Source organism: Struthio camelus, chromosome 13, assembly GCF_040807025.1.
Source record: "Struthio camelus isolate bStrCam1 chromosome 13, bStrCam1.hap1, whole genome shotgun sequence".
Lineage (NCBI taxonomy): Eukaryota > Metazoa > Chordata > Aves > Struthioniformes > Struthionidae > Struthio > Struthio camelus.
The window spans coordinates 1,526,439-1,598,527 of NC_090954.1; the positions used below are offsets into that span (position 1 = coordinate 1,526,439).

At 42.1% G+C, this 72,089-nt stretch overlaps 2 long non-coding RNA genes across 3 annotated transcripts; both read left to right on the plus strand.

Moving 5' to 3' along the window:
• Positions 1–17,091: 17,091 nt before the first annotated feature.
• On the plus strand, positions 17,092–17,774 carry LOC138069128 (uncharacterized). Its single transcript, XR_011143935.1, has 3 exons — positions 17,092–17,211; positions 17,298–17,549; positions 17,660–17,774. It is a non-coding gene; the product is annotated as an uncharacterized lncRNA (long non-coding RNA).
• Positions 17,775–31,583: 13,809 nt separating this feature from the next.
• LOC138069108 (uncharacterized) lies at positions 31,584–55,461 on the plus strand. Of its 2 annotated transcripts, none has more exons than XR_011143921.1 (3): positions 31,584–31,758; positions 32,594–32,884; positions 54,051–55,461. It is a non-coding gene; the product is annotated as an uncharacterized lncRNA (long non-coding RNA). The 2 variants fall into 2 exon arrangements; XR_011143920.1 differs by lacking the exon at positions 54,051–55,461 and adding an exon at positions 33,404–35,299.
• The last annotated feature ends 16,628 nt before the right edge of the window (positions 55,462–72,089 follow it).

Sequence of the window (72,089 nt, forward strand, 5' to 3'; positions counted from 1 at the left end):
GATATGAGAGAGGTCTATAAAAATCATGAATGTCATGGGAAGGACTGATAAGAAACAAGTGTTTGCTGTTGCTCCCAGTTGAAGAAGTAGAGGTTGTCAAGTAAAACGAGCAGCTTTCAGATTCAGGTGAACCAAAGAGTGTTTCTTGGCATGTGCTGTATAGCTGTAGAACTTCTTACCAGAAGTGCTGTGGATCCTGAAAGTTGGCATGGATTCAAAGGAGATCCGAGTAACTCAGCGTAAGAAAGATCCAAGGGCTGTTAGACAGGGGTACCCCTTCTGCCTCAAAGTCCCTGATTCTCCATTTGCCTGCAGCCGTGAGGTGTCCTGGGGACATGCTGCTGCCCATGCACTTGCCCAAGCCCTGCCACCCTTCTCTGGGCCTCAGCTAAAGACCCAGGTGCTGTTAGAGGCAGCATATCCTTCCCTCAACCCAGAGTGGTGCTTTTTGTGTTCACGACCCTAGAAAGTCTCAAGGCAAATCTTTTAGACGAGCAACAGCTAGAGGGGTCTTAAGAGTAACAGATGAGTCTTCTCGAGCCTTTTTTTCCTACTCTACCCCCATCTCAAAGTAGAGCCTGAATGTATATCATGTGTCCCAGGTGGAGATAAAAGTGACTGCATCAGCACAGTTAGTAATTCCAATATCATTCTTCTGTATGTGATAAAATGTCAGTGTCTCTTCTGGGTATAACATTTAGGGCTTCTTTTAACTCGGCTTGGGGGCATAACACGATTTGAAACAATAGTTGCAGACTGCTGGAGGAAAGCAGATGTGACATGCATTCCTGCAAGAAAAGAGCAGTGACTCAGCTCCTGCACTTTGGCCAGGTCCTGCTGCCACCAAAGTCAACGTTTGCCTTTCCGTGGCCTTCCTCTGGCGTTGACTGTAGCCTCAAGTCTGCATACCTATGGCTTTTATCCATGAGGGATGGAGTTAAACATGCTTTTAAAATCAAAACATGCTGAATACTTTGTTGTGTTAGGGCCTAAAACCTTCTAATTTCTGAGTAGGTGTTTAATTTATTTTCCTCTTTCTTTAGCTTTGAGAGGCATGAATCATTCAGATCCATTTACCAAAAGGGCTTGCTCCTGGGTTTTGTTTCTGTGCATATTTGCAGCAGTTACCTAAAGCGAGTAGGATGTTGTTACTGCTGTGTGAAGGGGCAAGATGCTGGTAAAGGAAACTGAGAAAACTGATTAATTTCTGGTTTATACATGAAAAAAAGAAGTCCCACATATTGATGAGATAGTGTGTGCACCAGTAGAATAAGAACAAGAGGTTCAAGAACATGAAGTTTGAGATCGAATGATATGTTGTAAAGGGGCGTAGCAGTAGTGATGGTTGCCAAAATGCAGTTGCATTTCCTTTCCTCATAATTTTTTGACTGTGCAGAAATCTTAAACATAATTAAAGGATGTGTCAAATACAGCAGAAGCCTAATCTTTGAGTACTGCCCCCAGGAGCCCCTCTTTATTTCTCTTCCTCTTCTCAGTGTCTTCTGTGGTGCTTCACAAGGGATGGCTATGCCCACTTGTGCGGAGTTGGTACTTGGGGCCCCCACGGTGCCTCCAGTGGGGTGAGCGGCACGGTGCCGTGCCGAGGGTCAGGGGTTCCTGCTGCCCACCTTCTGCGGGGCTGGGTCCAGCACCCAGCCTAGCCTTCCTGGGACTTATTGCTAGAAACATTAATGCTTTGTATTTGTTTTCCTTTCTCCATGTTTATAAAGCTGCTTTGTTTTAAATCAAAGGTAAGTATTACCGATACAGTCCTACTCTGATGCAAAGGTTAGTGATGGAGATATTTCCTTCTGACGTGTTTCCTGCTTAGAGACAGAGGTGTGCTTTAAACTACATCCTTCTTCATGGTTTCCAAAAGACCGTCATATAATGAGATGCCTAAATGACTTTTCATCATGCCTTACTGATTTTTATAGGCTAAATAGATATGTGAACAGTACTGAGAAAAAGGAGAGGGAAAAAATATTCACATTTCTGATATATTGCCAAAACTAGAGGTTGATAATTTAATCTGCTGCCTAATAGCTTCACAGCGTACAAAAAGAAACACTCTTTTCTCACACAAAAACTGTGGAACTCGCTCCCACGGGATGCTGGGGAGGCCAAAGAAATGAATAGGTTCATCGTAGCTATTAAATAAGATGGTTGGGATTCAAACCAAGGTAAAATATCTCATTTCTCAAATTTAGTATTGTAGTATCTCCAGTGGGGAGATTTGAAACTCAAATATCAGTGGCAAGTGACAAAAAAAATTACAGAGTATAGACAGGTGCCAAAATATACTTTTTACAAGGTATTTTGAATTAATATATATTGATAAGAAACGCCAGGGTTCACAGCAAATACATTCCGACTATTGTGTCTAGCCCCTTTCAGCGCTCAGAAACGAGGAATGTGTATGCTGCAGAGAATTTCTGAAAGGTGAGATGTGACTAAAAATCATGCTATAAAAATTAATGAAACCTGTAAACTAAATAGATTAGCTTGGCATTCTGAACGAAAACTGTGCTCTGTGTGTATTAGTGAACCCCTGTACAGTGTTATCCGTATGCAGTGAATGAGTCTGACCTTACTGTAAGTTCAGACGCATCCTTTACTGCCTAGATGCTATGGTTTTCCCCATAGTACATTCTGACGTGATTTGTGCCCAGAAGCAATTGTTTCTGTAATTTATGCAGAAATAATAATACTTCTGTCCTTGGAACCTATAGAGGTCACACTAAGACCCTTTTGAGTAAAGCAATAAATATTTCTTTAAAATGGAGCTTTTAGATAAAATACTGGATCCCTTTATGTGCTGCTTCTGGAACTATTTTGTCATCTTATGCGTAAGTGACCACCATAATACTGCCATCTGTGCAAGTCTCCCGGTTAGAATGGATAAAATTATTTGCTGTGCATAATATGTAGTTCGTTCTTTGATCGTTATCGCTCAGTTAGTGTCTGGTAGTTGCAAGCATTCATGAAGCAGCCTGTGAACACGCACCATCCTGTAGCCGGCTAGGACTGCTCTTCGCAGGCGGTGGTGTTTGTGCTTTATGGCTGGTCACCTAAGCAACAGGTTTCACGGACAGCATTAATGTGGAAACAGCTCTTCTTACACAAAATGGAACAGAGTCTGAACTGGTCTGGAAACAACAGCATTAAAAAGTGCAGTTTGTTTTGCAAAGAAAAGATACTGGGGCTGCACATAATTAAAGCTCTGCATGTTGTGCCTGGAATTGAGCTCAGTCACCGAGTCCTTTGGTGCAATCGGTGAGAGTTTTGGGTAAGTAAAGATATTCTAGACGCAGGCTCTCCTCTCTGTCTTAAAACAGCATTTAAAATATGTTGCTGATTTTGTGCATTCAGTACTGCCTGTCTGCCCTTAAATGGATCTCTTTACAATTTCTGGTCACGCAAAGAGCTGCATCATTTACAAGCAGGATTCACAAGAATGCAGTTCTTCTGCTAAGGAGCAGCTGGAGGACACTCTTAAGTAAAACAGGAATCCTCCTCGCAAGCTGCTTCATGTTATCATGAAGGTTTATAGATTGGGATAAATCTTCTCTGACCTACGTGACCCTTTTGGCAAGCAATGACAGGTTCCTGCTGAGCCTTTAGGGTATAGCCTGGACCCAGGTTCTTTAAATATTTCTGAAACTTCTGAAGCATCCCTCCCTGCTTGTGAACGTGACCAGGTACAACGGGGATTAAATCACTTTTTCTCTTGTTCTCTGCAGAGTGCATACGGTGATATGGCATAAGGAGGTCTTCTCTGCACGATGAAAATGCTCCTAAGCTCACTTCATAATAAATCACTCAAATCCAGCTAACTCTGGAAAATCTTTGCGGCTATGATATCATATTGCATAAATCCAAGGCTATGAATACAGAAGTGTTATTCCCCCTCCTTCCTCCTCCCCTTAGGAAGGGAGGAGTTGTGGAGAACGGTTACGTAGTGCTGCAGCTTCCTGGCTTTCAGGTGCAGTTAACATGGAAATGGTATTTTCAGCGGCTCTGTGGAGCAACCTGGGCGAGAACTGCAAAGCCTGCTGCCAGCCCGCCGCTGTTGTTAGACAGCTCGTGATTGCCACCGCCGCTACAGGCCAAACCTCGTTCCAAACTAGAGGCAAATAGTGAAGGACTATGCAGAAATAAACTCAAAAAAAGGGTTTAGGCAGGCTGCTTTACAGGCCAGCTGTGTACTTCTCGCTCCTCACTGTGTTGCATTTGTACTGTGCTTGTAGGACACTGAAACTTATTTACTCTACGTTCAGTCCTCTAACACACTTGCAGGACACGTGACGTTTATGTACTTAGAACTACCTCACCTAGTAATGTTTTAGAAGATTTTCTTAAAATATGTGTTTGTGGGTTTTTTTTCTACTTTAAGAACTGCCTCCCCCACCCCCGCCACCCCGTGGTCTGGTTGACCTGACTACATGTTTATATTATTGAATATATTATGGGATACACAAAAGCATATTACAGAAGACTTAATTATGCAGATTGTTGACCCATAGGTATTGCTTAACCTACTCAGAGTTGTGTTTTGGACTATCAGAAGTACTCTTAGTAAGTTAAATTCTTGCAGAGGGTTCTGTTACTGTAAGAAAATAAGAACCAAGAAATGATTGCAATGGATTAAAAATGAAGAATGGGTTAGGGTTTGATCTACCAGAGGCTGAAGGACAAGACTTAAGGCTGGATCTACAGCCAGGCCTAGATTTAAGTCTGGGGATGGTTGCTGTAGATGAACAGGGAGCCAGAGAGATCAGTATGGATAGTCAAAGCCTTGCAAAAAGTAGTGGTAAAAATGAAAGCTTTAGTGAATATGGCTGGTAGGAAATAGCTACGCAGTCAGGAAGCCTTGGAGACGAAACCAGAGCCGGCTGTGGGATAACGGTAGCTGGACACATGGCCAAAGCCAACACCAGATCAGTGCAGAAAAAGTCTCCAAGTAGATGTCCTGGTACAGGAGATTCAGAAATGGAAGATAAGCAATGCAGAGGATTAAGATGAAGCCATCCAACAGAGTTAAGTGGAGTGACAAAATGCCGCTGCCTCAACACTGTGCACGTTTTTTTAGACTGATTGAAAAAATTGGGTTCAATAGGCTATTTCAGACCCCGAAACTCAACAAAGGCTGACAACCTGGTAGAAACTTGCAGAGAAATTGGGAGGATGAGAAAAGGAAAGGAAAAGAAAGGAAGGGTGTTAAATAACTCTGAGTGTGTTTTGCACATGCATATGCAAAAAAAAAGGATGGAGTGTAGCACAGCTGTAAGAGAGCACCCTTAAAGAAAATCAGCTAAGTATCATATGCTTGTAAAACTAATACTTCTTGTGTCATTAGCTGGAACATGAACTGGGGAGTGAGCTGTTCCAGCATTGTCCATTGCAGGCTTGTTTCCAAAATGAAGAGACCAAACTACTGTTTGCACGGTGGTGGAGGGCCAGAAGGTTTTTAGCACACTGCAGTTTTTTAAGCCTTCCTTCCTAAAACGTTTATGCTCTCTGGTAAGCTAGTAAATATCCTCATTCTTGATCATTACGAAATTACAATCAAGGATGGATTTCAAGTGCTTGGTGCTTGCAAATGTTTTTACACAGCTCTCACTTTAGTATTCCAGGGCTCTTAATAAAGCGTAATAGTTTCAGTTTTTTAGGAAGCCTCAAGTGGTCCTGCGGCCAACTGTAATTGACAGCCATTTTAGATCCATGAACTCAGTGAATGCTGTGATTACGTTTTTGAAGAAACTGTCCAAGCAGGCCGTGGCAGAGCGCTGTTTCCCAATACGTTGTGTTACCCCTGCTCCCCAGTTTTCTGTAATAATCTCGGAGTGCAGAGGCTTCGTTCTGGGTATGGCTCAGTGACAGACTACACAAGGAGCTGTTTTGACAGCTTTGCAGCTGCTATGGGGCCCGTTATGTGGTCAGGCTGCTGATGGGCTGTCTAGACAAGCATGCCTTCTAGGATGCCATGTTCTTCTGATTCATATTTGATTATGAGACAGGCTTTTTTATTTGTAATGTAAACACGCCACTGAAAAAAAGATCTGCCATGGTATTTCTTGTATAAATGCCCCCTTTTTTAAAGGGGTGATTTGATTCATTCATTTCCATTCCCCATTACAGATGTATTTTCAGCTTTGCTGTTTGGGCATTGGGTTTCCTGAATAAAGGATGGGATGAAAATGCTGAGCCCCTCAGAAAGTGCTCGTATTTAGCAAGGATCTACAGCTGTACAAATACAAGGTCTTGCATGGAACAAGTGAACTGAAATCCACCTGGTCTGATTGCTTCCTCCTCGTACGCCTGGCCTCAGGTTTCCCCTAGAAGGCGAGAGCGGCTTCGGGCTGGCCGTGTGGGCACAGACTGCATATGGTGCTTGGCGCGGCGGTGGGCGATGCCCCGTGTTGCCATACCAAACAACGGGCTGCCAGCATTTTTGTGAGATGGAACATAGGGCTTGGTCTGAAAGGACTACATGTTTCAGGGGATAATTCTTCCATCCAGCGTGGAAACACTTTTAATTTCTCCGTAACTGTGGCAACGTGTTCTAATGGTTAGAGCAGAGGGCCCTAAACCAAAAGGCAAGGTTTTGTGCATGGACTTTGCCACTGGCTCCCTCCCTTGCTGGCTGCTGTCAGTTCATTATCTGCTTTCCTCATCTGTCTCTTACAGGGGGCTCTAGGTGCCTTTGCAGAGCGCTGCGAAGACGCGCACGTTGCTATAGGTTTGTTATAAATGGTGATGTCAATGGCACGTACAGTGGGCACTAATGACTTTATTTAAAAAGTACAGCTTGGGAAGTCTCAGGGTCTCCACAGAAAATTGGAGAGGACTCTGATCTCACCGTGTTTCATATTTCTCCTTGCTTTGCTCTTGTGTGGCTAAAGTAGAATCAAACCAAGAAGCCAGGTCAAAGCTAACTACTAGATTTTTAACTTCTGCTTGATTGTTAAAGAAACAATTTGTCCCCCAAGATAGTACTTACTAGCAATTCACAGCACTTTAAACGTAGCAGCAGGTTTCCATTTCCAGACCAGGTCTTTCTTTCAGATCCATCCTGTACCTCTGGCTTTTCCATAGCATTGGCCCCTGGTGGGGCTCTCTGTTGGCCCTGCCCAGTGCAGCCCCTGGCTCACGGTGCCCAGCTGAGGAGCAGCTGCCTGGGCTAAATCTCCCCTTATTCTCCTTGGTGAATGGAGCAGCTGACTGGCCTGAACTTACAACACCAGCATGTTGCCCCTGCAAAAATTGATGTGAAAGTTAACTCTTCCCCTTCCACCTCATTCCGGATTCCTGTGAACGAACCTACTTTACTGAACTCCTTAAAATAGTACAGCTGTGCACAAATGTCAGCACGGGCAACTCTGCTCCACTGTGCAAGTGCTATATAAAGACTTAATATGTATCCTGGGATGTGAGCCAATTCAATGGGAATGTTTCTGCTCACTGAAATAGGATCAACCCCTGGAAAAACTCAACAGCTTCTCTCCATAAAGTGAAGGATCTGCTTTTGAAATAGGGTAAGCGGGATGCATCATATAGACCTAAATAAACCGGAGATTTTCATTTCTGATTTTACCATTGCTAAGTGAGCTCTCTTCAAAGCACGTTTTAGTTTGAGGAAAATTTGTTCTCTGTGGCTTTTCTAAAGACTTTCTGTGCTCTTCTGTTGACCATCCTGCTTTTGTTTACGGGTTTAGTATGGTGTTGAATTTAATACATCATTGAATTGTTCTGAACGTGTCTTAGTCCCGAGTGACCGTGTAGTAATAACAGAAGATCACAGCCAAGAAAAGCACAAAATCCTGTAGGTATCAGGAGGCAGAAAACATTCACCTTGCTGTGCTTCAAGGAGAAGAAATTCTCTAGACTGTCACAGCCCTGTCCAGTAACAGTGTGATCCTAATTCTGGATCAGGTCAGCAGTACAACACATCATAGGTTTCACTTTATTAGTTCATGCAATCTAGAATATAAAAGAAATTCTGTGAGATAGCTGTAAATCCAAAAATCAATACTTCTGTTGAGCAAGAAAAAGCAATTAAGGTATGAACAATCAGGAACTACTATGAAGAATTTGAGCAATGTGGTTTTTTAAGAAAGGTTCCTGTACTACTGAAGAGCAAGAAGCTATTTTATTAACTTTGTAACATACAACTGAAAAATTGTTATGAGGAATGAAAGGCAGCAAAACAGCTGCAGGTGTTTTTCATAAACAAGTGGTTATTGAGTTCTTTATATCTTATTTGAAAGGTGTTTTAAAATATTTATTATTTAGTTTTAGCTGTAAAACTGAATGTTGTCTTTCAGCATGTCTAAACACTTGTTCCACTAGATTACCTATGTCCATGTCAACAAAAAGCAGAAATGGAAAGTATTTTTCTTATGTGACAGCAGGTTTGCTCTCTATCAGTGAGGCATTTGATGTATTTCAGGTGCCTGACAAGTGGCATGGGTCCTCCAGAACCCGGTGGAAAGCCTGGTTCTTTGGATCAGTCATTTTCATTTTTTTCTAGTGGAAGCATGTACCTCTTTGTGGTGAATTTAGGACCCCTGAAAATAGTTTTGTTATCTTTACCTTTCACGGACCTCTGTAGAGTAGCTCCTGAATCAAAAAGGTCCACAGAGGAGAGCTGCAAAGCCAGAGATGTTCTGGACTATTCTGAAGAACACAATAGAAAATTATATGCCTATGATAAAATAGCAAACTCTATTAAATTTATATGACTTTTAAATAAACTTCTGTGGAAACCCATTAGTTAAGTGTATTAAATTTTATAAGGCTTTCTTACAAGAGCTGCTCCAAATGGCAGCCATCTGGAAGAGAAGGCTGCTGCAGCTACAGTGGTGGTATTGTTTTCAGGAGCAGAGAGGATGCCAGCATTGCATTGACTGCTACAGTGGATTTACAGTAAAAGTCAAGATTTCAGGCATATATGCAGTAATATGGTTTTCAGCAAACACATGGAACTACTGAAGATCTTTTCTCTAAGTTTGCAGACTGAGCAGCAAATAACCCCACGCTGTTCCTGCTCGTTCCTGGTCCCCTGAACAGAGCGCTCCAGGCCCGTGGAGCAGCCCCTACCACGCTGGTCTGCCTCGCCCCATGCACAGTGCTTCGGCACTGCTCCGTGCAGCGGAAAGCCCTTGGGTGGGCACTGCTGCTGGCATCGCCTCTATGGTATATCTAGCCCATCAGCTCAGCTTAGTTTGGTTTATCTTTTTCAGATCATTTACAAGAAAGAATTTAAACCCTATAATAATAATAAAAAAATCAAACAATAATACTGAAGTATTTGAAAGCCACAGAAGCCACAGGCCGGATGGCAGAGCGAAGAAATAAAGCGTGCTCTGCTCCATCAACAGCAGTGACACTGCTCTGCCTGGAGAAATTAACTCCCAGAGTGTACTTGCCCTTTGTGTTTGATTTTAATCCCATGTATCTTTATCAGTTTTAATAAGTAGATTTATATTGGGCACCAAATGTTAAAATTGCCTAAACTTGAAACGCCTGCCTATGAAATGAATCGAAATAGATTCTCTGTGGAAGTTACTGCAGTGCCAATAAGGATTAATTAAAACTCAAATGTTCTTCGTTGTGTGTTAATTGAGTAATTGTTATTCAGTCAACCTTCTTGATTTTTATTCTGTGTTAAATAATCATAGAAGTATTTCACCTAGTATCACTGTTTATTTAACCAATTAATTAAGGAAGGGGATATTCTGCATGTATTAGTATTTTAATTGGAGAATTTTATTCCCGGTGGCCCAAACATCTACATATGTTCAGGTTTTGTGTTTAGCTTTTTTATCTTTTAAATGACCAATGTTCCTGATTGTACACACTACAGACTAAAAAAAAAAAAAAAAATCTTTCAAGTACTCTGTACAATCGAACTTCATTAGAGCTCGAAAACCAGTGGCCAGGTCTTAATCTCAGTTGCACTCATGTAAATCTAAAGTAATTCCCGCGCTGTAATGATGGGTTTACTTTGTGGGTTTACTTTGAATTTATGCTGGTGTCATTGAGATCAGAATCTGGTCTCTATAATTTAAATAATTAAAGTGCATATTGTATAATATTCAACAGTTGCCAGTTCAAAATGTTATCTTTAATGGCTACTGATTTATAGAAGCTCATTTTATAACATATTCACAATTTAGCAGGAGCCACAAAAAGTACATCTCCACACATGAAGAGCACTCTTGTGGGCAAAACAAGAGAAAACCTTATCTTTATAATGACAAAATTCCCATATATTTCTGTGAGCATAGATTCTCCTACATTTCCAACTTGGCCCTACTCTTGGTGACGTTATCATGTCATTTAAAAAAAAAAAAAACAAGGCAAACTTCTGAGTCCCCACCTATACGACCATGTGGGCATGCAGTTGTATATGCTCTTCTTGAATATTATTTCAAGGCCATATTGAAAAAAGAGTAATCCAGGTCAATTAAAGCAAGTCAGAATCAGATTTTGAAGGCATGCTGATATTCGCGTTTCTGATTAGTCTTTACATATTCCAGGGCTGTTTAGATAGCAATACTGATTTCCTTCCTATGAGCAGAGGTGCCTAATGTTTCTCCAATGCCCGTATGTGCAAATGCTGTTGAATTGATCCGTTCTGAGGCTAGAATACAAATGAATTGAGCTAAGTGAACAAAAGTTGACTCACTGAGCTCCCATGTCTTGCTCAGGTAAGCCTCCCATCGGCTGCCAAAAGATCGAGCTCAAGCTTAGGTGGAACTGGAAAAACTTGCTGTGTCGCTGTCTTTAGCCCATTAGGTTTGGAGAGAAAGCAAGTTGGAAAGCTGGTAACTTACATGCATTATTCAACTGTTTCAGGAGAGAAAGGTTTTTATGGAAGGGAAATGGAATGGTGGATTTCCATACTTATCTTTTTTGGAGATATGTGCATTTAATGAAGAATTTTATGTGCGCTATTTAGCACTTTCTCACTGTGGTCCTGTGTTCCTAACATAGATCTTTATCGTTTGAATGCATTTTATTTTCCCTTCTCTCCAGCTCTTAAAGACTTGTTTGCCATCAGAGCCTGAAAGGGAAACCTGGCTAGGGCCTGGGCACGGTGCGCTCGAGGAAGGAGGGCCCGGGGAGCATGTGGCAGTGCTCCCATGAGGGCTCCGACCTGCGTGCCCTCCTGGCTCCCTCACTGCTGGCAGGGCTCCTCCATGCCCTGGGGTGGTTGTTTCATGCAGCCCCACAAGCGGGCAAGAAGGCTTGCACCTTGCATGTTGACTTGCCCGTTGACTCCTTTTTGAAGAGCCCATCCCATGCCTGGGAAAGACACAGTAAGCACACGAGAGAGGCATGCTTATCCCAGCAAGACATCCAGGGACAATCTTGTCATGGTGTTGTTGTTTGGATGTTTTCCAGATGCTATTTTATTAACACTACAGAAAATGAGTGTTCTTTGCTTCCCATCTTCGGAAGGGGAGGTGCTGGGAACGACAGCAGCATCTGGGATGAGGCAAAGAAGGAAGCGGAGCAGGGGAAGGCAGGAAAGGAGGCGAGGAAGCTCACAGGCACCCGCCTGAGTCTGCAGTGGCAGGGCATGTCACAAAAATGAATTTAATGACTGCTGGCAATAGAGATAATGAGAACGGTCAGCAGTTTAAGTGGTAGAAACCAGGCTGGCTAAAGGGAGCTCAGCTAGACCGGCTGCCTCTTTTGGGCAGAGGCCGCGTAGTAGGGCTGGGGGTGGTTTTTTTGTTTCCTGGTGGAAGTGCTGATTTCGTTTCCCCTCTTTTCAGTAGAACAAGCCCTTTTTGGCTATGGGATTTGAAGACACTGAATTATCCATCTTTCTTTGTATCCAGTCAATGCTGGCTATTGGGGGGAGGATCCCCATGAACACATGGGCTCTTTCTCATCTATTGACATTAATGCTATGGTAAAAAGGAATTACAATATCTGAAAGGAGTAATCCTAGATTACCCTCTGGAGAGGTTTGGCTGGTGATTTCAAGGAAGTGGCATTTCTTTAAAATAGAGAAATAGGCCAAGGTGGGAGGTGGGAGCAGCATCTCAGAGGTTGGTGGTTGACCTAGAGGAACCTGGAGGTAAATGAGCCTCAAGGAGCTTTGTTCTCACTCAGTACAGTGCTCCTACATTGTCAGAGTCAAGGAAACCCGGCCTGCAATGGATGCACTCCTGTCGTTATTTTGTGTTGGGTATGTGATGTTGGTTCCTGAAGTTTGGATGTTTGGTCTGTAGAGGTGTCCAGATATTAGAAGCAGAGAGGCAGCTTCAATTAGGTGTTTGTGTATTATTTTCCTGCAGTGAGCAAGGCACTGAAGCAGTGCTGGATCACGAGCAATGCCCTGAAGAGCCCTCCAAAGTGTTTTTTGTACTTGTAGATGCTGTACTTCATTTTCACATCTGCAAGTGGGGAAAGAAGAAAAAAGAATAAAATGACATTCTTTTTAGAGATTTATTTCTTCTAACACATAATGAACAGTAAAGCCATCGATGTTTGTGACTCTGAAATGAAAGCTAAGGACTTGTAATATTTTTCATGTGGCTACTTCTCTTTACTGTGGTCTGCCATGAATCAGAAGGCAGCAAACACCAACACTGTTTTCATGCTGACAGTCTATAGTCAACCTGTGTAGAACATTTTTAGACCCGAAATAACACGAAGCTCAACACCTGCATCAGAGTTAACAGAGGGAGCAGCTGTGCGGAGCGATGCTGTGCAGCGTTGGGAGCTGGGGCTGGCGCTCTCCCTCCTGCCAGGAAATGTGCTGGTTTTCCTCTCTCTTCCAGTGAAACCGGTGGGAACTTGTCTTTGGTGGCTTTGAGATCTCAGATGAGGCAGCATGAGTTCCTTGGAAAATCCCCTTGTGAGGATCAGCAAGTAACCAAGATCCAGGATCGTTGCGATGCCGCACGCGCGACCAGAGCCGTGACTCCAACGCAGCTACCTCCGTGGCACAAAGTAGGATCTCCCTGTTTTCCCTTTCTCTTTTCGTTTGCTTTTTATTTCCATCTTCATTATTCTTCAATTATACTACAAATATATTTTTCCCCGACTTGATTGAGCTTTTTTGATTTCATTGGGAAGATCAGTGTAGAGATTGTTCCAAACAAAGCAAGACTTTATCTTGCACTGAACAGTATGAAAAGCATATAAACATGTGCAACATCTTTTTGTTTTTCCGCACTGATGAGTGATTTGTGACCCCAGATCTTTTTTCCCTGCAAAGGCCTGTAAAGTAGCTTTAGATTAAAAATACTGTAAAACAAGGAAATATTTCCCTCAATTTAAAGGTCCTCTGGATTAAAGTAAGTTATTTTAAAAGTGCACATTCCTGATCATACTCCCTGATTTAGCAATGCAACTAGTGTCTGGTTACATTTAAAAATGTGAATAAGCCACCCTCAGTCAGGGAGGCGCTTAGGTACATGTTAAATTCTGTTGAGTTTAATGGGATGTGAATATTTGGTTGAAGTCAGGTCACTCTGCTAAATACAGACAGATTAGCAGACACCATCTTAGCTGTATACTCAGGTCAATTGCCATTACTAACATTCACATTTTCGTAATTTTAGAAGTATGTCAGAGCATCTTTTTAAAATCATCAGCTTAGCTTAATCTTTGTAGTTACATTATCTTTACTCTGTTGATTTATGATTTCCTTGGTGCCTGTCCATTTATTTATTTTTAAATGATATTAAACATTTTACAGATAATTGCAGTGATGAAGCATTAAAACATTGACCAAAGGAAGAAAGGCATATGGACAATATAAACGGATGCATCTCATGCTTGAAAAACAAAAGGCCTTGCCAGTGCCATCATGAATTTCAGCCGTACTGCATGCATATGCCAGCATTAAATTGCAGGGATAACACTTTAATCCTTGCAAAGATACTGAGGCTGTTCCAGACAATAATTAATCTAATGAATGTCGAGGCCAAGCTGGAGGCAATCTGCCGACCCAGAACAAGTGTCTCAGCTGCCGCTGAATCCTCTTCCCCGTATGTGCACGCGTGTGCATAGCAGTTTACATAACACCTGCCTACGCTATTCCTCGCTGTAGCCTGTTACCAGGGGGTAATCTGACTTCCAAACTGGTTTAACTAGAATAACATTTCAAATGAAACAATGTGATCCGTTGAAAATCAGCATTTATGCAAAATGCCGGGCTGGATCAATGAAGGCTGATGTCACCCTGGAGCCAGAGCCCTGGAGAAATCGCCCTGCCGCGGCTGTGACTCCCGCCGTGGCCTCGCAACCGGTTTGCGCTCCTGCTCCTGGCTAAAATCTCCCTTCTTCCCAGCTTTCTCCACCGCATTATCTGTTCCCTTTGGTGCACTGCTGTCACACAAGCGTCCAGTCTTAAAAGAAGAAAACCGACTAAGCCACACCTCTGTCACCGTCATTGCTGTCACCAATGGCGCTTTCTTCAGTGATCCCTATATCTTTCAGAAACATAATTTTTTATCAAGCTACAAACAAAAAGGGGCGCTCCATCGACATGCAATGTTTTATAGTTTTTGTGAGCTTTCTCTTGTATTTAGGATTGTATTTGCGGGAAGGGAAAATTGTCCATATGTCTTCAAAAGGAGCCAAAAAAGATCTGAGTGATAGATAATTAATAAACTGAAGACCAAACAACACACTGTGACATAATTTTGGAGGAGTTCTCTCTACTCTACTGATCATGAGACTCTGGGGAGTCATAAAAGTCTGTACTAATATCGGTTGTCACTGAATACTGGCAAATATCCAGAACTGAAAATTAGAGTGAATCACATTTTGTATTTTTAAAAGGAAAAAAAAAATCCTCAATATATCCATCTGCCCATCAATCCAAGTCTGCCTGAAGGAGTCTAGTATGAACCAATCTCACTCTTTCGGGTAATTCCTGTCCCTAAAAGAGCCCTTTACTATGGAAGTACTGTCAAAACAAGGACAAGTTTTAGGTCCGTCAACCTTGACAATGTCCTCTGACATTATTAGCTGAATTCATCAGCTATTAACGACTGCAAGATATATTGGATATACTCTGGTTAGCACTTGGAAAGACTCTTTCAATTCATTTCTAGCTCTATTTATTCATTTAGATTAAATGGAGTTATTAAAGGTCACTACTTCATTTCCAAAGTATCAGGTGAAAATACTTTTCAATTTAACAAATAGAGGAGACTGCTTGTAATAAAATTTAATATGATCTTTAACAGTTTCTTTGATTTTAAAAGGCATTTACTAAAAGTTTGGCTTTCGTTAACTAAATCCAGGTGGGGACCAATGAAATGAATGGTAGCGCGTAGTGCTCAAAGGAGAGTTGTTCGCTCCAGTAATGAATTTGGGGACTTTGGATTTTCAGAGAACAGCAACAAGATTTCTTGTCCTTCTCGGCATTGAATGACATGGAAAACCTGAAAGGTAATAACTACCCTGTGTAGACAGGTTTTATAATAAGAGTCACCCTTTCATTGTATGATTTGAGATTTTACCTGCAGAATACTAGTGAGTCATCACTGAAAAATGTTTTCACTGCTGTTCCTTAAGCAAGGTCTATGCTAGAAGCGTTTTTCTGTACATGATATTGTTAAAATGCTTTTGATGTGGACACAGTATTGATACTGTTATAGTAAAATTATATCCAACAATTTTTTTTTTCCAGCAGGAAACATGAACAAGTCATTTACCCCACTGAATTCTTCTGGAAGATCAGGGTTCACATTTTTCATTTCTTATGACTGTGCTGTCAGAAACCGGTACAGGCGTTACTGTGATTCTCATATAAAGCCCTAATTCTAGTAACACACCAAGGCTGGCCCCACTGAAAGGGTCGAGCTCCTTTTCGGCGGGGTTTTTAAGAATTTGTGCTCACTGTTGGGCGATAGACTGCTTGTCTTTGGGGGTGGTCAGACAGACACATCAGGTAGAACAGATGCTAGCCCTACTTTATGTGCTGAAATCTTTATGACTGAGAGCAGAAAATGCTTCGACGTCACAGCTGCATCCCAGGTCGCTCTCAGCGTGCCGCCTTCGTGTACGGGGTTCACTGGCTAACCCACATCACAGCAACAGCCTTCCCCAAACCTCAGGCACATGCATTGCCGAATCGCACAGCCTGCTCCATGCTTCCTAACTGGGTGTCTTTGATGAGTACCTCTATTAATTTAAGTAGCGTAGAGTGCAAGACTCACTCCTTTGCTGCCTATGAAATTTGAAAATGTTCAGTCAAGAGTTTTGCTTAGTTTGTTCAAGGAAACTCCAAGCTCCCGCAATGGGAATATGAAAGAAGTTTGACTTAAAGTTAAATGTCTCTGCTGTTCAGGCAGTGGTGTATAGGCTGCCCGACCCGCAGCCCATCGCAGACCTCTTGTGACGGCAGAATTTTGCCTGCTTCGTTCGGGAGCTGTGAAACAGATGTTGCTGCTTCTATGAAAAATTGTTTTGAGAATGGCCAGATGTGGTCAGTCAGGTTGTTCCCAGATGTTCCGTGTGTTGTATCAGAGTGGGAGAAAAAAGGTGCTTTTAACAAAAACAGATATATGTAAGATGAGCTGAATGCCAAAGTAACATTCAGGCCCCTTTGTGAGACTATATCTAAGAGTTCAGGGGTTTGTGCACTGCCATTTTGTCAGAACTGCACATTTAATTCTCCAAACACTGTGATAAAGAAGTGAAGCTGTAATCAGTCAGATGTTTCTTATTTAATTAATTCTTGTTACTACTCATGAGGAACCTTTAGCATTGCAGGAGCCACGCGTTAATTTGTGAAGGTGACTGAGGTCTTAACACATGTATAGGCATCAAAAACATGACGATAGCAAATGAGAAGTATTTCCTCCAAGGCCCAGCTTAAAGATGTTAACGTTATAAATGTTGTAAGACACTATAAATAAGAATTAATTAAAAATACTCGTAAGAGCTTGTTTTGTGGCTTAGAGCAGGACCAGCACAACTACAGAAATACGAACTATGTTAAAATATTTGCGTTATGTTGTGTGTTTGTAATGCGTATATAGCTGGACTGTGGATACAGATCACAAGCCTCTTTCTTACTGTTATGGCTTGCTAACAGAAACAGTCCAGTTCACGCTCTGCATTTGCAATGTGAATTGCACCTTCTGGCGGATTGCGATAGCAAATGGAGATCAGAGAAGCAAAGCAGAAGGGAAGGAAGTGGAGGCCACGAGCACAGTAGTGCTACAGGTGGGATGCCATGACAGTTACTATTCAACATGGGTTAGAATTAATAATGCCTCAATTTTATAATGTTTCTTTTTTGTTGTTCTTAGGAGATAGAAAAGTGACCTACAAATGTAGGTATCCTGTTTTTGATGGGAGCAGCTGACGCACAGAGCAGTGAAATGCCTTGCCTGAAGTTGCTCTGCAAATTGGTCACGGAGCCTGGAATAACATCTGTACTGCTCTGAGTGTTGCAGTAACGATTCCTTAGGCTGGTAGGCAGCTCGGTGTGTCTGGACAGCAGCACGGCTGTCGTCGAAGAGCCACTCGCAGTTGTTGGCACACCACTTTGTGAGCAGAAGGTGCGTCAGGCTCCTAAGGCTGGTAATGTCTGTTTTGGCTGACCAGAAAGTTAGAGAAATGATTTTTTCTCAAATGCATCCAATGCAAATTCATTTTTCACTTGTAATAGGAGAATGCTGGAGGAGCAAAACAACAGGATCTTCTGGATGGTCAGCGTTATCTTATGCAGCCTGGTGCCCTCTGTCTTCCAGAATTTCTCCCCAAGGAGAGTGCCGGTGCCCGCTGCCTGCAGAGGCTTGGCAGCGCTGCCTTCCCGAAGGGATGCCTTTCCTTTGGGGATGTAACCTTGGGACTTTTTCAAAAAGGTGAATATAAACGAAACCTATTTTTGAATTGCTGTCTTCGTTTCTGAGGCTGCTGCTAAAAACTAGCTTGCCAAAGATAGTAGATTTTTTCATCTAATGCAGTCTAGCTAGCTGTATGTTATTAATGCTTTGTATTTCCTATGGTACAGGTATCCAGCTGAACAGCGTTTTCTTTGGCCAAAGTTGGAAAATATTTAACAGGAGCCTTGAAGAGGCATCCGGCTAGGGATGTCTTACCAGCTGTTGACAAAAACAAGCTCTCGGTTAGGAAAGGGTGACTTAAAATCCAGTAATAGCCTGTAAAGTTTATCAGGAAATAAAAATGTAGGCTCCTTGCCATAAGGAAAAAGAGAGAAGTTGTGAATATGTGCAATATATTTTAGTTATTTTTAATGATCGAATTAAAACATCGTCCATATTATTTTTGCCTTTCAAGCTATCTCAGAAGTGGCACAGCAGGTCTGCAATGCATAGTGAAAAACAAAGTGAGAAAATATGGGATAATCAATTGTGACCTCAGAAGTGAAGGTAGCTTTTTTCCTACAGCAAACAAGTTTAGACTAAAAACGCTATTTGAGTTATTTGCTTTCTCTGAGAGTTTGAGGAGTAATTATTGCAAATGCAGTCAAGGCACTAATCCATCCAATGCTCAGAGACCAAAATGTTTCATCAGATTAAGAGATTATAGCATTTCTAGAAGATTGGTTACAGTCACTTCAAAGTTTTAATGGTTAGATTTTAGTTTAGTGGTTGCTGAAACGAAACAAATAGACGATTGCACTTCCAAAACAGCTGGGCGTTTTGACCCGTGTACTGGAGAATTTAACAATATTAGCTTTAAAGTATTTACTCTTTTCTGCAAAGCAAGTAGTTCTTTAGGGTTTTGAGAGTAGAGAGCCATTTTATACGTATTTAGGTTGGAAATTTAGGTTAGAGATTACAGCGGAGGGCAGCACAAGCAGGCTCGCATGTGGAAAAGGAGCCAAATGGAGTAAGGGCTAATGGAAACAAATCACTGCTGGACTCAGCTCCTGGACTGAAGCAAACCCTGCTTGGAGTCAGCTTGCCAGAGCATTTTCCATGACCAAAAATTTGATGTGAAACACAGGAGCAGATAAGCCTAAATTCAGAGTGGAGCGAGAGATGGAGGATCTTTAAGTCGCAAAGTATCTAATGTCCCTTTATGTAGGGATTACCTTTAATTCCTACTTTCAGATATGACCAGGAATACATACATTCACTAATTAGAGTAAATAGATGCATGAGAAACATGTTGAAAGGTATCCATCTGTTTGAGGGGAGGTGTGCGATAATGGCAAGCACGTGAGTGTCCTTCCCTTGGAATCGCCCAGGCCGCCAGGATTTCTGGCATGCTTTTCACTGCATGACTGCTCTGTGCGGGCTGCAAAGGAAATATCCTGAGAACAACTGTGTCGGAAAATACCAATATCAGCATTGTAAGCACCATGCTCTGTGTGTCCCTACTGAGCAGAGTATTTGTAAGCAAAAGCATTTTTCTCAGCACACTTTTAAAATGTTTAGGTGCCTGCAGGAATAATAATCGGAATAACCCTCTCCCGTGCGAGCAGCGCCTTGTCCCCCCAGGGAGCCCGTCTGCGGTGACATCCTATCTGCCCCGCAGCCTGCATCCCCCAGCGACAAACCGCTGTGTACTAATAAGAGCAGGTCGTCGGCAGGAGCAGCTCTGAGCTCATCCCTGGAGCGAGCCCAGCGGCTGCGAGACACCCCGCGCAGGAGCCGGCACACGGGAGCGGCGGCCGGGCACCAGCCCCGCGAGCCCGCGGCCGGGGCCGGGGCGCTCCCCACCAACCCCCTTGCAAATCTCTCGCACCATCGCTGCAGGAACTTTGTAAACTTGTCGGATTTGCCTGAACAAGTTAAAAAAAAAAAAAAAAGTCCTCCAAGAATGAGAAAGGGACCTCAGGAGCGGGGGAAAGCCGGCTCCCGTGAAGAGCTGCACCCGCTTAAACCATTTCTGCAGAGTTCGCCCTGCGGTCACGAGGACGAGGACTTATCACGGCCACTTCAGCAGGGCCGGAGGTGCCGCCCTGGGCTCTGTCCCCCCACACTGAAACCCCAGTGCAAAATCACAGGTGACGAGGGTGACGGTCCTGCCCCTCGGCCGCTCGTCCCGCCTGCGCCCCAGCAGCGGGCCCGCCGGCCGCAGGTCTCCGGCGTTCCCGCACCGGCCTCGGCCGCGTGCTCGGACCGGCTGCCCCGGCCACCACCTGCTCTTGCCTGAACCTGCCGACCCCTGCAGCAAGCGGAGGACGGGATGGAGCGAGAAAGCGCTACAGAGCTCTTGGGTTCCCGCGCGCAGCCTGGTTTGGATGGCCAGTTTGTTCTGCAATGATTTCCGCTGATCTGGTTTGCGCGTGGAGGCAGAGCAGCTGTCACGCTGCACGTATTTTTTTGCTCGATACCTGTTGTAGAAAGTCGCTCGCTTTCTGCGCAGCAAAGCCGCTCTCGCACGCTTAAAGAAAAAAGTGACGCACGAGCAGGAGAAACTAGGCAAAGTTTGAGTTTGAAATCATAGGACTCAGCATTAGCCTGCCTTAAACTGTGTCAGAGTGGGAGTTTGAATTTATAAGCTCCTTGTAAGCACTACTTAGCATTTAAATTTAGGTTTTTCTCTGTGGGCGACGTCAAAGACGACAAGTGTCTGCAAAACTGGTGGCACCGCACTGAATGTGACCTTTCGGCAAGCCGTGCATTAGCAGCCTGCTGGCAAGTTCCCGCTGCCTCTTTCCCACGAGCTCCCGGCGGCAGAGCCCGCGCCGCGGCCAGGCCCGCGCGGCGCTGCGGAGCCCCGGCTCTGTGCAGGAAGGTTTAGCGTCGCAAAGTGGCGCCTCAGAAACAATTAAAACGTATAAACTTTCATGGCTGAGTGCTCTGCATCTCCTGTAGTAGCATATTTCCTGTTGCTCACTGAGAGGTGTATGTGGGTAGAAGCACACAGGGCAGGTCTGTTAGTACTCTGAGCTGCGTGGGTTAACGCGTGCAGGGGGATTTCACGTGAGTTTTCATTATTGTGGCCACTGGATTACTCCAGAAAATCTTTACTGTATGGTGTATTTCGTTGGGATGTAAAGTGAATTTCAGAAGCAGTACTTTGCTGGGTTACTCACCCGGTTTAACTAGAGAAGCAGTATTTATTCTAGACATCTCAGACTTTGCTTTCATTTGGTTCCGATTTTAATTAGCTAATTATGCTGTGACCTAAGTATTTGAGGAGCAAAACAGCAAAAATTTTAATTAGCTTACTGCAGTAGATGACTACTTTTCTTTTTAACTAGGGGGTAATTGGCCGTGCGTTCCCGAATATGATTCCTTCGGTTGTTAATTACCTCACCCACTGGATAGGCAAACGCTTGTAAGCGATTAAGTCACGACTCCTTAAGGAAACAACACACGCACGAATTTGTTCGCCTTATCGCAACAGGCGCGGCAGGGAGGGCGGGAGGCGGATGGGGGCCGGCAGCCTGCGGCGCCCGCAGCCGAGGGCGAAGCGCCCGGCGCCGCCGGAGCCCGCGGAGCGAAACCCGCGCCGCAGCAGGCCGTGGGCTGGCAGTCGCGTGCGCTGACCGGCGTTATCGAGGGTGTTGCAGCAGCGCTGTTCGTCATAAGCCGCAGCCCCGTTGCGCCGCGGCGCGGCCCGAGCGGACGGAGGCGCCGCGGCTCCCTCGCAGCCTGTGAGCGGAATTTAAGAAATGGCGAATGTCTGTGATACCGTTAACGATCCGCCTGTGGCCTAAAATAAACGCTCGGGGTCCAGGCTGCTGTCTGCCAAACCCCTCCGCCTTCCCCGGCGGTACCGGCAGCTGTGACTCAGCTGCGCGCCGGGGCCGGAGCATCGCCACCGCCATCGCCCTGCCTTCCTCCTCCTCCTCCTCCTCCTCCTCTGCCCCCGGAGCGTCTCTCTCCCCGGGCCGGCTTCCCACCGCGGCCCCGTCCGGCGGCCTGTTCCTACAGGTGTAAAGCCACAAGGTGTTTTTAAGTCATCCTTTTGCTCTGCTTCCGTCGCCCTCAGGTGATGCCAAGCCAGCGGGCGGGGGGCGGAGGGAGCCGGGGCGGCCGCGGCCCAGCTCCCTCCTCGCAGCGGGGTGGCCCGGCGCCGGCGGCTCTGCCGAAGGCCTCCTTCCTCCTCGCGCCAACGGGCAGCGAAGCCACCTGCGCCCGCCGCCGCGGCTCCCTCCTGCCCGACGCCGTTTGGTCTCTCTCAGCTCTTTGCCGGCGCCTGCCGGTAAGCGCCGCTGAAAGGCCCGCAAGCTCCCCCGGGAACGTAGCGCCCGGCCGCCGCCGGCCTCCCCTCCCCTCCCCGGCGGTTTTGCTCTCGCTGACTTTCAGGCTCGTTCTGGGCTCTGCTCTGGGGGGGACAGAAGCGCTGGACGCAGAGACGTCCCGAGCTCGCGTCGATCAGCTTTTCGTTTACGGACGTCGGTGACGGGCCCGTGACGGGCCTGCGGGGAAGGAGCGGGCGGCAGAGGCGGGAAGGGAGCAGGGAAGGAGCAGGAAACCGGCGGGAGGCGGGTGACGGTACTTTGCAGCGCAGCCGAGTGACCGCCAGACGCGACGTTCCCGCGTCTCCTCCGTTTCCCTTCGTAGCCTGCACCTAGCAAGCGTTGCTGACGCTTTTCCAGGACAGGCCTCAAAAAAAAAAAAAAACCCCAGCAAACTCTCATGGCTGAGCCACGTTGTGCTCTGTACGAAGGAGACGACAGCTCGCCGAAGGAGGGGGCCTGTCGGGAGGCTGCTGCGGGCGCCCTCGGGCTCTATAACATGTATTGACTTGCTAAGTCAATAAATCCAAATAATTAATTTGCACAGAAGTTGCTGTTTGCCTGTTGTTTTTAGAAATACGAAAAACGTGAAGCTGCTGCCTTCTGGAACGAGCGGCTCAGCGAATCTGCTGGCCAGAGGGCCGTCTTGCTCTTCATTTCTCTACCGATATATGAGTTTAGAGGGGTCAAAATGACTTTTAAATCATTTGGGAGGTGCATACAAAGGTGCTAGGAAAAAAGCTTTACTTACGTTCCCTCTTGTCCTTTAACCTTCTTTTTTACTTTAATTTGATTTTAATGAACCTGTTGTTTCCTTTTTCAGTTTAATATCCCATAAAAGGCAAGCCATGCATTTACTTTATTGTCCTGAAGAAAACATAGATAGAGATTATTTTATGTCACATGTACATTTGATATTTTAGTATTTTAAAATATGGACTATAAGGATGTGTATTTTGCCATGCAAAATACTGAACTGATGCTTTCTGGAAACTAACTGCATCGCTTGTGAACTTCAACACATTTTTTCCATTTGCCTAGCTAGAGCTTATCCCTGGAGGATGGTCAGTCAAATGTTCCGTAGAAGGAGCTCAGCACAAAAAATCCTGTACGCTGGGGGGCAGGACTTGTGTATGCTTCGCTTTGCGGTGAGAATTAGAAAGCCATGGCCAATACACGTGGGTAGCTTGGCCACAAACACCTCGGTACAGCAACGTTCAAGGGAGCGGAGCAGCAAAGGAACCCAGGGGTGTGCGCATGTCAACTGGACTTTTAACTTATTGCTATTGTGTCAGTGCACTTTACTGCACACCTGCATATACCCAAAGACTTAGTAAATTGGCCTAGTTTCACTTATATAAATACATATACATGTGGAGAAAGTGAGCTAATGCCATGGTTCCAGGTGTGAAAGGAAGTTCAGCTCCTCTGAAAAATCTCTACCCTCCTCTATTTCCCATATAAGCTGCTGTCAAAATAAAATAGAGTATGGCAAAAACTCTGAGCCTTAGAATAAAAGAAAAAAGGAGAAAGCGATTGCCTCATGTAAGGTAAACAAGGTAAGACCTTTTCGAAAGGGAGATGCACCGTTTTATGGGTGAGCTAATCAGGAGAGTAAACTGGCTGCAGACGATGTGTGTAGATGAGGTGCTACAGCATGTTAATTTAGGAGTTTGTGGATAAAGGCTTGTACCCAGAAAGGAAGGAAATTGCACATGAGATTGAAAGGCCAAAGCAATAAGGAGTTTATACCTGAAGTCTGAAAGTCTACATGAATGAGAATGGAGAACAGCACTAGGTACGCAGAGGCTGTAGGAAAAAGCAAACCCAGAAACATGCAGTCTGACCCCCCCCCCCCCCAAAACTCAGGGATATGGATGGGATGCAAATCCTTCCCCCTCCTCCACTGAGACATAATTATGCAGTCTGAAGAGAGATCGTTGCTGGTTTCAGTGCAACGAGAAACGCATGCAAGAGGGAGAAAGAGCCTCCTTCCTGGCTTTGGATGAGCTTTGCTTTTTGAATCTGGAAGCCTCATGTAGGAAGAGACAAAAATAAGCCATGCAAAATTTTTTCTGAAGCAAGGTGTGGGCGGCAGAGAGCCTGGCAAAGGGGCAGAATACCCGTCAGTCCCAACACAGCGGCAGGGTTCGATAGAGCTGGGAAACCAGGGAAGCAGCAATCCTCCTGGCACTGAAAATCGCTGACTGAACAAGCGTCTGGAAGCCTGCACTTTTATTTTACATGGATATGAACAGGGCCCAGCTGTCCCCAGAAACAGAGAGGAGGAGGTAGGGAGCTGCTGCTCGCTGTTATGAACACAGCCCTTGGACACCAACTGAGGTTGGAGGAAAGTCTGCACTGTTAGTCACTGTGCAAACGCGGAGAGACAGTCACTAAAGATCATCTACTGATTATCTAAGCAAGTAATCCTTGACTTGAAAGGAAGCAAGGTAATGACCAGGCTCTGAAGTAAGAAATCCAGGACTCCGATGGAAGGTGCCACCTGAGCTGGGGAAGATCTGGCTGTTGTTCTGGTTTTACCATTTTGTTCAGGTGAAGGGTCCAAAGAAAAATTCTTACAGGTCCTGTGCATAGCTGATGGCACGATGTTAATGGCACCGCTGCATGATTTCCTGTTTCTTACAGCCTCAGAGACAAAAAAACCCTCCCTGGGAGCACTTTTCCAATAACTGTTCTGAGCCGTGACATGGCTTTGAAATGGTGTGACTTCATTCTGCGCTTCTATCTGAATCCCAGATATGTCCTTAGAAAGAATTATGTTAATTTATATCTCATTAGTATGGTTACATAACTAAAAATATTCTATGGTAAAATATTTCAGAGTTAGAGAGAGCCAATTCGACACCAGAGGGAACAAAGCCTGTGTTCTGCAGCAGTCGGGGCCAACTGTTTGACATTAAACACAAACAGCTATTTTCCATCTCAGTGTAAAGGCTTCACATATTCTGGGGACTTCCAGCACTTATCATTCCATTAATATGGTCTAACCCATAGTAAGTTGTTATAGGAAGAAGTTTTTTTTTTTCCTCGTTTTTTTTAAATACCAAGAAGCCCAGTCCTCTTATAGGCTTTTGCTTGAACTGGATTTTATTTCTCTTTTAGCATGTGTTTCACTTCTCTTCACTGTTGGGACATGTAAAGCAGCAAATCTGCATGGGGTTAATGCCTTAGTACACTAAAAAAAGCAGAGGCTGGCAAGGAGGAGTGGGAGAAAGTAGATCAAGAGAGAGTGCTTTGTTCCAGTTCAAGTGTTTGAAGTATGCGAGAGAGACTCATGCTGTTATTGGAGGCTGAAAGACTTTTGTTAAAGGGATGGGATCTGATTTCATTTCAACTTAAAATGTAATATCTCTATTGACCAACCCGATAATGTGGAAAATGCCCTTTCTGCAGATATTCTCATGTATAGTCACCTCATTTAATCTCTTAATACAACATCATTTCAGATGATTGTGGTAACAGGTTTGTATTTGCAGAATTAAAACTTCCTTTGTCGTACTGAGAGTATTCAACTCTAGCAAATTGTTAACATCTCAGTCCTCATTGCTGTGGACATCATCAACAATCAATCACCTATGTCTTTTGTGCATAGATATATTGAACTTTGTTGGTTGAAGTATTAAATACATTTCCTCATATTGTTAGGGATATAACAGCTTTGGAACTATATTGGAGCATATGAGTTAGCTCTTGCTTCTTTTATGATGTGACCTAAGTTGGAGATGTCCACTTCTGTTTAATACAACGCGGTATTGCCCTTGCTGGTTGGGAGACGCTAGGAAGGCATGGAGGGAAGGGAGAGGAAGAGAGGCTTCTGCTTTCCAAGACAGACATGAACAGAGATTAGGGAGTCTCAAACATAACAGGACTTTAGAGGAAGGAAATTGCTTTGCAGCAGCTGATGTTTTGCCCAGGTTGGTCTAGATGTCTGCATATGCAAGCTAAGAGTGTGTTGTGTGTGTGTTTGTGCTGAAAGTGCTCCTTTGCGAAGCCGGAGCCCTTTGCACTGCCTGGTCACTGCCGTGTTGAGCTGCCACAGAGTCCGTGAGAGCCTGAGCCTGCAGAAGTGCCTGGGGAGACCTGAGGTTTTCAACATGAGTCTTTGGGCACTGGGTCCTCAGCTCAGTGTGAGCCTTGAGGAGAGGGGACAAACCCAGCGCTCCCAGGGTGATGTCTTGCCTTGCTGAGACCAGCTGAGCACGAAGGGCTGCAGACGAAGGCTGAGCTTCGTGCAACTATCAAGAACGATGTAGTAAAGCGACTTAGCAGAAATAGCAAGGCTAGCGCTTGTCTGCCTGACCAAAGAAGAGACATTAGATAGAAAGAAGAAGGGATCTGCAATATGAAAATCACCAGAACTTCTCAAGAGTCATATTTTTGTTTGCTTGTTCATTACTGGGGAAGGTGAGCAGTTCAGGCTTGGCAGTTTAGCACTTGGAGTTGTCATCTTCTCATTTTCATGTGCTTCAGTACTTTGTAATCTTGGCAGAAGAAAGGTGCTGAAGGGGGCTATTCCTGAGTTTCCAATTCTTGTATTTTCAGTGTTGATTAGACAAGAAAATCTTCTACAAGCCTCTTCTTGTTAGATTCTTCAGTTCTATTTCAGGATCAAATAGGCTTTAAAACAGGTCTGGATAAGCTCGCAGGCTTAATCTGCTTGAAAGGTATAGATTGGGCAATACCCCAGGCACAACCATAGATCATGCTGTGTATCCTGGGTAGCCCTCCTGTCCCCTGCAGGCAGCTCATAGGCATTTTTGGAGCTTGCCTAGGACACGCGTGTTCTGCAACTGGCTGTGCAGCTTGCAGAGCACGGTTGTACCTGAAGGCAGTTGTTTAATGGAAACATTCAGCTTGCATTTTCTGCTACTAATACTTTAGTGGGATCAACATTATTGAAGCTAATTAGAATTCAGCGAGAACTGATTGTTCGTTAGAGAGAGGAAAAAATGTTCCATGGAGCCTTGGGTTTGGTAGAACTATTTCATATAATTAAGCAGTTCTACATCTTGGCATTTTATCCCTCTTGTTATCATTGCACTTTGTTAATAAGTTTTTAATTGCAAATTATCTCTATGACACAAATTACACAGTGTTTACTGATCAGCAAAAATGCCACGATAACCAGCTTGGGTGCCAAGCCTTTTGAAAATAGTAGCTGCCAAGTTCTCTCTCTAACGTGGTTTGGCATTGAAACATCGCCAGGTTACTTAAAATATGTTGACCTCCAGTTTAAAGCATGATGGACTGCACAAATTCTTGGCTAAGACTTCAGGAATAGAGAAGGAATAGCTTTCATCCCCAAAAGACATTCAGTTATATGTTGCAGACTGGCAAGTTTATCTGTGTTTGTCAGATGTTCTGTTTTATATTCTGCCTTGCATCTGTGTATGCTGTACACATCTCACAGTCATGAAAAGGGGCCATTAATACAATCATTTAAGGTTTTTGGATATTCACATTTACCTTTATTGTTCAGGCACCTGGCTCAAATTCAGTCATAATTTATGTTAGGATTCATTTTGTTTGGGTTTGTTAAATGAAGTGCCTAGGCTGACTAAACTCCTGAGAAATGTCTGCCTTCTCTTCACAAACGAAAGACTAAGAAAGCTTAAGAGAGAAAGCCCCTTCCTCGCTCTTAAAACCTTTCCTTATCACCTTCAGGTCCAAATGGAGACTCCAGAATTCAGTTGTATAACTGGTTTATTCTACAATATATGAAGGAAATTTGTGAATATCTATTCGTGTTCAGCTGTGTGGTTTCTGTTGAAGTGACTGAAAATAAAGTATAATTGTCATTATGTCAAGCTACCGTAAGACAAACAGTTTACTGTATCCTGCTTTCTGACCCCTGGAAAAACACAACCCTTTTCTCAAATAGTCTAGGGTTTTAGATGAGATTAGTTGATTAGCTATTAACCTCAAACACTGGTGTTTGTCCACAGTCACTGGAAAGGAGATGAGGCTGGGATCTCTTTGACCTACAAGACTGATGATATCGCAGTCATTAAGACCTGAATTCTTGTCCCACTCTGTTGATATTTTTGTGAGATCTCAAGCAAACGTTAGTCCTTCCTGCTTAAGTGACTGCATCTTTAAAATATTTAAACACTTTTCACTAGGGCACTTAAAAATAAGTTGACAAGAGGTATGCAGCTCTCCTGGAGGCTCTTGGTGCTCTTCTGCCCTCAGCAAGTTGCATGTGGCCTCTGATCATATGAGGCACGCTCTCCAATTTTCATAGCTTAACTTTAAACTATTTAAAAGCAAGTGAAGTCATTCCAGTCTTAGTTAAATTGAATGTGTCTGTTTCTTTGTCAGATTATAAAAATATGTGTCTTGTGCATATTTTTAACAGGGAAAGATTCTAAGTCCACTTTCAAGTACTGCAGTGTAAATTACAATCCCCTTAAGTCAATGTCGGCTACCCTCAACTGCCAAGATACACTCCTGGGCCTCATTCCTTCTCCGAGGTAAAACTTATCAGAAAATAATCTCTTAGTTCAGGTAAACTGAGATACCAGATATACAAAATACTGCTGGATTTTACCACTTCTTTTCTGTAACTTGGATTGTATTTGGTGACTAGGGTCTCCTTGCCTTGCACTGTCTGATGAGAAGGGCCACAGAGCTTTCCTGCGGTCAGATTTTGCTCATTGCCCTTCTTCAGCCCTCTGCAGTTGTAAGTCTCCAAAGGACAGAACTGTAGCATAGCAATCTCTGTCGTTCAATCTCTAGTCTTCTTTCAAAAGGACATATTATTTAGACAAAACTGAGCTTTGTGTGAATGAAAGCTATGGATACTATTAAAACACAATATTTTGTTTCAACTGTAAATCAGTTTTACTAAAAGAACTTGTTTAACACATTTAATCCCCGTTAAATGCCCCTTGTATCAAACATGTGCACACAGCGGTTTGGTTCATTTATAGAACACGGGTCTGTTAAGACTAATTTGCTACTGCTTTTTTCCAGCACCTACAACTTCATTCTTTCTTAAAATCCAGAAGCCTCTTTATACTACCCCTTCGAATCAGAGGAAACTGCTGCTTTCATGTCATCTTCATTAGCTGTTTCTCTGCATTTTTCCAATATATTTACTGGAAACAAACATCAGCGTTACCCCAGCAGAAGATTAAGGTTCATCCGCTTGCGGGATAGTGGTAAATGTGTGAGACAGACACTGGGAAGGCTGCACTAAACTACTGCTGACGTATTTTTGATCCTGTGTCTCAATAAGCAGGCACCAAGAAAAGGCTCTACAAGGTGCTGGAGGAGGAGAACTTGGTTATTTGAGCTTGACATGATTTCATTTATTTTTCCTCATATTTACCGGTGGATTATGTTCCTGCTGTAGTGCAAAGACGTTCAAGACTGCGTCCTCCTATTATCTTTCCGTGTCCTCTACAACACAGCATGCGTGTGTGTCTTCACACACCTCCTAACATGGCTTGGATTTTAACTCCAAGTCAAGGGAGCAAGTCTGCAAAGTCAGTCACTAAAGCGGATTGGCTTGAACATGAGCTGGGTTTCTGCCCCAGGGCCAGGAAGGACAAAACTTTGTTTCTTAAGAAAGAGAAGAAGAAAGAAGTCCTTGGGGCTTCTCCAGTGAACCCCCTTAAGACATAGCAATAAACACATATGCAAGCCTGGTCAGTTATTTATTCAATGTTCTCTGAATGCATATAAATATTGTGAAATAACAGGTAACTAACAAGTGAAGATAGGTTTGTCATGACAGTCAATATCTTTTATTAAGTCAAACAATATAGCTGGTAGAACCAGATGAACTTCTGGGCATATAATTCCTTCTTCAGGTCATCACAACTAACACGCATCTCCTATAATCAGCTGAGCTTCAGGATTGAACCTCCATACCTAAAATCTTAAAGTTCACAGGGATGTGAGGCCAGGAGAATGTGCAGATAATCTGCAGAGCTTATTTTAATCTCCAGTAAGATAGTGATTGATTTTTATTTCCTATGCCTGATTTTGCTATTTCCATTTCAGAGAAAATGATGTAACATTAACTACTGCCTTAATATCATACTTTATTTCCTTTGACTCATTGCAGGATCAGATTCCCCAGTCAAGGCCGAAAACATCTCTTTAGGAAACATAGCTGGCAAAAACTATCTGCAGGTAGACTTACCTCAGCTTGTGATAGAATAGTAGTATAAAATATTGAATACAAAGGGCAAGAAAACAAATGCAGATATAGCCTCATCTCATTACAATATAACTAATGGCTATCACTCATCAGACTGGAATTATTGCCCATGGGATAATTCTGTGAAAATCTAAGACTTTTAAAATACCGGAATAGCATGTGAAAAGAGCTCTGCAGAAGGTAAAGACATCCCGCTCCATTAGCATTCCTAGAAGGTCAAATAACTAAAAGTGACAAATACGATGTTTGAGTTCCTTTAAACTGGGTGTAATGAATTAGATCAGAAGTGAAAACAGTTGCTTAAGTACTTGATGTTAAAAGAGGAAGCACACCCTGCAAGCCATTATCATGTGCCCAGGATAAATTTTTGTAGTAGTGTCAATCTATTAGTCATCAAGAGTGCAAGTAAAGCATTAGTCACCGACTGCTCAGAAAATTATATGTTTGAAACAGAAAGGGTAACTAGCCGTAATTTTTCTTAAAGGGCATCCTTTATTTTCTTCAAGGAAAACTAAATGATTGAAATAGTAAAAACTTTTGCAGAGTCAAACCTAAGAAATATGACTGTTGATATAAACACTGCTTTAGTGCAGAATTCAGCCTGAAGGCCACCTAATCTCGTAACAAAATTAACCCAAAAGTCTAAAAAAAATTATTTTATGTTGTCATGAGACTGCGTTGTACATCTAGAATATAAATCATGCACTTACTCCAAATTTATCTTCTTGCACTGATAACTCCAGTAAGGAAAGGGCATAAGGCAAAAAATTTCTCCAAGGCACATCTCTTAAAAAGAAGCGGAAAGCATGCATTTCCCAGAATGAATGGACATGTTATTGTGCTTGTAATAGTAAATATAGCAGTAACTGTTGGCACAATGCTTGTTGTAGTTTTTCAGAATTTTCTTAGTTGCCCTTGATAGATTGTCAGATGCAGGGCAGCATGCAAGCAGAGCAGATATTTTAAAATAAACCCTGGAAGCATAGTTTCTAAGAATAAAATTCTTGAAATATTTTTTTGTAGCTAATCAGTATAAAAAGTTGTCTGTAACAGGAGCAATGAAAGTGTACCGTTAATTCTGTCCACAGTCATTTATATAGACAAACTGATTGTGATACCAAATCAAATAGAACTATTTCTCAGATACACTGAGGGCTAAAATTATATATCCTGGTAGGATGAAAGTGTCACAAGTTACCAATAAGAAGTTTCTCTTTCATTTTGGGAAAATGGCATAGACTTGCCTGAAAATGATGCGTTTTCTCTGCAGCTACTGAGCCAGCAAAACAGGAAAACAGCTGAATGTTTCATTATGATGCGGTTTAAAGGAAAACTTTTCTTTCTGTTCAGACATAAAGATACAGATACAGATTGTTTCTTTGGGGAATCTTCTGCACTGAAAGATTGAGTGAGTATGTGCTTCAGGAACCTTGCATGAGGAAATGGTGTCATGCTTTGTCTTCCAGTGCTCGTTCTCTTAATTTTTTTAAACCTATAGAATTTATTATGCCCAGTCCTACTTCAAATGCAGCAATAGAAACAGAAATTTCCATTTATAAACCAATTTTGTTGGAAAGCAAAAACTTAATATATGCAGCTATTGTAAGATGTAAACTTAAAATGAAAGTTAATATCTATGACAAATGGAAAGCATTTGTTAATTGCTTTTTAATGATGCATTAATATTTATTTTAAATTATGCATATGGATTTTAACCATAAAATGAAGCTTTAGATAACTGTGTTATACAGAGAAGTGGAAGAACAGCAGAAAAATTCAAAAATCAATGCCATGCAAAAGGAAATGAGTTTACCTAAAAATATCTCATAAATAAAATATTTTCACTTATTTTTCATGTGGTACCACCTTATTTCCTTCCAAGACATGTAGTCATTCTGATAATGGAAGTTGCTGCCGTTGATTTGCAAGAGCTGTGGAGGACTCTACTTTCCTTGCTGTTTTTTGTAAGACAGCAAGAGATTTGGAAAAAAGCATACGTTTTATTTTAAAGCTCACGCAAACCCAGCTCAGCGGGCTGATTCTGCAGTCTCTCTTCCACAAAGCAGAAAGGAGGTATTATAGTTTATTAAAAAAAACATCATATCAGGCAGCCTCAAAATTCAAAGACAAAGCCCCCCTCCCAGTTTGAAAGCTTAGGTCTAAACTAAAGTCTGGCTAGTCTTGAAACCAAAAGAATGGAACAGAAAATCCTTAAAGAACCTGTGTCCTCTGTGTTATGTCAGTTTTTCAGATCAAAGCCACTGCAGTCTCTCAGATTTCCCAGGGATAAGAGAAATGCTGGTAAGACCAGATCAGCCATGCACCTCTCCAGTGGCCACAAAAATCAAGGCTATGGCTGGGAAGAAGCTTCGTCTGCGACCACAGCTACAACTGGCCAATAGGTCTGTGAAACGACCTTGTGGTTTGCAGGGGTTGCAGATGTGGACTCCCTGGAAAAGGCCGGCTGCTTGCAGTCACACGAGTGAAATGAGCCCGTAGAGCCTTCTGCTTCTCTGAAACCTTGTATGAACATGGTAAGTTTTGCTCTTTGACTTGATTATGTATCAAAATATAAATACACCACCCACAGCAGTTTTTACTAGGATTTTTTGCTGACCATGAGTTAAAAATAAGACATGGAAGGTTTGTGTTTTTTTCTTTTCTTTCTCTTTTTTTAGTTAGGATTTCCGTGCAGGAGTCATGTGAAGCAAATGGCTATATGCCATTTTGTCTGGACCATCAATTACAGAAACAAATAATATGAATGTAAAATTGTGATTTTTTAACTTGTAAACTGAAATAAAGATGTAACATTTTTACAAGCAGCAATTAACCCATGGATCCTTGAATGGGGAGTGCCCAAATCTGGAATAAAAAATGCTGTCAGCAAATCTGATTCCACGAATAACTCACGCTTCTTATGATTTCCTCCTAACATAAGACTTCCTAGCTCATTTCACTTGGCTTTTTTAAAGGTATTCTGAAAGTGTGTGGAAAGCAGTGAACCCTGGAAGTTTGTTCCTCAAAATTCCTTCTCTCTTTGTTGTCCATAGGAACTCCCTGAATTGTCCTTCAAAGCCTGCCAAAGCCTGTGCCTCATCTTGCTTCAGCACATTTCCATAGGAAAAGCCTGAATTAAAATAATAATAGACCCTAAACATCCTCTTCAGCCACAGGCAAGTCCAGGGAGTGTCCTCTTAAGAAACAGCCTTGGGGCAGTAGGGGTGATTAATGCTGCGATGGGGGTCCCAAAAGAATTTTTTCCCTAATTAAAATATGCTCAGGGTCTCCAAGGACGCATGCTGGCATTCGCAGGAAGCAGCAAGCCACTCCGCTCCCACACCCTACCTGCCCCGTTTCCGTTTCTCTGCAGTCATTTTTAATCTGTTTCTTTAGCATGACAGTGTTTTCTCTACACATTTAACCGTACAAGGGCATTGAAACTATATTTGGTGCTCTCTGTTTTCTTTCTTGCCACAGTTTAAGGTAAAGGGCTGACATACTCACGTGGATGCTGTAGTTATTTTCTCCTTAACATACCTCTTTCTTCAGAGTGTATAAATCAGGAGCTATTTGGCAGATATTGGGAACACACTCATTAAACCAAGCTTTAGTACGTAATTCCAAATTCTGATTAATTACCAGATGTGTTCCTCCTTCTGCAGTAAAATTATGAAGCTATGGTTTCAAAGGCAAGTTTAGGAGTGATAGTCCCACATGCAAGATTCAGTGAAAATGAAGTGCAGACGTAACTAGTGTTAACTACACCACTGATGCTGAGCACTTTGGGCAATCTCTGCAGTGGTGAGGCTTGAGAAAGCTACAAATTTAGCCAAAATCTGAAGGTATTCTGTTTCAAACCTTTAGACCCAATAGATCATTTTCACTTCCATTGACAATGGATGATAGCCTTCATATAGAGATACTAAGGTGAGAGATTTATTAGATAGAATAATTAGAATTATATTTGCGTGATTGAATTGAGGAAGCTGTATTATATGTTTCTGTGCCTAGCATTACATTAGAACAGTTTTCTTCCTTGTTCAGAATTGATTAAATCCATTTATCATCTCCTAAGTTCATGCTAAACTCATTCCATCTGCATTTTCTTTCTCTTCATGCACTTTACACCATGAGAAAGACAGAACATTGGAAAAAGTGAATAAATATCTCAGTAAAACCCAAGTGTTCAACCCAAGTCCTTAAACACAAGGGAGAAAAGAGGAGAAGGAAAACGGGCTAAATTCCCGGGTTACATAAGCTGACATACATCTAGTTGGAGATGCTTAATTTTCCTCTTGCCTAGGCAGTTCAGGGATTTCTCTGCAGAAACCAATGGAGTTTGGTCTAAGTAAAAATGGAAACAGTCTGTCTGAGTTATAAATGGCACTTGCTGCAAGTAGCATACAAATAATGAGAAACAAAATTCCTACCATCAGGAACTGAAAGGAAGGAGTCTGTGGAATAGAGAACAGAGAACAGTGATGGCTCTGTCATAAAACAAAAATGGACTATGGTGTTTACAGAATAACAATTTATTTCTTAGCATTTTCTAAAATCCCACCAGTTTTACTTATAGCCAATAGCCATTGTCAGCCTCGACACCTCTGTGTCTAGCTCCACTAATAGTCACATGAAGATTTCCTCTGTGGAGATGATGGCTATGAGGTGTATGCCTCTGCTGTAAATCTGTTTCTGCTGGGGTAGGAACGGCTGTTGGCAAAATCAGCAGGATTTATTATCATAGAAGCATGGTAATATAGGCTAGAAGGGACTGTGAGCGGTCATTGAGTCCACTGAGTCTTGCTCAAAGCTATCCAAAGCTATGACTGGATTGTTGCCAACAAATTATTGTAATTAGATTATTCTTGTAATATAAAGTCAGCACAGACTTCCCCTTACTAAATTTAAGATCTTCCATTCTTATACACCTTCCATAGAAAACAGTATTTTGGGCTTATGTTTTCTGGTGTTTATTTATAAGTAAGAAACTAAGGAGATTTCTAAAAAAAAATCTGTGTCTCTTCAATTAGCAAGAGACCTACAAGGCATCTCATAAATGCCTCTGCGCTTTGTATATAATATTAGATGGAAGTATTAAATTGCAAATTGCAAATGTAAATGTATTGCACATGGCAGGTTGTAAATCTAAGAGAGAGAGAAGGGAATAAATACGGAAACCAAGCTGGATGTTTGTTTTTGAAAGGGCTGGCTTTAGAAGTGCGAGGATGTTTTTGGTTTACGATCAAGAAGGCACTTGTGTCAGAAGCACTGCACCACTTCACAGAAACATGATTTTCTTTGAAAAAACAAGCTGAGTTTCTAAAAATCTTTGAAGGCGACCTGTTCTTAACCAAGTAGCAGCAGAGAAAGCTATTTGAGTAAAACTAGATTTCTGTTTACGGGGCCAGCACCAAGGGAAACGAGGCACCCTGAGCTGGCCAGCCCCAGGCAACGACGGGCTGCAGCTGGGAGCCGTCGGCTGGGTGCTCCTCGTGGAGGGGGGGGGCACAGGTAGAGGCGATTTCCTGGGGCAGCTCTTTAAGCCGGTGTGCAGGGAGGTTGTTTTTAGGAACTATAATGAGAAGAGAGGAAATTTTGGTTATGTGTCTTGAAGACTGGCAACCTGAGGAGATGTAGGTACAGCAGAAATCTTTCCTGAGTGGGAGGACCAAGCCTGCTGCTCCTATGCTGGAATCAGCAAGGAGTTGCTTACGGGGAACTGATTAGCTCTCTGGCAGTGCTTAAGTGATGTCCTTATTAAATTTAGAGAAATGAGAATTGCCTTTCCCAGGATGACAGGAGAATGACTCCTTGTGACTGGTCAAACAAAAATTCTTTGACAGCTAGAGCTGAAGATTTCTTTTAGAAAAAAAATGTGCATAGAAGAGCACGTTCTGGATCTGACAGAACTCAATACTGATTAAAAAAAAAATTTCTTTTTCAATGAGAAAATTCATTTGTTTCATTTGTGCTTCAGTGATTTCCCCTTGCACAAACACAGGCAATTTGGAGCTTACAGTCCCTTCCCTAACATGCTACCTAATTATGAACTGAAGGTGTTGAGCTAATTCAAGAATGATTGCAGTTGAACACCTGATCTGCCTTAGCAATTGAAATGTGTTTTGCTTCTCCTACAAGATGGTGGAAGACAAATGTAACTGTTGTGGCTGACCATGGAGCGTTACACTGTGGAGGCTGCCCTTGCCTCGTTCTTCCCTTTGCAGTCCCACCATCGGCCTGTGTGGAAAAACAGAAAAGTTAAAAAGAGGAGGGATGCTGCTTCATGCTGCAGCCTGGGCTCTTCAGCAACATGGACTCAGAAAGGTTTGCCTAATTGTAGCTAAGAAATTGGACTTAATATTTTGAGATTGCAATAAAGCACTGCAAAAATCATCCCTGCTTTCCACAGCATGCCATGCAGGAGCTGCCCCCCTCTCCCCCCCCCCCCTTTAATGAAGGGCTGTTTTTTGACCACCTGTAGTTTGTTTTGAACAGCCCTAAGACACGAGGGTAGGACTTGCTGTTACTTTGAAAGTGTTATATTTGGTAAGATACGGCTTTCTTAAATGAAAAGCTGCTCTACTGAAGGTGGTCCCCCTCTCTGCTGCTTAGGCCCTGTTTAAAAGGCTGCTCCAGAGAGGCACGTGGACTCCAAGTGAAAAACAATAGATGTGGGTCTGTTTCCTTTTGTTCCCCTCCTAATTAGTTATAGTTAATTATAATACTGCTAATCTGTAATCATGTCCCAAGGTATAATGAATATGAATAAAATAATAGAGTATTATTTTATGTGAATAAAATAGTAGATGTCACATTCCTGAACACTAAGATCTTGACCTAACAATTTCTTGTGCACCTAAAGAAGTGGATATATGTTCAGCTGCTACCTTGAATTGTGTTGTTAGGTGCCTAATGCTCCTGTTTATACGAACCTGCCATATTCAGAACGGTTTTCAACAAGCGGAATTCCACTATGCCTGTGTTTTTCCCTCAATGTAGGGGAAAAATGCTGTACCAAACACCCATAATAAGGGCCAAATCATCAAAGACAAGTAGAAACAGGGATGTCAGGGACAGGAAAATAGAACAAAGGAACTAACTACCCCTTCATTCCTGTTAAGCCATAATATAGCAAATGGGATTTTAAAAAGGGGGGAAAAAGTGTATATATATACTTAATGAAAAGTACTCTCTGTATTTTTCTTTTTTTTTTCCCCTCTGTATATGTCACAACTAAAGGGTTACAGTGGTGTTGAAATTTATTCTTTCCTCTATTGAGGAAGATGCTGTTGCAGATTTGCCTGTTTATTTTTCCCACCTTCTTGCTGCACGTCACATTGGAAAGGAATAATAGTATTTTCGATCCTTTGGGAGGAGGAGAAGGGAAGCTGGTGTTTCTGTAGGAACAGGTAGAAGAAGGCTGTGTAACTCAGCTCAGATAACTCTTTAAACTATAAGACTTTCATCTTACAAACTCTGGAGCGTATGTCATAACTTCATTACTTATTAAACACATTGAAATAAACAGAACTAGTAATGGAAGAAAAATAAAATATGCTTGGGAGCATTTGAAAGATCAAGGCCTACGTTTGGTCTGACGCTGCGTAACCCAGAGCAGTTCACAAGGTGTTCTTGGGTTGGATTATTGGACTGGATTATTTCATAGCCAGGCCTGACCCCATCGGGAATATTCTGGGGTAACAGACTAACTTGCAATACCAAAGTCTAATGCACACTGAACGAAGAGCTGTAACTTAGTCTAGGAATGAGGTTTTGTTATAATGCATCCAAATACAAGTAAAAGAAGGTATTAGTCTAAAAGTCAATACAGCGAAGTGATGCCTAAAATGAGGAAGCGTTTTGGGCACAGGTTAGACAAGTTCTCCCGTTGCCTGTTGGAGAAGACGTTTCCCAGTGTTTAAGTCCATATTAGATTTCCATTACTGCAGCTAAATTAACGGAGCCCTAAGAGGTGTAACTGTTGTAAAAGCAGCTATTTGCAACGGCCTCTCCAGGAGAGCTTATTTTGTGTTTTAGAAGTGGTTTTACATACCAACGTGAGGTGCAGCTATGCTTTTCTGTTTGCATCCATGTGGGCTGGCTTCTGTTTTTAAAAATGCTGGCTTTTCCATGGCTCCAAAACGCTCTATGTTAGAGGGATTCTTGGTTTCAAAAGCTGATTTGAATTAATACTGTGATATAATCAAACATTTGTCCGCTGCAAAAGGCGTGATGTTTTACCCACTTTGCTATGGATGTACATCAAAAATGGCACAGATATAGTTATCAGACATTAAAAATGTGCAAGAATTTACTAAGGGAAAATCCAAGTAAAGGAGCCCAAAAAGCTGCTTCTGTCTGGCGGGGGGGGGGGAAGAAAAAAAGCTTAATCGTTCCATGGCAGGGAAACTGGCATTTTCGCTAATAGCACTGAACTGTGATTCTCACCTTTTCTTAAGAAAAGAAGCAGCATGCTCCATATGACAGTCTGCTTGCTTTGGAAAAAACATTTGTTTAAAAGATCTAGTTAATACAGAGCTGTTAATTATCTGACCACTAAATCAGTTGGCTTCTACTGAGCACCCACTGGGGACTAATTTTAAATTCAATTAGCACACAATTTAAAGGAATATAGCTGAGAGATTCTAGAAGGCTACAGAGATATGAAATAGGGTTTTGATAAGATACGTTTAGGAAAGAGAAGCTTCTTGTCTCAACTTCAAGGTTTTGAGCCAGGAGGAACTCCACAGGAGAAATGAAAATTACCTTTGAATGCCAGTACACAGATGAGTTCTTCATATCAATTCTAATTTTGTTATTTCAGATAAAATGTTAATCATCCAGAATTTGAACTAACCAATAAGAAAACCTGAAGTATTAAAAAATTCAAGGGGTATATTTGTAAGTTGACGCGATGTTGAATTCTTTAGGCACTAGCTAAGACTTTAAAATGTCAAAAAGGCCACTTCCACCATCTTCACCCAGTCAAAAACAAGGCATATAAGAAATCTCATCGAGTGCCCTGATTTCCAGACTGCTTTTGCAAATGCAAGAAATCTAGATAAGTACCCAAAAATCAGGGGACTGGCTATATGCATTTTACTCCACAGAAGTGCAGCCATTTTTAATTGAAACTACTGGTAGGATTATGGAGGTGGAGAATAGATGGTTTGGCTCAGGCTACTTTCTCTCATGATGATCATTCAGAAGCACCACCACCGTGAAGCGCTCTCTGTATCGACTCCTAGCATGTCTGCCCTGCAGCTGCAGCAATGACAGCAATGTTTACATACTCAAACTACCATTAAACTTGCATTTTTTAAGACCTCTTCATAAAATCTGTTTTACAGAGATTATAGACTGCGTAGCAGACTTCTAACAGAGTCACTGAAGCAGTATGGGGATATGTGTATTATCCATTAAATGACAAATGTGTCATTTATGAGAATCACATATTAAGGTCTTATTGCTTTCCTGTAGCCAGAAATAGGTAAGACGGAGCCGTAGGGTGCGCTCGCAGCGCGGTCTCGTTCTGTGAGCTGGGCGAAGAACTGCGCTGCTAGCTACTCCTGTGCAGCAGCTCTCTCGAGGCAGTTTGTGCACCTTGTCTAGGGCTTTTAGTTAGGATTTTCCAAGATTCTTAAAAGTTTGAGGCACTCAGCTCTTGGAGTTTGGTGGGATATGAACGCTTGAATCTCTCTGAAGTTGTAGCCTTTCAGCTGGTTATTCCTGCTGTTCTGTTTAACAAGGGGTAAAGTCTCCTTACTTGGAGAGCTCTGGAAATGTGTGTAATGCTTTGAATTCTTCTGCTGGTTTAGCAATGCGTGTAGCAGCAGACACGGTAGGGCACAAGTGGTTACCACAGAAATGCATCCTGTAGTGTCACCACAGGAGACAGCACCAACCTCTCCCTGGCTTCTCTCCCTCCTTTCAGTCTCACCTGTTTTTTTCTGACGTTGTAATCGCACTTCAACGCTGAAATCAGAACTAAGCACGCAACTGACGGCAGAAGCATGGCTCTCTGAGCCACTCTTCGCTGCCTTGGTTGTAATACGCGGTTTCTTTGAGGAGGGAAGATTGACGCTTCCTCTCTGCTCCTGCAGCTGTCCATCTGCTGAAGGACAGATGTGTTTCACTGAAAGAGCTGGTGTAAGGCACCTGGAGTATTGCCTAGCTATTGGAAAGATATACAGGTTCACTTCGTTTATGTGCTACGCTTGCTTGGGTGTGGTTTTGAATATTTGCATTTTAAGATAAACTTTGATATAGATCAGAGAATTGCTTAGAAATGCCTGTGTTGAAATGTGTAAAGAGCTTTCCTTCTGCCCGTGGTCTCAGCACTCATCTTGTTCACAGCTGCCAGCCTTAGTGTTAGTAGCAGTTGGGGCTAAAAAAGGTAGGCTGGGTTGGTAGAAATGTTTCTGTCGCATCACCCATGTAGCCCTAAGGCATAACGACAGAAAAGGTGGTGTGGGCCTTGCTGTCAGTGCGTTGGCCCCCAGGCTCGCGCTGGGACAGCCTGGTGAAGGCCCTGGAGAGCGAGACCGCGGCTGCGGTTGTCAGTGCGGTGCCGGGCTCGCTCCAGCCCGGACGGGTACTGGCTGTGCCGCGCGACGCCGAGGTGGGATCTGCGGGCACCGTGCCGTGGCGCTCGGCTGCTGCTCGCTCCGCTCCGCCACGCTGGAAGCAGCGTGCAACTTATGTGGTTTTGGTTGCCTATTAACTGCCATCACAAAATGAGTTAAAGTGGGGGAGAAAAGTTTAAAGAGTCCAATTAGTTGAACTTGCATGATTTTTCATGAGCTACGGTTCACGTCTGCTTCAAGTCTTCATCCCTGCAGAAAACCAAATGTTACAATGCCCAGACAGCCCGTCCCTTGCTGCAGTATAACTTCTAATCAGTGTATATTATTTTGATTGTATTGTTTGCCTTAATTTCTTTCCATTCCGTATTACTTTAATTATCCGCTTCTTTTTCTGTTTTGATTTCTGTGTATGTTTTTTTGCAAACTCCTGGGGAATTACTGCAAATAGAACCTTATTTAAGAAATGGAATTTTATTTTAAAAAGCCCAGCAAAATAACTACAATTACATTTAAAACTTTTTAAAGGATGCCAGTTTTCCTTCCTATACTTTTCTGGCACAAATCCATTCTGAAACAGTGCTTGCCAACTCATCTTAATTTTAGATAATTACATTTTTGCAGTTTCTAATTTGTTAATCTATAGTAATTCTCTTGTGATTTTTAAAAGGCAAAAGGGGGAGTAAGGAAAGCTGATTTGTGATCAGAGTTCTCCCAACTATAATTAACTGCATCTGAAAAACCATAATTGATGCTTATATAGCTTCCCAATAGCATCTCTTGAATTGGAACACACAGCATTGTATACCGTGCTTTCTGCTCTGAAAAGATTGATTTGCAAGCCACTTTCAATCTGTTGCTAAGCAGTTAGTGACGGCACACAGTAAAGTCCTCAAGGACAATACAGAACAGCCAGAATGTTTTTCTCAGTATCAAACCTTTTTTTCCCTTTTTTTCCCCTCCTCGTCTCCTGAAATATTGCATCAGTTGCTCCTTAATCAAAGTATAAAAAATGTTGCCAAGGCAATGCCACATTTAGTGCCACAGATCTCGGCAGATAAACCTGTACTGGGAACTACAAATTTTAGAACTTTCACACTAGGCAACAGAGGTGTAATGTGTTTTTGTTGTCACTGGCATCTTTATTTAAACTCAGGTTTTAGTTTTGGTGGTGGGGGGGGTGGTGGTGGTGTTTTTTTTCCCTCCTCCTTGCACTCATTTAAATAGGGTTAGTAGAACAATGGTAGAACAAAGTAGGCTTTCTTTAGATAAACCCAGTGAATGTGGGTTTACTGATCTTTTTGTCTGAAAAGTGAAAGCAGCCATAGGAAGAACTAGCCTAGCAATGCTTTGTGTTGTAACATGAGAAATAAGTCTGTGCAGAGATGCAGTATACGATGCAGTGCTTTGCATCTATGCCAGAAAACAGGAGCTACTTGTACGTCACTCTTGCATCTTTTTCTCTGTGCTGATCTTAGGAGTGTATTTGTACAGAACGAGAATATGAATGTTAAACGTAGCCTGGAAATAGAATATTCTTTCAGAAGCCTGCTGTTCCCCTTAGGACCATGGAGGGGAAGAGAGAGAGAGAAAGTGTGTGTCTAAGGCAGAGGCATGATTCCGGCATGCAAAAAATAAATCAATGAAGCCATTAACCTGTATGCATTTTCTTTATGTGAAGATGCAAATTGAAAACCAATCTTTAAAAAGACATTCTAAACAATTAGGTCAGAAAAGGGATTGAATACTAAACTCTCTGCTTGCCTGGCTTTTCTGTTCCACTTTGTAATGAGATTTTAATAAAAAGGCAAAAAAGAATGCCAGCTGAGCTGGCACATCTGACATTTTGATAACCTTGTCAATAATACAGTTATTTTATTGGCTTTAAGCAGCTGCAGAACTTTTCCTTATTGTTTAGCTGTCTGTTCATTCTATTTCTGTCTTGTTGATAACAGTAAAAAGAAGATGAGTAACAGTGGCAAATCAATAGAAAGGCATGTTTCTTCTTATATGACCATGAATCCAACTCTTCAAACTACATCTTAAGGCTCCAGGCTCTCTATTTCATCATAAATAGATATGCAGGAAAAACCACCTGAATTTAGCTGTTGGCTTAGGGTTTTAAAAATGTATTTCTTCCCAGGTTTTCTCTCTTCTAAATTAAGTTTATATTTAAAGCAAAGCACAATGTTATTTAAGTGAGGGACAAGCTTTTAAGCTTCAATATAAGCATCTGTTGGACGGGTGACCACTAAAAGAGCTTACATCAGTGTTCAACCTTGTGACAGCAGACAAGAATCTTTACTGCTATTTTATGAGGTTGCATTCCTGTTTGAAAGGTAAAATGAGGACTTCTGTTTTTTCCCCTTCTGGCTGGGTCCTAAAAAAAGGAGCTGAAGGTGAGCTTAAAAGAAATAAAAATTTTCAGGAATATGTGCAATGTACTACATCTAGGCAAGCAAATTTGACAGATACAGCATGGCTATGGTACAGCTGGCTGAGATGTAGCGCTTGAGAAAGTGATGTGGGAATCGCTGTGCCTTGCAAGAGGAGTGAGAATCATGTGAAACTCTAAGACAAGTCCTTAAATAGAACCGGAGAAATAGAGATTTTAGTTGGTGACTGAGCAGAACAAGGCAGAAAAAACGGCTATGACTTTTTTTTCCTGCTCCTGAGTCCTGCAGAACAGGCAGCAGGGGGAACACTTTGCTTCAGGTCAACTCTGAATCATTTTTCTTTGCCTCAGAAATATATGCATATATTTTTTTTCAGATTTAGAACATTGGAAAATTTCTGTTTTAATTGAATCAATTTTTAAACAAAAATCCTATTTAAAAAATTAACTGATGAAATAAAATATTTAAACATTATTAAAATATCAAAATTAAACACTGCAGCACCTTTTAAATTGACTTCCTTCACTCCCATTTCTGTGTGTCTCCTCCCCCCCGCCCCCTCCTCTTGCATCAATTTTGACTAGCTTTAGATGCTTTGATTTAGTTCTCATCCCTGAAAGTCCAGGTTTTAACAAATGTATTGTTCCGCTTTTAGAAGGAGTGAAATCTAATCTCAGGTGCCCCTGCTCCTGCCGCCTTCCCTGGGCTCTGCTCAGTCCTCTGGCAACCTGGGCGCTATTAAATGTGTGTCTGCTGACCACCTTGCACTTGAAAAAAATTAAAGTTCATTCCCTAACTCTCTACCTCCAGTTATTCTGGGTTCATTTGTGGAAAACAAAACTCTTGCTGAGTTGTAAGATCAGGAAGATCAACAACAATTTACAGGGCAAAACTGCAATGTGTTCATTTAGCAAACAAGTTACGCAGGGAGATCTTTTACACCGTCCAAGAACATCACTACATAAATGTTTCTGGTATTATTCATCCGAATTTCTAAAATTTTGTTTCTGTGAAACTTGCATGTTGCTGAAAAGCTTGAGGACACTTTTCACCACTCTTGTATTCAGTCCGGCCGTACAGGAGCAACCAGAAAGCAGATGACGGTGTCAGCGCTCAGGAAACGTGCTGCTGCCGGGTGCCGCGATGAGCGCTTCCTTGCAGCTGAGGATGTGGCCATCTCTGAAGCCCGGTCTTGAGTCAAAACTGATGATTGCGTTGCTCTAGACGACCCGTCTCGATCGAATGCAAAACCTGCAAAATCTTGCTCTTGGGTTGCTTTATAATCTATGTATGTACTGAACTTGCAGGAATTGCAAGAAAGCTGCGAAAGTCAAAATTAAAAATAGAACACTTGAAAACAACAAAACACTGCTCTCAGCAACACGTAATTTCAATCGAACAGAATATTCAGTATATGAAACTTCAGCTGTGATCACTGAAGTGTGTAAGGCACCAAAAGTGGATTCTAACTTCTAGCAGCTTCTTCGTATTCATGTAAGAATGAATATATAAACGTGTCACTTTAAAAAATCGAATTTCGTTCCAAAATTTTTCTCTCCTGCTGTCTTAAAAGTATTTTTCCCCTCATAAAATGTCATCAAAGGCAGCGCCGTGGCGCGCTCGGACGAGCCGCCTCGCCGCCGGGGCGAGGCCTGGGCCTCCCTCGCGCTGCTGCGCCGACATGAAACGTGGGGCCGTGGCGCGAGCGCAGCTACCCCGCCGCCGGCGCCGCCCGCCTCGGGCGTTGTTTGGTGACAGAGAGGGGTGAAAAACGCTCCTGCCTTCGCTTGGCTCTAAAACGTCCAGCCAGATGAGTGCCGGAGCCGAGGTCTCAGAGGAGAGGCAGCCCGCGGGCGCCGCCATCCCACCGGGCTGGCGCCTCATGGCGCCCCGCTGCCTTCAGGCGGCCTCGCGCTGGAAAAGGTGTTTAAAAAGTTTAGCGGCGATGCCAGAAGCGAGTGAGAAAAACGCCGCGGAGCCTGGCGAGCCCCTCGAAGGGCCCTTCGGGAGCCAAAGCACGAGGAGCCCCCATGGCTGGGAGCCGAAGCTGGCGGAGGCAAATGAGGTAAAACAGGTTTTTAAGTGCTGCTTTACCAAAATCGCCGTATGTTGCTGGAAGAGTCTCCTTTCTAGGAGCAGATGTCGACCGAAGCCGACTTCTAGGACCCCGCTCGGCGCGGGGCCGGTGGCGCGAGGAGGCTCCTCGGCCTTGGGCGCTGGGGGCGCGCGCACGACGCGAGCGGCGCTGCTGCCGTTTTCCCGGTTTACGGCGGGATTTATTGGGGCCGGCTTGAAACCGCCTCGCGGCCGGACGCTCGTGGGTGCCGGGGCCGCCGTCGGCGCGGGCAGAGGGCTGGGCGGCCGCTGACGGCTCCTCGCCGCTCCGGGGACTGAAACCGTTGGGTCTCTGGGAAAAGAAGATAATCAGAACACGTCTCCAAAAGAAAATAACCCTTCCGCTTATCTGTGGGAGATGATTTTCCCCCTCCGGCCCCCTGGTTGTATGTAGCTGGAAACTGAAAATAACAGCAAAGGCTAGGTGCGCATAGGTAGACGCGCTTGGCTTCAACAAAACGTTTGAATAAGACTTAGGAAAAAGGCCAAACAGACTGAAAAAATTCGCACTTCTAATGAACAGGGTCAAGATGTCTCAGCGGGAGACAGAAACCAACTTCTCCAGCCTCTCGGTGAAGTAGTACCAGATCCCCTATAAATTTAATAATTTGGAAAGTATCTTCTCTAACTCCTAAGACTAAACCTGAACAGTGTTCTAGTTTTACTAACTTACTCTATTTTCTTCCTCCTGTAGTACTGATAGCCGTTTTTCCTTTCTTTTTTATTTTACTGGATTCATTCTGAACAGTTTTCCACTGTTATTTAGTGTTTGCTGTTCAAACTCTAACAGTTATGCTCATAGGCGAAAAGCTCGTGTTGTGTTGCCAAAAGGAGAAATATTAGCCAGGTTGCTTCTGTGAATATTTGCATTTGCAAGCACAAAACTGAGCTTCCTCTGGGGCTATAACACTTGTCTAGGAGTAAAGGTGCCTGAGGAAAAAAGTTTGAGCAGAAGAAGGGTTACAAAAACATTCATCGAAAATATTTCTTTGTTCAATGATGCTTTCAAAATAGATATAATACTTGAAAATGTTGACTCTCTGCTTAGCAGGTAGGAAGTGTTATGCTACGGTCCCATGCACCAGAAGAGTTTGCTATGTGCCTCTGCCTGCCATGTACCGTGTTTAAGAAGCGATAGTGCGTGAGGGTTTTGTGGCTGAGAAACCGCTCTAGGTTGGTTGCTTTGGGCTTTTTGCTCGTAGCCCTTGTAAAGTTGAGCTGTGATGCTTTTGCTGTCTGTCTTGTGTTTGAACTTGGCAGAAGGTGGCTTTCCATAAAAGATCGCGTTTTCTTCCCTTTTCTAGACTTAGGAGCCCTGACTGTCCATTTGAGGGATGATGCGGAGCTCATTTTTGTGTTCCAACTTTCCCCTAAGAGGAAAGTCTGTCTCATTTTATCTTTAAAATTGATCCCTCTTGCTTAAGAGGATATTTTTTAATGGCTGAATGCTGTAGCTTGCATGTACCACTAGTGCTTAAGCCCATTAGAGATAAGGCTTTAACAAAAAAAGCCTGTTTTGGGCAGATAAATGCTGTTTGGGTCACAGTGCTGTAGGACTGAGATGTAATGCCTCCTTGTAGGGCTTCAAGAGGTCCTACCTAGAAACCAGATATGTGAATTTTCAGGCAACTTGTACTGGATGCTCAGAGTCCAATGTTGCTACTTGTTTTTCTCAACGAAATGATAATTCTTATGACCAGTGGTGATTTTTTTTTTCCATGTTGAACTCCTTTAAGTACATTACTGTTATTAAAGCATCTGAAAAATAAGGGTTGCTGATCTACAGATTTCAATTCCATCTTTTCTAGTTTTTCTGTAGAAAAGCTTTATTTCTTTCTCCCACTTCCTCCTCCTCTAGTCCAAGGAGGCCAGAGGCCAGGAGAAGGCTGTGCCTGAGTGATAGCTGATCCCAGACCGCTTAGCAGGGTATCCAGATCTCCAACCCATAGCAGTGGGAACAGGGTGAATGGGGACTAGGCAGCACGGGAATGTAGCAAACAGAGGGGGGATATTTTCACCACTTGCTCTTTCTTATGTTTCAACCCCTTTGAAAGCTGTGGTTCTGTGATACCATCTCATCGCTCTGAAATGAGGGGGAAGGTGGGTGGATGAGTGTATAAACTGGTATCGAATGTGGTGCCAGTAGATGGCACTCAAGAATATGCAGCGTCATTTCTGGGGTTTGGAGGACCGGCAGAGCTCGATGCAGTAGAGGGTCAGTGGTTTTCTCTGGCAGCTCTTTGTGTTTACTCCTGTGAGAGGAAATAAGACCTGTGCTGTGCATTAATCTGACCATATCCAAAGGTGTATCTGAATGCCCTGGAGGAGATGTGGTGCTTGAGGCGCCTACAGGTCACGATTTGCACCACCAGTGGGGCCTGGCTGCCATGTGCATCTTGCGCTGGGGTGCCATTGTGCTTCTGCCCTGGTTCATGGAGCCAACTTCTGCTGTGCTGACCTGCCAGGGGCCTGGGAAAGTACAGAGAGGTGGCAATGCCAAAGCAGCTTTTTCAGCAATGGAAAAAATGTAATTTCTTTCTCAAAAGGGTTTGTGGTGATCACAGTACTGACTTTAAATGGAGACCTGGGTACATGCTAACTCATCTCTGCTTGGCATTCCCATAAATCTTGACGTGGACGTGACTTAGCTCTTCCAGGACTCCTAGGTGCCGAGTTTGTCATCTTGAGTCAGTCTGTAGCATCTTAGTGCTTGTTTGTCTTCCCCAGAATAGATCTTCACCAGCTCATTAGTGATGTCTGCCCACAGATTCTCACCACTGGCAAAATAGCTGTGTCGACACAGCTGAGGCCAGGAAGCCCTTCTTGTCCTGGCTCATGTGTTGAATGCTCCTTATCTTTTAGGCCAGTTTCTGTGTGATTTTTTTCAACATTGGCTCCACAGCAAATGATCTGTCATAAAAGCATAGAGGCACAGCCAGTGTTCTTTAGAAATAATGCAAGACACTTCCCAAGCTATCTTCAAAGGCCACATAATTTGCCCCAAGTGTTTATCACTGGGACTGGTAACATAATAGTTGTTGTCTGATTTGATGAATTCCATTTTCTTTTTTCTTAGATGTAATTTATTTGACAAATATTTCTTTTGTTGCTACTCTTACACTCTGTCACAATAGCTAGAGGAAGAGACTTTTAGGGCAAAACTGTACTCCGAGTTGCGTTGATTTGGCGGTTAGTGTCACGTTCCTCTTGAACTTTTGTAATTCATACTCGTTAACCTGAAAATGTTATTGTAATTTTCTTCTCCTAAACTAGTCTTTAAAATATAAAAGTATAAAGTAGCTTCTGTTTTGTTTCAAGTAGCCTGAGAGGTACTGTCTCTTGCAAGACACTAAATTAGGATGCAGACCGAGAATCGCTTAGTATTTAAATAAATACTATTTAAACCAAGGATTTAAACAAATAAATGTATTTATGTGTTTTACTTCTATTTTTTTGAAGAATTAGGCTAAATCACTGTACTTAAAAAAAAAAAAAAAAAAAAAAAAACACCTCTCTCTACATTGCCTAACTCTTCTACCTGGTAAATAAATAATGTGATCCTAATTCTAATCTCATTTGCTTACTTATACACTGGCATAGTTCCATTGACTGTAAGGAAACTGATTTCTATTTTACAGTATTTTGCACAGCTTACTGCACTCTGTACCGTCTGTGCGGATTTGCTTGCACCCCGTCATGCTAACACAGATTTATTTTAGAACTGAGAGATGTGTAGATCAGACAGAAATGATATCGCATAGCCACATCCATGCAACCTGTGCTAAATTAAGTGGTGACGTGGGGGTCGATGGCTGCAGTGCCATGCCTGGCCTGAGGCTGCCGTGCCAGTGTTGCACTGCCCCTTGCACCCCACGCTGCCCTCCAGCCTCCTGCTGTGTCCTGCAGCTGCTTTCCAACCAGGACACCTTCTCTTATGTGAACCCATGCGAGTCCTGCTGAACTTTCCAGCAGGTAATGTTTGATTGTTGTTGTTTAGCGTTTTTTGTTTTTTTATTCATAAACTATGCTTGTTTTACACATGCCTTATCCATTGGTGTTCTTGATACCAAACACATCTGTTCATCCTCTAAAATTAGCTGCAGCACAGGCAGGTTTGTTGTTGGCATCATCTCCAATCTACTGGGATTAAGGCTCTTTACTGGGGAATATCACTGGAAAACCTGTTCCCCTTGGAGAGCTGCAGATGAGATTCACCCAAAGTGCTGTTGGAATCAGTGAAAAGTGTTTCTTGCAATTATTATTGGATATTATTATTGGTAATACAAAGTTGTGCCTAGGTTGATGTCCTCAGCAGAGAACCCAAAGCAGGGGGCCTGGCTTGTCCCACTTTTAAAGGCAGTGAAAATGTGAACTCCTTCAGCTTGTGAGTTCATTTATTTTAAAATGTGTTATCAACTCCTGGAATAAATATCCAGCTACTTTTGTGACTTAGTGAACAGGCCCTCGATTCATGCAGTCTAGCCTAAGGCACTCTATGCCCTTTCCAAAGGTATAGACTCACACACTGAGACTTCACACTTCACAGAATCACAGAATGGTTGAGGTTGGAAGGGACCTCTGGAGATCATCTAGTCCAACCCCCCCCTGCTCCAGCAGGGTCCTCTGGAGCATGTTTCCCAGGATCGCGTCCAGATGGGTTTTGAATATCTCCAGCAAAGGAGACTCCACAACCTTCCTGGGCGACCTGCTCCAGGGCTCAGTCACCCTCACAGGAAAGGAGTTTTTCCTCATGTTCAGATGGAACTGCCTGTGTTTCAGTTTACGCCCGTTGCCTCTTCCCACACAAGAGATGGAAAAAGCGCTATCCCTAAAAACTGTACCTTCAAAAGCTAGCTGAAAGGAGGCCTCTGAGCCAGTCAGTGAAACTGTGCTGTAGAGGTATGGGATTCAAACGTTGCTCCTCAGAGGAAGACACCTATTGATAAGGCAGTAAGGAGTGGACATTTCTCTCTTGTTCTTAGCCATAAAGTTTTTCTGGGGCAAGGTGGAAAAGCACAGGTACAAAAGTACGTCAGGCTTCTTCTCCAAGATAAAGGTTTGACCGTGCTTAATTCACACCCCTTGAGTTTGGAAAACTACTTCTAAATTGTCTTGCTCTTCTTTCCCAGGCCCCTTTTGGGGGCCAGTTTATAAGCTCATCTGTCCAGACAGTGACCTAATGAGTAAGCCAGTGGCTGTTCCAGAATGTGAAATCTATACCTTTTGTCTGTTGTTCTTACTCAGAGCATGAATTTGCCCCACTGGACTCTCTTATATCTTAGATGGGCACTGGCAACAGTCATGCTGTTCCTTTGTTTTTGCGGAGGAGGAGAGAGGAGAATTGTTTGTTTTGCTTTGTTTTTTGCAGTAAGCATCTATAAACCCTTTTTAAAATAAATGCTTTCTTTACAAATAAAATAACTTTTTTGCATGCTAACTCCTTTTAATATAATCAATCTCTCTATTCACGAAAACAACTCTGATGAAACATCCCGTTCAGTGAGGGCAATTTAGGCTAGACATCAGGAAAACCTAGCTAATGATTAAAATAGTGAGGCACTGATATAAGTTGCCAGGAGAGCTTAAGGAAACTCCATTATGGGAAGTCTTTAAGAATAAGTTTGGCACGTATTATCAGGAATGATTGAGATATAATTGATCCTGACTTGGAGCAAGAGAATGGACTGGATGATTTCTTCTTTTCTTGTTCTGCATGATATCCAAGATTTAAAAAAAAAAAAGTTAAATGGTTCAATGTTACCAAATGTTCCCTCCCCTCTTTCTAAGGGAATTTTTCACTGAATTTCAACTGAACGTGCAAATAGTTGAGCATGCTTAGTGATTTATGTCACATGTCAAGGTCTAAACCTCTTGAGGATGTAACTCCACATCCTTAAATATTTTTCCTTCTCTCCCCTACTGCTTAATAAGTTTGGTGTATTGCTAACAGCGACTTTGAATTGCCGTTTCTCCACTGATGCTGAAATCTGGGCAATTATAGTGAAAGGAGCACAGTTGCAGCCACCTTGCACAGTAAGGCTGAGCCAAGCCTCAATTTCCACAAATAAGAATTAGAACAGAAAGTTTTAAACAAATATTATTCATCCTGAATTGAAAGGAAGAGCTGAGTATTCAGAAAATGACTCATTGTGAGGGCGAAGTGCATGCACTACCTTGAAATGTTGTCTTGAGGGCTGTTTTATTAAATACATGAGTGAACTGACTAACAACAAAACTGATGCAGAATGCTGATGGTACTTTTGACCTTTAAAACCTTTATGAAAGTTGTAATTTGCTCATTTTTTAATTTAGGAAAGCAATAAGATTAATCATTCTTTACATTTGCTTCTCCAAACAGGCAGATATATTTGCATCTTTTAATGATCAGAATCAGTATTTTAGCTTTGTATATTAAGACTAAATTACTTAAAACTGCCTGTTATATCCAAAAGAAGACGTTGTATGATGTACTGATTGCTTCCTGTTTTTCTCGTTGCAGTGATGGACACAAGAGAGAAAGCAATGTTAAAATAGCTACCTCTCGCACCTAAAATTCATATGCAAAGGCATTTTATTGCATGTTTTGCTTCCCTCTCCTAAACTATAGCAGTTAGTTCAGATGTGAATATTCAGAATAATCAGCTACCCCCAAATCAGAAATGAATATTGTGTGTCTTGTTAACCATGTTTAACATTTCTTCCGTACGTTTTACTTGGGTTAGGCTCCCTCAAGTTTAAATATTACTGTCCAGAATAAAAATATGTTTACCCTGATAGGAGGGATGAATGTCCATAGAGCTGCTGTCACAAATTTTGTCAATGACCTGCTGTTGCCTGAATGCTGTCCATTGCAGAAAGAGCACTCTGAGTTGTCCAATGTGCCAGGCAGCTCTTTTGGAAAGCTGCCCATTTGGCACCTGATTACTCATTAGCAGCTTCTCTTTGTGAAGATAAAGCTGGTGGTCATGGATGCACTCCAGGTCTGAGGAACTGAAACCATACCTGGGGAGAAGCCAAAGTCTGCAGTCAGACGAGGTGGGGTAGGTGCATGTGTAGAAGCCAGAAACTTTGTGCATGATTTGTTCAAAGGAGATTGCAATGCTGTGGAAAAGGCCTTTGCTCTTGGTTGAATATTTGGCTGGCCCGGAGGTGGCATTTCAGTGGCACAAAGCAGTCTTGCTCAGTGAAGGCTTTGGAAGCCTAAGGCAACATCCCGTGAAAACTGTAATTCTAATAACAGGTATACTCCAGTTAATATTTCCTGATAGGGGCCAAAGCTTGAGTTACTTTCCAAATCCCCGTAACTTTGCAGGTTGGAATTAAAATAGAATATTTATGCAAACCACAAAACTGATTTTGGCCTTAGAATGTGAAAAACTTGCCTGATGAGTTTTTGCCAAATAAAACCACCCTGGGTTTTATTTCATTGCAGTTTTTCCAAGCAAGGATAGTTTTCAGAAAATGAAATCCATTGACATAGGCCAGGCCAAGAAATGAGTGAGGAGTGTACAAAGGTTATAACCATATAACTTTAAAAACCTCTAAATCCTTCCCTGTGTGGCTTTGCTGAAACCGGTGTAGCTCGCTCTTTGACCCTTGTGCATTTTCAGCCAAGATCACATGAGAATAGCAAAGCTTCTTTCCCATCTGAGAGCTATCTCACAATTCCAAAAGTCTACAAAACACCTGAACAGTTAATAATGCTTTATATGGAAAGCAGTTTTCTGACTTGCTTTGGTGAATGGCCATGTCCAGTAAGTAATTGTCATCCCCATTTTGCCACAGGGAGCAGAAGGACGCTGTACCGAATATCCTTGGTACTTACAGATCAGACTTCAAAAAATGCTTCGTCTCCATCAAGTCCTGTGGTTATCCACATACATTCAGACTCCTACTTTCTCTGTTCACTTCACACATAGGTTAAGTATAGGGAGTCTGTGTAGAGAAGAACATGAGTTCATGATGAGGAAACAGCTCTGTCCATTTCTAATCTCAGGTCTTTTATGTAGTGTTTCTGGACAAATTGGTGGGAGCTAGGCTCTTAAATATTCTGCCCAGCCTGCTTCAGACCTTCTTTCAAGGTCCAGTTTTGGAAAAAAGCTAAAGAACCAGCATCTCCCATTATTTCTAATTCTGTATGTGTGTACAAGTAGCTTGTAGAAGTTCACCAAACAGTTGAAGCACATCCTTGCACAGATGGCGGAGGTGCATGTGAGAGCTGAGGTTTCATGCAAAAGGCACCAGGCGCTTTGCCCAGTCACTGTTCCCGATGGCTTGCTCATGTACGTCTTTTGTAGACACTGGAAAGACACATCTGTGTATGTCTTTTAAAGACATCAGAAAGAAATGGCTGTTTTTCTTCTGAATGTCTGTTTGCCGTCAAACTGGAAATACGAGTAAAAGAGGACCTGAATTGTGTCACTAAGGTAGCATTCTGCTTCTTTCTGTGGGAAAGCATCAGAGATTTTGCTTTGTAAAACTTTGCGGCCATACATTAAACGTTTTTCAGAATTCAGTTTCATCTACATTTTATCTTTCCAGCAGCACAAGATTTAAGCACATTAAAACAAAAATCTTTCTTATCTCCCATTACTTTTTCTTAGACTCCTCCCAGCATATGTGTCTCCCTTTCTCTGTGTCTGGAGGTAAAAGGCTCAGAAGAAAAAGAACAAGAAAAGACCTAGAAGCTGATGACGTGTCAGTGTGTTGCCTCTCGTGAGATGGATGTGCTAACGCTTTGGCATCACAGAAGAATAAAAGGCGGTCAGATATGGTGAAAGAAATGATGAAACCAGATGTAAGGTTGATTAAAACCACTTCTATTGATTCATGCTTTTAATGTATTTCTCGGCCCTGGTATTTCATTGCTGTATATTTCCCCACTGGAATTCTTTAGACCCTCTGTGTGTGTGTGTGTGTGTGAGAGACCTCTCAGCTACCAGCTGTGGAAATGATTGTGTAGTCACTAAAAATGGTGACTTTTGGTGAGGAATGAACAGTAGAAATGGAGAAAGTATTAATACACGCATTCTGTTCTCATATACATCTTATTAAGTGCTGAAGAAAGAAATGAAACCATACAGAATCATGAAATACTTTAGGTTGGATGGGACCTCTGGAGGTGTCTAGTCCAGCCTCCTGCTCCGATGAGATCTGGTTGCCTAGGGCCTTGTCCAAAATAAGTCCTTACCTATAGTTTCTGTGAGCCACTGACAGCTCTTTGATATAGCCATGGTTTTACTTTGCAGACTAAAGACACACCTGAAAAATGTAAGGTTTTAATCAAAAACAGCTACTATTCCCTCCAGCTGTACCTCTGTTCTATTAATGAATAAATTTTCTATATGCCGGAGATGTCTCTAGCATCCAGTTTCTGCCATGCTTAGCAAATGTGCACCTTTCTGTCCATGAACCCCACCTTAAGGCTTAGCAAAATGACAGTTTCCCTTACACCCTCTGCCTGGCGATGAAGTGACCTGCTTTCTGGGCTGGGGCAGTGCCAAAGCGGACCAAGAGGAAGTCTTTGAAAAGTGCTGAGCTATTCCTTCCTCACCTACTAGGAACTGAACTCCACAGTTCTGCAGCATCCCGCTCAAACCACTCATATATGCCTTAGCTTGGCTGAAAGCTTCATGAGCCTGAGCAAATTTGGGGTTTGTGATCATATCCAAAATTGGATGTGTTTTGCCAGGGTTTTGCTATGAAAATTGCTCACAGCTCCATTGACTGGCTGTGCTGCCTCTGCAGCATCAATTCTATCCCTGGCTGACACCTTTGATTTTGGAAGTTGTCTTCATTTTCCAGAGCAAAGTATGTACATTAGCTATTTTTGGATAGCGTATATTTAATCTCCTGTAAGAAATGGAGCAATTCACTTGTTCCTTATTTCCAGAGCCATTACATTTCTCTTGGTGACAGCTCCAGGGAACAGAAATCCGTAACTTGTTTAATGTCTTCATCTGAGTGATCGAAAGACATCTAACCAAAAATCCCCTTCTGTACTACCAGGAGGAAAATAGCATGCAGCACCTTCTAGATGAAATAGTTTCTTTTTCACCGTAGGTAAAAAGGAGTGTTAAAAAATAATAATTTTTGAATGGTTCTTCTATCTATTAATTTGGAAGCCAAATTAAATTATTACTGCCTGTTCATCACTTTGTCTGGTCATTGTTTTATTTTGTTTAGCTGCTGATAAACTGTGGACTTTGCACCATGTAAAGTGTATTTAAACTCTTAGCTCAAGTGAAAAATGAGTTATCTGTGCCAGTATTTAAATGTGCAGGGAGAAATCTGGGACAGTCACATGGGCTGCCAACGGAAATAACTGATGGAAGATTTTACTGTGTTTAATTGAAAACACATAAAGTAGAGGCATATATTGTGAGTTCTTTCTGATGGAAAAGTGACAGAAAGTACGTAGCGACTTCAGAGGGGCTGAAACACGCAGCCAGAGAGATTCTCAAGCCTGTCTGCAGGCTTACTCTGTATACGTGTACTAGGGGAAGCTAGACTGCTTGCAAATTGTAGAGATGATCTATATTGCTAATAGCTAGAAGGGCCTCTCTTTTGATCAGAAAATATGAACCTCGCTAGAGTGTTCCAAGCTCTACAACACGCAGTTCAACAGCAGTTGTGAAGTCCTGAAGTGTTTGCAGATTTGCTTTAAAAAAAAAAACAGCAAAAAAGGATAGCAATTGCTGTCCTTTAACTACAAGTCGGACTTTGAAAGCGTGTTGTTGATTTAATGCAATGTGTGCAGATGAAGTTGTTTATTGGAGGGAATGCTACCTTCCTGTGGCACTATAGGAAGGATATCTTTAACAAAAATGAGGCAACGTTAACTTAAATACAAGGTTGTGTTTGTGGGTTGAGGCTAAGTGCAGGGAACTCCAGATGAGATTAGCATTACTTAGGTGAAAGCAGCAGCAGTCAAGATCTGGATTTGGGGCCAAGGTAAATAAGAAGTTGAAACAAGGTAAAGAACATCGGGTCGTGCCACTGGAGCAGTGCAAAAATACTGGCGCTTTTATGTGCTTGATACTGATGAAGTAGCTCTAATGAGGAGACTAATAGCTGAGGCACAGGTTAATGTTATTTGGTCTCATACAAATTAAACCATTTGTTCATATATCGTGCAGGGTCACATACATGGAAAAAAATGAGGCGATGTTTTGTCAGCATTTTTGGTTGGTTTGTTGGGGGGTTTTGTTTGTTTTTATTTGTTTATTGTTTTTTAATGTCAGTTATTTTTAAAACCAAAAAGCAACAAGATTTTTGCAGAAGTTCTTGAATTTGTTTTTAAGGACTGCAGACTTGTGTATGCCTCGGTGTCTTTGGTCATGTAAAGAGCTCTCTGGTGCTGAACTCCCCTGAAGCCTCCCTGAGCTCTGCCCTGGTGCCTCCGTGGCGGCCGGAGAAGGTGCATAGTCCTCTTTCCTCTCTGAGGGCAGGAGATGCTACAGGCAGATGTTTGCTGCCTCCTATCCAGCTCTCGGGGAATGCCTTTGGAGAACCTTTTGGCTGTCTAGTCAGTGAGCCTTGCTGAATACCAAAAGGTACAGTTTTGTCTTTAAATCCTGCATCCTGACAGCCAAAGGACCTCTCCAGAGCCGTTTCTGTCTTCTGCCGTCTGACGCTCAGTTTGCAGTACTCCTTATGGGTTTGTCTGGCTGGGGTTTATTTCCTTTTCTACTGTATTTTGCGCCAGAGCTAGGTGTGTTCTCAAACACAGCTGCATGGAAATGTCACCGAGCAATGTGACAGTTACTGTTTGAGAGTTCTTATCGCTAAGATTTTTCCTTAGTGAAATCATTAGCCATAGAATAGAAAAACACACTGAGAAATATTTTATCTTCCCTTAAAAAGTGACATATTTTATTCGAAACCCTTAGACTGATGAGAAGTCGTAGGAGAGAACACTGGCATCGTTTAGAGAGCAAAATAATGAATCATGGGATAGCCTTTGAATTTCTAAATCTGGCTACAATCAGCAAATGAGTGTGGAAAGCATTGGTAAAATAGATATCTGTATCTAGTACCTTTTTGTTCAAACTCAAACGCTTCTTCAAAGGTCAGCATAGTTCTTCCAACCCCGGACGTGCTGGGACGAAAGTGAAATTTGGGGGAATATCTGAGCACCTTCCGTGGGCACTGTTTGTAACTGGAGCAGCAAACTCACTGGACCTGGAGAAAAACAAAAACAAGCACGCTTTTACGTTCTCACAAAGAAAGGGGAGTAGGTTTTTCTTTCTCTGATTCCTTTTCTCTCCCTCTCACACGCATGCACAGAGGTATGCTTTTCCCGTTGTCTAAGTTATTCTAAATGAATGTGATTGAGTGGAAGTACCAAAATGAAAGAAAACTGACATCTTACTGTCTGATATTTAACAAACCTTCTGTGTGACATGCATCTAAAGCTTGTGCAATAATGCTAGCACATCTGTTATTAGAAACAGTTACCAGTGGGAAATAGTGCACTGTATATTCTCTATGGTTACCCACAACATAAGAGTTGTAATATGAAACACTTCGGGCTAGTGAAACAATTCATTACCTCAGAATCACAGGAAATAGAAGTCAGGTTTTTAAAAACCAACAAAAATATTCGCACTAAGCTCTGTTCACCTGTCTTTGCCTTTTATATGGCATCACTCCATATTCCTCTTGCTACTGTCTGTGCAATCATTTGCATTTCTCACATTTCAGCCTTTCTTTCATGCTAGTCCATTTTTCCTGAGTTATTTTCCCTTTCTGCCTGAACAAGTCATTGCAGTCAGCTTTCTGAAGCAGTTTCTCTCTCTTTTAGTAACCATTTTGGATCTAATTTTCCCTTCGTGTGTAAAGTTGTAGTGATGGACTGTCAAATCTTTTTTGACACCTGAAGCTTGCACCAAATTAAATGACTTTCCCCTTATATAATTGACCCTCATAATGTAGGAACAAAGCTTTTGTTTTGCTCACATTAGCAAAGTCTGATACAGTATTACAGGAAATCAATATGATTATTCAGTTAGTAGCTCAGAGTGTTGGTGAAAAGACGTGTGGTCTGGCATTTACAAACATCGTAGCAAGCTACTACTTTATTACTGCTATGTCACGCCACTATGATGGGAGGTGACCAATCTATTTTAAAAGGTGCCACAGAGTGTAATTCCTTGTAACCATCCTTAGCAATTTAATATTTTATCTTGCAAATCTGTGAATTACAGATCCTTGTTATCATTTGTAAATCCTGATACAATGCAAACCCTTATTAATTCGCATTTTTCCCTGTGCTGTGAGGTAAGAAGTGGAGTGCTTTGATCTCAAATGCAGTTTCATAAGCTGTACTTCGGGAATTGTTCACCTCTACTATTCTGAAGTTTTGACCTTAACGTTAGGTCTGGAAGCGTTGTTAGTCCCTTAGATAAAACATAAGATTTATGTTTATATATCAACCCCTATTTACAGCGTTTAGATACCATTCTTTGGGATTTATGTAACGGAATTGATTCAAGACAGGAAAATTCGTTCTTGCCGAGGAATGTACACTGATTTAAAAACACTCATAAAAGGTCTAAAATACCTAGAATTAGAGATCTGACCTCCAGCACCTGGGATGCAAAAGGAGAGTAAATTCTAGCTAATTTTAGTTACGTGACTTTTAATGTTTCTTAACTGCAGTTCTGCCAAAGTGGTGCTATTCAGGTTGGAATGCATTTCTGCCTTGGAGAAAAAAATTGATAATATACACTTGTAATTGCTGCTTTATTGAAAAGCCATGGAAAATTTGCATGGACACCCTACTCTTCAAGTAAAGGATTTTGGCTAAGTAATAAATGTGAAGTAAGTAGGAAAAATGTCTATGTCTTAAATATTGATAGTGCTGTGTAGAAAGCAAGAAATCTAAGACTTCTGTTTGGCTCTTGTTTCAGCTCTCAGACACCAATATTTCTATTTGCTTGGAGGATTTTTTCTCATCTCCTACAAATTCCTTTTTAATTATACTTCCTAAAATTAAAAGTGAGTCATTGATGTACATGTGTATATAGGACATCTGGAATCATGATCTATCTTGTAAATATAAAAATGCTAAAAGACAGGCTTATTTCCAGTAATTCTTTAGCAATAATTGCCTGGATTATTCTAGTCTAGTCTCCATGCAGAAGTTTAAGATGACAGTAATGTAACCGCTCATTCCCATCCATTGGCTGTATGCAAAAGCTATTTGCCAAAGGAAACAAAACAAAGCAGTTACTGCAGTTTCAGACTTTGATCTTCTGTCCTTAGGGAGCTTCGGGAATTTACACAGAAAGGTCAAATAAATAACATAAACATTTTCCAGTCTCTAGTTTCACTTGATTAAAAAGGAACAGATATTAATTAGTGATATTAATTAAGCATAACAATCTCAAATGAGTCCGACAGAAGCCATTAAAATCTGAAGTGTTTTATTACTAGTGTAAGAAGCTGTTTATTTTTCTTACAAAATAAGTTAGGAATTTGCAACCACTTTTACTGAGGGTGAAAACTGTTTGTAAGTCCACAAAGATGTTGCTGCTTACATTGAGGTGTTGCTTTTCCAGTGAAATGACACTTTTGGGCAATGCTGTGAGCATGATGAGCTCTCTTTCAGTTATTTTGCCTAGTAGTCCAGCTTTGCTTTTGCCAGAGATATTAGAAATTGTAGTTTCAAGCTAATTGTCCAAAAGTTCTCAGCCTGTCCCTGAGAAAGAGTATTCTGTAATGTGCATCTTTGAAGTTCTAGTCATGTCAAAGTAAGTGAAGAACGACTGATCTCTGACTTCCTCATCCCTTGCCAGGTCCTCTTTGGACTTGCAAGAAAGTCATCTTCTGTCATCTATCTCTGATTTTTCTATATCTATTTGATTAGCAAGCACATTTTTCATATCATTGCTGGAAACTGTAGTAACAAAGTACTGCCCTGTCATTTTTGACACTGTCCAATTATTGTTTTATGGAAAAGTCAGTCTGCTGGTCCAGGCTATTTGCGGTATTCTCACACGTATGTCTAGCTCCGTTGCTGTTTGGCATCGCATGTGAGCGTATGTCGTGGAATTGCAGTGCTTCCACAATGGAGCGTTTGTTAAAGCGCACTCCTCAAGTGATGCTTTTATAACTATTAATCTTCAGTCATTACGAATTTCTTTTTTGATAGTAAAAGCAAACTACATGACAGCTTCCTGTATGTTTAAACATATATGGCTGTTCTTATGCTGAGACATATTCTGGAGAGCTGGAAAAAATGTGTCATTTATTCCTTTAGGAGACAAAGGTTTGATTAAGCAGTTTGTTATTGTTTCTTTCACTTATACAATGCAATGCATGACAATAGCAAATGCATTTGAAATGCTATGAAGGTGTATAACTTGATTTTGCTAAAAAAAAAAAAAAAACATAAAAAATTGCAAAGCAAAGGAAATATGGCTAGCATTGTTGTGTACTCCTAGCACCGAGTGCTTACAGTTATGGTGTTGCATGCCTATATACTGGTACATACAACTTGGTGTACAATTGTTTTGAGGAGTTTGGTTTTGTGATTTAAGATAATACGGCTAATTTCATTCTACACTTTTGGCTTGGTTGTTTTTTTTTTTTCTTTAATTCCTAACTCTTGTAAATGTGGTTTTCTGTGAATTGACCTGTTTCTTCTCATATCGCTTTCAGTTATGGTTTTTACCAGTGCCAGCTCCGGTGTTTTGTGACCTTGCTGTCCCCAAGGAGAGCCGCACAGGCGTTCCGGTGCTGCGCTGGGTGCTGGTACTCACAGGACCACACTTCATGCAAGAGGGCGCTCAGGCTCGGAAAAGTTTTGCTGAGGGTGTACAGTTCAAGGTGGGGGCAAACCTCAGGCCCCAGGTAGCTGTCCCTAAGTTCAAATCTGTTACAATTCTGTTAAGTTTAAGATTAGTAATCTTCCCACACTGACAGGCATGTTCAAAAACCAGGTCATCCCTCTCTGTATTCTTAAAAGCATAAGATTAACTTTAAAACTGCAATAGTTCTTCATGAGACCTTCTAGGTTTTTAGACTTTTGGGTCCTCGTTTTCAAGCTGTTTTTCTCTCCAACCATCGCGGCTGAAAACATTCTCTGCGGAAATTCGTTTTAAAAAATCCTCGTGCTTAAAGAGAACATTTTAAAGAGAAAAATCGATATATCAGGATTCACCTAAAATCACAGGCTAGTAAAACTGGTTATATAGTTTATACATTGCCTTATGTATTTGCAAGCGAGGACTCTTTCTGACTCCAGCCAGTCAGCCACAGCTGGCCTTATGAGAAACAGACGCTCAACCCTATTCCCTTTTGGTGCATCTCCCTGGCCCCATAGTTTACTTGTGCTGGATGCAGGTCTGCAAGCACTCAGGGACCGTAACAGTAATTGTTGCTGAGGAATGGAAACTTTGACCTGCTTCTCCCTCACACCCTCACAATAGTGCAATAAACCTATGGGTTTCACTCACAAGAAAAACATCTCTTTTCTCTAAGGTACTGCTGGATTCAGCAACAAGTGTTGAAGCAGAAAACTGGTTATGCCTTGTTAACTGTAACAGTTTTATTCCTAAAGATAAGAAATACTTATGAGATTAGGTAAAAACCTAAATGGCAAGACTGACAGATCTAATCTCAAAATAGTTAGTTTTTTAGAGTTTATATTCTGTGAGTACTGTACTATCACCTCTTCCCCAGCATTTTGGAAGAATGTAATAGATCATGTGCACCTCTATATTAGCATGGTACTATTTGAGATGTAAGTCTATAACACTTCCCAAACCTAGTGACCAGTAACTTCTGAAGTTGGGAGAATCAGCAATACCCGTAGCCTCACAGAGTTTGCCTTTTAATTGTATGGGTTAGATCAGGGACGACACTGAATTTAACAGTGAAGAAGAAGAAAGCGCAGGTGTTCATAGGAGGAAAGTAATTTTCCTTTGATAACTCCATCAATGAATACCAAATGTCTAAGAGTTTTCTGTAAAGTCCTCAAGAGTGCTAGGTAATGGCCAAATGATTTCACATCACAGTCACCAAAATTCTCCATGGAAAATGTGCAAGCTGCAGGAAGGTTAACTCTGCAGAATTACATGGTGTCTTATGGATAGACCACCCAGGCAAACATACAGAAAACGTTTAGTCCAGGTCTACATAACAGACTTTTTCCAGTATAGCCGTGCTGGGCATAGGGATGGTGGCCTGTGATCTCTCACCAACTCTGCTAGCAGAAGCATGCTATTTTTTGAAAATATATAAGAAGAAATGTAGGCTTATTTTCATTGGAATCCTCTAAGGGTCTTTGACAATCATTGCCATCATATTGTTTATATAAGCAGAGGTACCCGTATATGAAGTACAGAAATATTGCTACATTATAAACATGAGAGCCGGGTTAAGCCTGAGATCCTCTTGAGTATCTATGGGATGTTGCCATTCTACTGACATATGGTAATGTTTTCTCCCAATAATCTCCTGCAGTAGAAGTTCTGGGCCAAGTAGTCATACATTTAAATTCCATAAAATATATAGCAGAGTTTATAAAGTTATTAGAACAGAAATGTTTTTGGAGATCTCATTTCATTGTACAATATGCGGCTTCAGCAAAAGATAGCTGTAAACAGATATTTTAGCTGAAAACAAAACCCTTTTTAGTGTTTACTCTGACAATCCTAATGGTGGATTTCAGCCAAACTGTTTGTGTAGCTTCATGCCTTAAGGTTTCTACTTCAGATTCACAGCTGAATGTTTTCCTGTGTGATGGATGATTATTTAAAACTGCTGCTCTCTCCAGTACTCAAAATGCCAAAGTCGGTTTTTGTTGCAAGCTATGATTTAAATTTAGAGCCAGATTCTGCATGTATTTCATGACAGTGTTTGTACATGAGGATCAAATCTTGAAGGCTGTTCTAAGCAAAAGAGAAGAACAGAATCAGGTCCTTCAGTTTTCAGTTAACGAGTAATAATATTATTTTGCATCTAGTAAATAATTATGTTTGCTAAAGTAATCAAACTAAGGCACTACCAGAATCCTTCTGGCAATTAAAAATCTTCTACATTAAAACTGCTGTCTGCATTTGCTGTCTATACTTCTTACACTGCACTTGAGCCTGCAGAGAAGTCAAATGGCAAAAGCTTTATATGCTCTGAGTACATATTAATGTCTCTGAAGGCCAAAGGATGTTTCAGGAGAAAGATACAAGCAAATTGCTAAAACTGGCTGATCAATGAAGAGTTAATCAATGCAGTTAGTTGGATTTTGTCAAATGATTAGACACAGAGTTTTAGTATCAACTACATTTGGCTACCTAATATTGCGCGATAGCATGAGTGGTAAAATGGTCTTTGGCAGCAAGAGCTGCACCTGATTTCTGAATAGGTAAAATTTTGCATCTCAGATTTGGCCAGACTACTGTTACATTAAATATTTAGAAGCCTTTGTCGCAAGCGAAGACCATACTACCTACTGTGGTGTCAGCAATGACAGCTATTGTCCATCTTTTGATGCCGATGTTAAATTTCTTCATACCCCATTTGCACAAGGCAGGGTGATACAAAATGATGTGAGAAGTGTATAAAAAAGTAGGTTTTAAAAGTAAATTGAAACAGAATACCCTTTTAAAGGCCTCAGGAAATGCTACTGAACAATAGGAGCAGTTAGTATAATAGTGTAACCGAGGCATGGTTGTGGGGACTATTGTGTTCATTAAACCCGTACTTTGAATATAACCCTCTACTCTTCCCGTTTCTATGAAACATAAACCATAATTCAAAGTGGGTGATAAGCACGTAATATAGTAAGGTGCACGTGAATTGCTCAGACTAGTGATTTGTTATGAATCTATACTAAGCCTAGAATTTCACAGTTGATTCTTTCACTTATTTATATTTAATCTAAGTCTGAACAGAAAAGGCAATCAAATAATGAGATTAATACAAATGTTGGTATATCCCCACTGAACAATTGATTACTGGTATATGTTGTTGTTGTTGTTGTTGTTGTTTTTTGGCTATATGCTTAGGTAGCCATCAAAAATAGTATGATTCCTTTATTGGGGTTTCTTTTCAAGATCTTTTAGAATATTATTTCCAGAACTCAGTCTTCTCAATTCCCTCTTAGTTCTTCTGTGAGACTTAGTCATTTTGTGAGCCTCTCAGTATTCATGGCTAGGTGATGAGAAAGGGTACATAAGCAACAGGAAATACGTTGCATCAGAAATGCAGTTTCACTGCAGTTTCTACAGTTTTCACCGCATACAACAAATTGTGCCGTGTTGGGTTTTTGTCTCCATTTCATTGTAGACAGTCTGTAATTTTGAGCATTGGGACTTGAAAAGCCAACTCAATTGTGTATGCAAAGCTGAGTCAAACAGGAACAGGTGGCCCTCAGGCTTGGTCTCGCTGAGGTTTGTGGCGCGTTACTGAGGACTTGGGAAAGGTGTTAGGAAAATACAACTGCAGAGGTTTCTACTTTGATATTACTGAATACAATTTTATGTTAAGTAAACATATGCATGCATTTTATTCCAACCTCTGTAACCAAACCTAAACTAACTAAATAAGACTTTGCCCAAAAACATGTATTTTGGTTTGGTTCCTAATTTTACGGTTTAGATAAAACTGAAGAGATTTGTTTTTTATCATCATTTTTTTTCATTACTAGTTGGCATCTAACTCATGAATGAAAGCAGACTGGCTGCTCTCCCTTAGCTAATTTATCTAGGCCAAGCTGAAACATCTGATTATTATTATGTGGCCTTACTGACATACTGGTTAAAGATTCCCTGAACATAATTGAGGGAGACAGTTTTAATAGCCCCTTCAAAAAAATTTTCCGGGAATAAAGGTGTTTATTTAGATACAGAGTACGTCTCTGTACATGATTTTGCCCTGAAATCTCCTAGTTGCCTTGCCCTAAGGGAAACAACAGCTCGCAGCATGCGTCGCTGTTGCTGGACATCTGCCTGCGTTGGGGAGGAAGCAGCCGCTGGAGATGTGGGCAGTCATTCACCACAGAGGGGTGCTTCAGAGGGGATCCTACAGTAAAGAAGAACATGTCAGGTAATATGCTGTGGCAACTTAAAGAGCATAGCCATTAACCAGACTCCCATAACCCGTCTTTAACACCACAGACTGGCTTTGCACATAACTGCCATGACCATCTCCCCAGCTGGTACAGTACAATCTGACAGGAGTTGGGAGTCTGGGCCCAGGGCGCACGTATTGCACATAGAGCGTATATTTGCAAGTTATGGAAAGAATGAAGTTACGGCTCCAGGAGTTATCCGAGGAGCACCGCACTGTCCACTCCACTTCTTAAGATGTCAGCGTTGGCCCTTGAAGCAATTAGGGTTTAGGCACAAATTCCCTGGCTCTTCTGCAGGTTCCCAGCCCATCACCCCGTGACTTGTCACTGCTTGTCTGTCCATGCTCCCACCTCTGTCCTTTGAGCGAGGGTGGAAGGCAGCTAGCAGCCTCTGGGAGGCTGGCTGCTGTCTATATGCAATACAAAACATATTTCATGGTTTCCAGGGATTTGAGCTAGAAATGTCTTAACTTATGGTTTTCTGTTTTTCATAAGTTTGAGGTTTTCAGAAACTGATGTTTTGGGACTGTTGTCATCTTGATTTATTTTCTGGTTTTGAAAGGTTTGAACTTGTATATCCGTCCTTAAGTTCGTGCCTGTCTGTTCAGCACTTCACTGAGCTGGGTTCAGTATTGGTTATTCTGCATGGGAAGAGAAAAAATTTCTTTGCTGGAGTAAAGAGGACAAAACTCTCTTGAGATGAACAGAGCTGCAGTTTGATCTGGGTTACCCAAAGAAAAATGTGATAGGAGATTTTAAAAAATTCAAAAATGCTGTTGTGGGGAAGGGAAAGAGTTTGGTTTTGGAAGTCTTTTGCACAAAGGATCCAAATTATTTAATCAATAACCTATTCCCAAGATGTCCTTCTCCCAGGGGAATTGGCAATAGTGCAATTGAGTATGTAGGAAATTGGACACTTAAACAGAAAGGATTTTAAGGAGAAATGTGAAGAGATCTATCAATTTCTATATGATGATCTCATCTGAAAGACGAGGTGAATATTGCTTGAAACAGTAATGTGGAGAGGTGTGAATAGGAGCATTCATCTCAGCGGCTGTGACAAGGCTGTGGCATCTGTGTCGTTCTCTGTTCATGAAATTATTCTGTGAAATTATTTTGGTCATGATCAGAACCATGATTTGAGCTCTGCATCTGAGGACAAAAACAGGCTAATGTCAGCCTTAGGAAAAACTGTGTTTCGTTTGGGGGAAAAGGAAAGGAACTTGAGTACTTTATTTCCAAGAACCCTAGCTAAATTATTCCAAGTCTAGGACTTTAAGTCTCTTCTGTATCCAGCTGAAGTACATAGTTTTTCAGAGCATTACAGGTAGATATGTAGATTTCAGATTATTGAGAAAAGTTGTCCTTCAAGCAAAGAGGGAGCCTCAGCTTCGCTGCAGGAAAGCTAGTGTTCCCTTTCAACGCAGTTCTTCATCTTCAGGGCAGCCTTAATGGCAGTGTTGACTTTCCCGGCACGAGGAGTGTAGTGCTGCCTCAGAGTCGGGGTGGTCACTCACCATGAGCCTCCATCTCTACCAGCCTCATGGGATGCAGACGCTCCAGAAAGCAATCCTGCAGTGAGAGCTGCGGGGTGGCGAGGCCAAAATGCAAGCTCCTGCCCCACCAGGTTTCACTCGTGGCCTTGAACGAGTCATTTGGCCTGTTGCCTCAGTTTCCCAGCTGTACCAGCACTGGCAGGGAGGACGGGAAGTTATTAATATTCTCTGTGCTGGAACAAGGAACAGAGGAGTCGTGCTCCCCACTATCATAATGTTCAAAAGTTGAAGTACCTGCGGTACTTGTAATTCGAGGTCTGCAGACAGGCAGTTCCGATATCCAGCTGAGGGGAGCAGTGATGTGGGTACATTGACTGCTAGTACTGTTTGGAGAAAAGAAAACTTATCAGTACATGACTCTCAAATTACCTTGCTTGCGTTGCTGAATCATCTAACCTATCATGCAGTTGTTTAGATGCTCACTCCTCCAACTTATCATTTTCTTTTATGCCATTATATTTTTATATTCTTTCCCCTAGTTCCCAGTGATCTCATATGAAATTAACTGACATTGTGTTTCCTAGCCTTTTAGCAACTATTAAAGCAGCTTTACCAAATGATTGCTAAAAAAGACTTTTAAGCTTCCCAAACATAATCATGTATTAAAAGAATAAAGGAAATAGCATGCTGTGTTATAGTGACTTCACAGGCTTGTTTCTTTCTACCAATTAATGGTTTTGAATGAAGCTGTAATTGAGCAATGACTAAAAGTGAAGACAGAGATTGTCTTATCTTTCTTATTTAGATCTTGTGCATAGCTTTTATAACAATACTGAATAATAATAATAATAATAATAATAATAATACCGTATTGTGGTTTCTCCAAGGATCTCAATTTGTTTATTAAAGTTACTGTACTGATCCATAAGGGCTCTTAGGAAATCAGCATGGTTTAGCAGATAAAGGATTCAAATCAGAATTGAGAAACGTATGGCAGAGCCAGACAAGAGAGCTGAGCCGATATGATGGCTCAGGGCTGCCAAAATGGGCAGCTGTGCTGCTGCTGCCTCCTTCGCTGCTGTCACTGCTCCACAGCGGGTGCTGGCTGGCTTGCTACGCCCCAGCCCGTGCAGAGACGGCAGTCTGGAGTGCATGTGGGGCCAGGAGGTGAGCAAAGCCCAAGGCAGGACCACCCTTTTCAGCCCACGCTAGCTAGATCGTATGCCTGCAAAAGTAGGCTCTGCCCTACCAGGCGGTTGCTTTGGGATTTTCCTTCTAGTAAGCCATATTGCAGCCTGTGCCTTGCTGTCCTCATCTGCAATTTGCTATTAAAAGTACAACGCAGGGCCAAAAGGGCAATAGTGCCTCCTTGCCACCACTGTGTAACCTGAGCCCTGGTGAACAGTTCTGGACAGATCCCAGCATTATTGGTCCCATTTTACAGATGCAGAGATCTGACCAGTCTGAAGCCATGGATGCAGGGCAGCTGTCCCACTTGAGCAGTTGCTGCTCTAACCTTGTCCCCGTTTGCTCATTCCCTTGCCTCTCCACTCCCTGCGTGCTGTGTTGACACACAGCACAAGTTCTCTAGCCAGAAGATAACCGTGGGCAGGGAAGGTTATTCCATGCTCCTGCTCTGCTCTGCAGCTCTCCAGGCACCGGTGCCAGCCCAAGCAGGGCTGGTGCAGGAGCAAGGCAGACCGGCTGGGGCAGGGCAGGGATGCCTGGAGCCAGGGTACCTCTGCCATGCGGCACCATCCGTGCAGGGCTCAGCCAGGCATCTCGGCAAGCCCGAGACACCGGCCACTGGCTTGTCCACACGGCACAGCCTTCCCTCAGCATCCCAACAGGTAGGCAGGTTGAGTGGGTACCACTTCTCAGAATAAGACCTTGGGAGACCTTGCTCAGCAAGATGAGGGGTTTCTCAGTTTCTGCAAGTGTATATGTTGTTTATAAATACATGATGTACTTAGAAAAGTGCTGTTCAATTTACCAATAATGCTGTATTTATTTTTCCCAATTGTATCTAGTCACTAAGTAGTATTTCTGCATCCTATTGGCTGACTGAAATGGTTTCTCAGGAAACTGGCAATTAAGGAGTAGGAAAAATGTCTATGAGTCACAGATACTTATAAACAACCAGAAGAGATTGATTGGGCTACAGTGGTAATCGCTCAGACATTGTGAAGTCCCTGACAAAAACAAGGCGCTCTGTTCTGGCTACGTAGCCACAGCTCGGGCTGTTTGTCCTTCGGAGCTGGGAGAAAGGCCAGACTCGCTGGTCCGTGGCACAGGTAACATCATGCCGGCTCAGTTCAGGCGTTTCCCTGAGCTCAGGAATTGCTGGCCGTTTTGTATCGGGGAAGCCAAATCCTCGCCACGCAGCAAGGCACCAGTCTGCTGGATGTGCCTGTTGTGGCTCATCAGGGCGCCAACCTGTCCCCACACTTCCCTTTGGGGTTAATCCTCTGCATCTTGGTTAGTGCCTAGCCCTGGTTTCCTGATGTTGTGATCATCGTCAATACCTCCACAATCTGCTTCTTCCTAGGTTGCTAGTCCAAAGCCCATGTGTTTTGTGCCTTTTCAGCTGCAGGCAAGCAAACTAGATGGTGCCTGCCATTAGGCAAATTTGAAGAAGGAAAGAAAAGGATACTTACAGTTTCTAGGCTATTATGCTGTGTCCCTATTAGGAAAGAGGATTCCTTTTGCCTCGAACTTTTCACATTTGCTTGTTCATCCATGCAAAGAGCAACAAAGCTGAAGAAAAAAATCTGTGTGCACTTCATCTCTACGGTTGGGCAATCTACGTGGGTATCTGGACTGACTCTGCAAAGACCCAGATCCCTCTTGCAGAATTGCTTGCAATCTCACTCTTAGATCTGGTACAGACTGATAGCAGTAGCTTCTTCCTCTCCTTTCCCTGCCATTTGAGGGAAGGATAAGGTGAAGCAGAATATATTAGAGGGAAGTGCCCTGAGGAAATCTCATCTTCCTGTTCTCTCCCAAACCCTCTGCTCCCAACACTGCTTAGGAGTTATATATATGTAGGTTTTATTTTTGAGAACAGCTCGAGATTACTCTGAGCTACCTGCAGCCTCCTCATCCCTTTTTCTGAAAATGTAATCCCTCAGCTCAGAGGCAGAAGGTGAATTTCTAGCAGGAATGCTTTCTCTCCCTTGCACACTTATTTCAGCCCCTTCTCCAAGGGACAGTGCACTGGTGATGGACATGCTGAGGAACCGATCCACCCAGGGATGAGCGATTCCAAAGGCCTAACAAAATAGTACAAGCTCACACACACACAAAAAGGAACAATAACTAAATAAGTGCAAGACCGACTTGCAGGCGCTGCTAAGAGCGTGCTGGAGGCCAGAAATTCTTTCGTGGACAGACTGCATGCAGAGGGGATGTCCATCCACACTAGCATGGAGATGATGAAGTGTTGAAATAGCAGTGAGTATGGCCCCACGTACAGCCAGGAATCAGCCAGAAAGAGATGTGAAACTGTGACTGCATTTTAACAGCTCTTTTGCTATTTAATAGGTATCTATTGGAAAAGTGATTCTGTTCTGAGAGAATTCATCTAATGTCATATGGGGAGTTGATGATAGAACCAGAAATAGATTCCCATGTTGGTAATACCTTGTGGTGTGCTACTTTATACTGTGCTACAGACACAGTCTTGTTTTCTTGTCTTTTATCCTCTAGTTTTAGAGAAATTTTCAGAAATTTTAGAGATTTTCTCCTTTTTCTTCTTAATCCACTTTTCTGCTCTACATACAACTTAATTTCTGTTTGCTGTGCCATTGTCTTTTTCATGAATTCTGATGTATGTTGCACTCAAATATAAAAATCTTATTTCATATTAAAGCTAATCTACAATTTTGATTTAATAAATTGGAGCAGGCTCAAGGAAATCAGCCTGAAATATCAGCTTGTTAAGTTTCATATCACCAGCCCTCTGATAGGTATAATATGGCAATTTCTGGTGAATAAATTAGCAGGAAGTTTTATATGCTATGTCTAATCACAATTTCTATCAGATAGAAATTACCACCTACATCCCAAAGGACGGATTTTTTTTATTATTATTATTATTATTCTATACAACGGTGAAATTAATTATGCCATTTGGGGGTGGGAATTTATGAAAAAGACTCAGAGCGGTTCTTAGGGAATTATCTTACTAATGTTACTTCAAACATCTAAATAAACACAAGGGATTCATTTTAGAGGGAAATATAGTCATCAAATGCTTTGATTCTGCGTATCAACTCTTTCCCGCTTCAAAGTCTCTTCTTCATTATTTAGCACCAGCTTTTGTCTTTATCATTTTCTTAAATGCCCTCTTCTGCTCAGCACTTTTGAGACGTTTTCCTAAGTGGGTTGTTTTTTCCACTGGCCCTTGTTGAGCTGCATCATTGTTCTGCATCTTAACTGCACTCTAATCTTCTTCCTAATTACATGTAATGAGTATTTTGGAGTTGACAGAAGTACATCAAGACCTAATAATAAAGAAAATGACTAAATCTAGTCTTCCCATTATATTCTATTAGCTTGGCTGGTTGGCATCTAGTAGATATAAAAATAGACATTATTAAAATCCTCCCATCTTCCCAAGGTGTTTCATCCCCTACTCCACATTGTGTTTCAGCATTCATATCAACAATAGACTTTTCTGCCACAGTCAAAGATTTACAGAGTAAGAACGGAACATTTAGGACAATGTGCAGCATTTAGTCTGCACTGGAGCTGAGTCTAAATGACAGCTAGGACCAGAATTCATCCCTCAGTTGTGAAGTTCTGTATCAATTAAATACGCCCATAATATATGAAGGTGCTAAAAGAGGTGATTCTCAGCACACAGGAGAAGTGTGCTGAAGTATTTAGCATTTCTTAGGATAAGCATCTTTTTTCTCTATTGTTTACTGAAAATAAACATATTTTGTTCATTTTTGTGACTGAAGAGTGCAGTTTTTACTCTTATTTTGTTATTGGATTAGCAAATGTTCTATTACTTATGGCCTCTTTCCAGAAGGGTTATTTAAAATGTAAATATAGAAGAGGTC